The following is a 72,089-nucleotide window of genomic DNA, read 5'->3' as shown; positions in this document are numbered from 1 at the left end:
CAACATTCTTAACCTATCAATGTGTGACTTCATCCCTAGGACGTGTGCACACACCGACTTTCCTTCTTTATGTTTACTTGCCAAAAGGGCTTGAGTGATCTTGAACTTTTTCAAGCCTTTGAACTTGTGGGTCAGGGAGAATAATTTGAGGAGGAGGAGGAAGTGAAGTATGATCTCTTGTTCCTCGGTCGAATCGTGGAATATCATCTTCATGTGGAATGCTTGTTCCACGGGATTTGGGAAAACCATAGTTATAGAACTTTGACATCTACAATACGGGAGAAAACGAATTCAAGTTAGTTGATTGATTGAGTCCTTAGTAAATCACCCAAATGAGATACTAAAGCTAGGACCCAACACTATATTCTACAACTCGGGAGAGGGATGCCGTAACCCAAATTGCAGAATATTTGAAGGTAAGTGAATGACGATTCACTAATTTCCACCACGAAAAACGAAAAAGAAATTTAAGTTTTAAATCTATGAAAACTCCTAGATCCTTTGAGATTCATTGCATTTCAATGGCATGTTTAAATCTCGATATGCCCCTCTTGTTTGTGACTGGGATGCCGAGGATCACAAAGCGGGTGTGAATAACCATGCAAACTTACATGGTGCCCTCACATGTTACAGTCACCTATTCAATGTGTCGGTAAACCACACACGCTCCACCAAACTATCCCCATGATTAGATTTATTCTTCCAGCCTCCACATCCCTATTTCTTCTTAGTCCCTGCACATTAGAACAAATGTGGTAACCACAACCAGTATCAAGAACCCAAGAAATAGCATGAGATGAATCGTTAGATTTGATTGTGTATATACATGCGAAAGACGGCTTGATCTTTCCTTCGTTGATGGCTTGCAGGTATTCTGGGCAGCTTCTCTTCCAGTGTCATATCTTGTGGCAGTGGGGGCACTCTGCCTCCTTTGGGTTAGGGCAGGGTTTAGCAGGATCAACTTTGGTCACACTAGAAGAGGCACCATCTCGGGCTTTAACCTTGCGATAGTTCTTAGACGAAGCCTTCCTCTTCTTTCCCTTTCCTTGTCCAATAGCCAAGACAGGAGCAGCGGGTGGATTGGGAGTTGGTGCAACAAACTTGTCCTTGAAGTTGCTCTCAGCGACCCTCAAGAGACCTTGGAGTTTGCTTAGGGTGACCTCCTCTTTGTTTATGTGGTAGGTCATCCTAAATTGATTGTAGCTTGGAGGCAAAGAGTGAAGCACCATTTCGATCGCCAAGTCTTCCCCAAAGTCAACATTCAACTTGCGAAGGCGGTAGACATACCTTTGCATCTTTTGCAGGTGCACGGTAAGAGACTCTCCATGACCCATCTTAGCAGAAATCATGTTAGTGAAAATCTCATAACACTCTTGTCTCGCTTTTTGGTGGTATCTCTCCAATAAGTCTTGATGCATCTCGTACGGGTATATGTCCTCATAGGACTTTTGGAATTCGAAGTTCATAATGGCTATCATGATGCAATGTACCTTCGTTGCATCTCGCTCGTGAGTTTCAAAAGCGGTCATTTCAGCCGGAGTAGCGATTTCAGGGTTGATCTTCTCGAGCTTCTCATCGAGGACATACTCCTTATACTCATAGCGAGCAATAGTGCGAATGTATCTTATCCATTCGCTAAAGTTCGATCCATCGAAGGTGACCTTTTGACAAAGGCTCATCAATGTGAATGAACTAGCAGCAACGTTGTTTGCGTTCGACATCTACAAATAGAAAGGACAAAGATAGATTAGAATATGAATCCCTAATTATCACCCAATAAGAAAAATTAGGTCTAGGATCCAACAACAATATTTACATATTAGAAAGGGATGCCGTAATCTAATATGCAAACAATTTGAAGGTAAGTGAATGACGATTCACTAATTCTCCACCATGAAAACATAACTTTAAGTTCTAAATGCATTCGAGAATTCCTAGTTTTAGATGAGATTCATTGAAACTTTTCAATGGCATGTTTAAATCTCGATATGCCCCTCTTGTTTGTGACTGGGATACCGAGGATCACAAAGCGGGTGTGAATTACCATGCAAATTCACATGGTGCCTTCATTGTAACGATCACCAATTCGATGTGCCGGTAAACCACACACGCTCCATCGAACTATGATTAACAATGAATCACCCTTTGCCACCTTCTCTTAGAACCAATTAGTGTGCCGGTAAACCACACACGCTCCACTAACTTCTTAGCAAGGTGGAAAGTGTAATTTCATGGGATTGCATCAATTCACTTTTCCTAAAGTAACTAAGATTGGAAAATTTTTAAAACATGTAGTTACTTTGTATTTCATATTATACTTTTAATGAGGGGATGAGGTTGCCCTATCCTACCCGTTCGGCTAACGACCCTCCACCGATCAAGCAAGCGGTGGGTGTGAGTGTACACCCATTAAGCGCCATTTTATAGGCCGCAACCTTATACCCACCTTATAGATCGGCTTCGTGAATGAGGCCTACTAACGGTAAGACTAGCATTTTAGTGATATATATATATATATATATATATATATATATATATATATATATATATTAATCTTGTAATATTATATTAGTATAGGGTTGTATTTTAAACTTTTAAAAATCTAGGGTATGAAATTTAAATTGTCTAAATTAAAACTTTTAATCACAAAACATAAATTTCAAAACTTGAGGACAAGTTTTAAACATTTAAAACATGGAGGATCAAATAACAAATAATTTTAATTAACAATTAATTCCATAATTATCCATATTTGATTTATTCAAGATTTCTTGCAAGATAATTACCAATTTAATCAAAATAATTAATTAATTATCACATAATGAAATTAAATATTTTATTAGTTGATAAATATCTTTAATTAGATCAAGATTATAGTCATATATATCAGAAAATCGGATTAAGGTTGATCTAATATGATAAAGGCAAGTTTCCATAAGATAAATATGAAAAAATCCCGAATCTGGCCCTTCCTGACGCTCGAACTCGTCGAGTTCCCAACTGGACTCGTCGAGTCAGGCCAACTCGTCGAGTCCACCATGGGACTCGTCGAGTTCATGACATAGAGACACAAAATTCGAATTTTGCAAACAAGATTCAAACAAACAAGCAACAATTTAATAGAAACCAATCTAGGCTCTGATACCACTGATTGGTTTGAGCCATAAGAACTTTCCTATGTGCGCATGCAAAACCCTAATGCTTGGATCTAGGTTTCTATAATTAAACATGCTTTGGATCCAAGACTTCTAATGACTAATTAGGTATAAGAACAATACAAAATCAGAGCTAGAAGTTTACCTTTGAATCTCTTGTTTTGATCTTGTTGTCTTGGAGCTCTAGAGTCACAACTATCACCCCTCTAATGGCTTACAAACACCAACTAGCAAGGAGGATGATTTGAGAGAGAGGAGAGGGATTAGAAATCGGCCAGGGGTTCTTTGCTTTTTCAGAGGTGTCGATTTCCCTTGCCCTAGGGGTCTATTTATACTTGTAAGGCTCCTAGGGTTTCACCCTTAAACCCTAGTTGGATAATTTTTCCTTAAAGCAATCCAAATCCTTTCCAAATATAAGCCTTGGACGATTTTTGAGCTATCCTAAGCCCAAGAATCCGTCCATCCTTATCCCTTAAGGATTTACAGTATAAAGTGTAACTATCAAACAATTGACAGTTTATACCCTCTTATTTAATTAATCTCTTTAAGTCACCAAATTAATACTAATTAATTTATGACTTATATTAAACAAATAACAATATTATTATTATTAATAATATTTATTCTCTCATAATAAATCATCCTATCAAGTTGCTATGGTGAAGGCAACCCAAAAGGACCATGCACAATCGGGTCAAATACTTGCCTAATATAGTTGCAGCCTTGGACACTATTCCAATAGTAAACACATGAACATGCTCCTTTTCCATAGATTAAACACGAATTTGAAGGCTAAGGATGCTAATCTATGAGTTAGGGAGGTTACCTTGATGAATTGGAGCCTTAATTTGATGATTTTGGACCTCAAGTTTGGATTGAGGAGAGAGGTTAGAGAGAGAGTAGTGAGAGAGTGCAAAAGCTTCAAATGGAAGCTTAATCCACTTTAAATATGTTCCAAGTTCGGGACACGATGAAATTCTACCCGATACCGACGTTAGACTTGGCTTTTGGTCGCACCCGATTAAGTTGCCGTAACCCGATGTGGTTGATTCTAAAAATATTCCGATTACTAGAATGGGGTGTTAATATGAGTTCTAAACGCGTTAGGACACCCATTAAGTCATAATAGAAATCCCACATTTATGACTTAATTTAATGACGTGAACGGAAATGAAATTGAAAACGACGAATGTATTAACGAAATGGGTTACAAATAATGGAACGAACTTCGGGTTGTCACATTATCCCCCCGTTAGAGGGAATTTCGTCCTGAAATTCAGAATTAAGATACAAATCATGGATTCGAAAAGAGATGCGGATACTTCTGCTTCATCGAGTCTTCACGCTCCCAAGTGAATTCCGGTCCCCGCTTGGGATTCCAGCGAACCTTCACTATCGGGATGTGACTTCGTTTCGTGCGTTTGATCTCTCGATCCATGATTTCGATTGGTTCCTCCACGAAGTTTAAGTTTTCGTTGATCTCGATCTCGTCTAAGGGAATCACTAGGGTTTCATCGGATAAGCGATTTTTAAGATTCGAGACGTGGAATACCGGATGGATGTTACTAAGCTCATGGGGTAATCGGAGTTTATAGGATACCGGACCGATCTTGGCGAGGATATCGAAGGGTCCAATGTACCTCGGATTAGGTTTCTGTTGATTATCAGCATAACTCTTTTGGCGATCTCGTGAAGCTTTCAATCGTTATCGGATTTGGATGATATTTTCGGTGGTTTCGCGAATGATTTCAGGACCAGTGAGAGCACTGTCGGGGAATCGACTCTTGGCTAGCTGCGTGTCCCCTACCTCGGCCCAACACAGAGGGGATATGCACTTGCGACCGTAGAGGGCTTCAAACGGGGCATCCTTGATACTAGTGTGGTAACTGTTGTTGTACGAGAACTCGATCAAAGGCAAATGTGTGTCCCACGACTTTCCGAATTCGATGACACATGCTCTAAGCATTTCTTCCAGAGTTTGGATAGTTCTCTCACTCTGTCCATCGGTCTGAGGATGATAGGCCGTACTCATGTCTAGCCTAGTTCCAAGATATTTCTGAAGGGATTTCCAAAACCTTGAGGTAAACCTGCTATCTCGGTCGGAGATAATGGACGCAGGCACACAGTTCAGTCGGACTACCTCCTAGATGTAGATCCGTGCGAGTCTTTCCATCTTGAATGATTCTTTGATCGGGATGAAGTGACAGATTTTGTCAAACGATCGATAATTACCCAAATGGTGTCGTACCCACTCGGACACTTGGGTAACTTAGTGATGAAGTCCATGGTAATCATCTCCTATTTCCACTCGGGTATCTCGGGTTGCTGGAGCAGACCCGAGGGTTTCTGGTACTCGACTTTCACTTTGGCGCAAGTCAGACACTTGCCCACGAATGTAGCGATTTTAGCTTTCATGTTTGGCCACCAGTATTGTTTCTTAAGATCCAAGTACATCTTATCAGAACCCAGGTGAACGGAGTATCTAGTCTTGTGCGCTTCTTCCATGACAATCTCCCTGAATCCTCTGAACTTTGGGATCCAGATTCGGTCCATGAAACAGTAGACTCCGTCACCTCTGATCTCGAGTTTCTTGTCCATTCCTCTTAAGGCTTCGCTTGACATGTTCTCGGGTTTGAGGGCTTCTAATTGGGCCTCTCAGATTTGCATGGATAGATGAGAATGGATAGTCATCGTCAGGGTCTTCACTTTTCGGCTTGAACTATCCTTCCGGCTAAGGGCATCTGCTACTATATTGGCCTTGCCGGGATGGTAGTGGATTTCACACTCATAGTCGCTGAGTAGTTCTACCCATCGCCGTTTCCTCATGTTTAAGTCTTTCTGATCAAAGATGTGCTGTAGGCTCTTATGGTCAGTGAAGATCGCACACTTGGTTCCGTAGAGATAATGTCTCCAAATCTTCAGTGCAAAGACTACGGCTCCTAGTTCCAAGTCATGAGTGGTATAGTTGACCTCGTGTGCCTTCAGCTGTCTTGAGGCATATGCAATCACCTTTCCCCTTTGCATAAGCACACAGCCTAAGCCCTGGTTAGACGCATCACAATAAACAACGATGTCATCTGTTCCTTCGGGCAGGGACAGGACCGGTGCGCTACACAAGGCTCGCTTTAATGTTTGAAATGCGTTTTCTTGCTTTTCACTCCAACAAAAGGGTACACCTTTCTGTGTCATAGTGGTTAAAGGTTTGGCGATTCTGGAAAAATTCTAGATAAATCTCCGATAATAGCCGGCGAGACCCAAGAATTGACGAATTTCTGTGGGTGTCTTCGGTGTCGACCAATTCTCTATCGCTTTGATCTTGGATGGATCCACGTGAATACCCTCTTCGCTTACCACGTGACCGAGAAAAGTTACCTTCTGAATCCAGAATTCACACTTGGAAAATTTCGCGTACAGTTTTTCGGATCTAAGGGTTTCCAACACTTACCTCAAGTGTTGCTTGTGATCTTCTTCGCTTCTGGAGTAGACAAGTATGTCGTCAATGAACATGATGACGAACTTGTCTAAGAAGGGACGACACACCCGGTTCATCAGGTCCATGAACACAGCCGGTGCATTGGTTAGACCGAAGGGCATCACTACGAACTCGTAGTGTCCATACCGAGTCCTGAAAGCTGTTTTGGAAACATCACTCTCATGGACTCGTAGCTGATGGTACCCTGACCGAAGGTCTATCTTTGAGAAGTAGTTGGCTCCTTGAAGTTGGTCCAAGAGGTCATCGATTCGAGGAAGTGGATATCGGTTCTTGACAGTTAACTTATTCAGCTCATGGTAGTTGATACACATCCGGAAGGATCCATCTTTCTTCTTCGCAAACAAAACCGGAGCTCCCCAGGGTGAGGAACTCGGTCTGATGAACCCTTTATTGAGTAACTCGTTGAGTTGGCTGGATAAATCCTGCATTTCTGCTGGAGCTAAGCGATATGGAGACTTGGCTATGGGGGTAGCTCCAGGGATTAGGTCAATGCGAAATTCAAATTGACGTTCAGGAGGAATTCCCGGGAGCTCTTCGGGAAAGACATCAGGAAAGTTACAGACTTCGAGGATGCTCGCAAGGTCTTTAACTTCCTGTTTCTCGTTGATTACATGAGCTAGGAATGCTTGGCATTCCTTTCTCAAGAGTTTCTGAGCTTTGATGCAGGAAATGATACGAAGATTGGAGCTGAGTTTATCCCCATAGATCATGAGAGTCTGACCCATAAGAAGGTTGAGACGGATAGCATTTTCGAAACAGAGGATATTAGCATGATTGGGACTTAACCAATCCATGCCAATGATGACATCAAAGCTCTTTATGGAAACTGGCATAAGATCGATGGGAAATGAATGATCGTTCAAGGTAAGAGTACAACCTATGAATACATTGCTAGCGCTCTCTTTCTCACCGTTAGCCATCTCGACGGTAAACATCTCGGTTAATGGTTGGGGATTAGGTTTAAGGTTATGCTTGAACGAATGACTAACAAAACTTCTTTTGGCACCCGAATCGAAAAGAATACTAGCATAAGAGTTGTCGAGAACGAACATACCCGAAACAACAGTTGGATCGGCGACTGCCTCCTCCCGTCCCATGGCTAGGACTCTCCCGATGTTATCAGCTGTCGTCTTCTTGGGGCAGTTCCTCTTGAAATGCCCGACTTCTCCACAATTGTAGCAGGCTTGACCAACACCTGCTCCAGAAGATTGATTCGCGGATTGGGCTGGTGCTTTGCAGAATCGGACCGTGTGCCCCTTTTTACCGCAATTGGTGCATGACAGCTCACGACAGGGGCCGGGGTTATGGTAATATTTACACTTGTCACACTGGGGAAGGTTACCAACATATCTACTAGTAGGTGTTTGAGCTGTGGATCCCACAACAGAAGCAGCAGCAACGGGGACAGTAGCAGCATGGACTGCTACAGTCTGCTGTTTCTTTGAGGATCCTTGGGAAGATTGACCCGTCTTCTTCTTCCAAAAGTTCCTTTTCTCACCATTCCACTTGGTCGGTTCAGTAGTAGTGGTTGCTTCCTCGTGGTCTTCACAGTGGTCAATCAGAGTCTGGGCTAAGCTTTTGGCACTGTCATATGTATCCGGCCTCACATATAAAACATTTCCTTTGGTTCGCTGGGTCAATCCCCATATGAATCTCTCTATCTTCTTACTCTCCGGGGTAACCAATCCGGGTCAGAGTAGTGCTAGATCATCGAATCTAGAAGTGTATGCAAGAATATCGGAACACTTCATCTTCAGGTTCTAGAGCTCGTGCTCTAACTTCTGTATTTCGCCTCGAGGGCAGAATTCAGCTAGAAGGAGTTCTTTCATGGCTTCCCATCCCATAGCATTGGCTACAGGTAGGGTCAAGGATTTGACTCGGCCGTTCCACCAAGTCAGGGCTTTATCAATAAAGGTACAGGTTGCGAACTTCACTTTGTCAGATTCCGAACAGGCACAGATTTCGAAGATAGATTCGATTTTCTCGAACCATCGAGTGAGGGAAATGACACCTCCAGTGCCATCAAATGACGTGGGTTTCGCGTTCATGAAATCTTTATAGGAACCCTCCTTCCGGTGTCCCTGGCTATCTTCCTGGTTTTGAGGATGGGGAGCACCTCCTGAACCACCGGGGTTCATTTGAGACATGGTGGCTGCTACTGTAGCAGTAACAGCTGCCTGGAACATCGCAGGGTCAAATTGAGGAGGAGGTGGTGGCAGAGGAGGATTGTTGTTCTTTGAACTGGGTCTTTTTCTTGGAGGCATCTTGATCTATAAAGATCAGGAAAGAGAGGATGGTAAGTCCTCTGAATTGAATCAAGAGATATGACAGATATTGAATTCTATTAAGCGATAAAGCAGGAATGAGTTATCAAAGCAGATAAATTATCACTAAAAGAATGATGGAGGAGCAACGTTGGAATGAGGATTTCTATAACGAAGCTGGCTCTAGAAATACTCCCGTAGTATTTCGTGATTCGTTGTGACGACGGCTCATTGTTTGGTATTGGGTAAGTTTTAGGCATGCCGCATACCACAGTCACTCCGAAGCACATGTTGGCCGTGTCTCGAATGAATATAGTTAGCCAGGCTATATTGATCCTAGACACGACTACATAACTGCCCGGGTTTAACCGCAACATACAACACCCATTTACTTATGTTTTGTTCTACTTGTAGTTACGGATTTCGACGGTTGGGTATACTTATATACTTTTTGAAAATACTTATATTTTAAAGTATACTTTTAGTTCAGAGCACTTAGGCCCCTTAATGTTTATAGTCTTATACCATGTAAGGTTTGGTATACTTAGTTCACTATAAACATGGGCTCTGATACTAATCTGTCACACCCCGAAACCCAAGGCGGAAACGTTTCCGGGGCGGACTCCACGTTGAGTATCAAATCCAATGTACATAGTAAGCGAAGTTAACAACCATTACATTACATATAAAGATTTTACATTTGTTTTAAGGTAAAAAGTATTACAAGTGTGGTATATATATATATATATATATATATATATATATATATATATATATATATATATATATATATATATATATATAGACAAAAGTAAGACGGGTCTTCTACGCAATCCGTCTTCGCCAAAAGGAATCATCGGGTACCTGTCTAATGCGGACCTGAGAATACAAGCAGTTTAAAAATCAGCATAAAGCTGGTGAGTTCATAAGTGGTTTTGTTTTCTGAAAATGTACAAGTTCCTTTCTGTTTTCTGAAAAAGTTACACAGCAAGAAAATCCCATATTTTCTTAAAAGTTGGTTATCAAATCCAAATTGTAATGTAAAAGATGTACACTGAAAACATGGTTACCCTTGTGAATTGTAAAGTTTAGTTATCTGGTTTGTTACACGAATCTGGTTATGTACAAATGTTACCCCTGGAAAATCCCATATTTTCCTAAAAAGTTGATTACTAATATGAATTGTAATGTAAAAGATGTATACCGAAAGCCTGGTTATCCTTGTGAAATGTATTAGTTTTAACACGTATATAAAACTAATATGTACAAAGTAAACTAGTTACTTTATTCATTATTACTATCAAGTAATTCTCTGTTATCCAAATTGCGAGTTCCATAACCATACGATAGACTAGATATGGCAATAAGTAGTTCACATCACCTTATGACTTTCGTCACCCTTGAACCTTTTGGTTCGGATGTAGCTAGCAGCCAGGTGTGGGGTAGTCAGCCCCGTATAGATCTATACACTCAAGTCACGCTCCTTATCTAAGGGATTCTGGTTACGGGTGCGGTCCTCCACTCGCGTATCTCTGTGGAGTGTTCTCCGAGGACGTGTCTCCAATTTATTGGAATAACAAATTTACTAGTAATAATACAGAAAGATACTGTTACAAACAATGATCCGCCACTTGCGTATCTCTGTGGAGTGTTACCGAGGACAAAACAGTGTATTAAGTTTCATTTTCAAAGTTCAATTGTTATGCCTTTAACTTGATATAATGTGGAAAACCATTTGTGAAAATATAAAACACAAAATTTTATAACGTTTGTCACAAATAATACGATAATGTGTTCTGCAAGATCAAACGGTTATCTGATATGATTGTCAACGTTAAAAGCATATGAAATATGAAACACAACACATGTAAAACAAGTTTTTGAGTACAAGTATTCCTTGTACTTTTCTTGTATCCCCCCTGAAAACAGTGAAAAACATTGAAAAAGGGTAGGGGTATGAACTCACCAGACGAGAAAACATGACAGTTTGAATGCTAAACGTCGGCTCGGGGCTTGATAACGCGCGAGGTTCCTAAGTAATATGAAATGGTATACAAATGTATCTAATTAGACTCTAAATCACTAATTAGATATGATTATACACTCCAATATAAGAAAACACTTCAAATCAAGTGTTTAAGGAGTTACCCGGGTGGCATCTACGAACGTATAGGGCTCGGATAATGTGTTTGCTCTTCAAGAGTAAACTCCTTAAGGATTTTACGGCCCTAAGACCAACTCCACATGAGTTCACGGCCGTGAAATCATGAATGAGGGGTTTTATGGTGTCAAATGGTCAAATAACACTTGGGAAAAATTGCTATGATTTAATCTAAGGCTTAGGAATGGATCTAATCATCAAGAACATTACCAAATGGAGTTTACGGCTGTAAACTAGGAGTTTACGGCCGTAAGCTCCTATGTGACCATTCCTTACATGATTTTGTGGCTCTAGATTAATCACATGTGATTCAAACCAATTTTACAAGCCTTAGAATGAATTTAGGGCATCATCTGACTTGTGTATGTGAGTTTACGGCCCAGGAACCCATTCTTGGGGGGTTTACGGCCGTAAGCTCCTAAAGGGAGGGTTTTCATCATGTTTATGGCCCCTAAATCGATTGTGGTTGGTTCTAGAATTTAATCCAATGCTATTGGTGTGTTTAAGTGGCATTTAAACACTCAAATTTGAGTTTACTCCCCATGAAGATGAGTTTACGGCCCAAGCATGTTCTTGGGCAGTAAACTCATGTTTACTCCTCAAAATTTGGATTCAAGGTGTTCTAAGTCCGTTCCCTTAAGTCATTTAGCCATATCTAAGCTCCAAGGGTGGATTGGAAGGATTTTAAGGCTCAAAACCCCCTTTATGTGTGTTTACGGACCAAGCATGTTCTAGGGCCGTAAACACATGAACATGGTCCTTTTCCATAGATTAAACACGAATTTGAAGGCTAAGGATGCTAATCTATGAGTTAGGGAGGTTACCTTGATGAATTGGAGCCTTAATTTGATGATTTTGGACCTCAAGTTTGGATTGAGGAGAGAGGTTAGAGAGAGAGTAGTGAGAGAGTGCAAAAGCTTCAAATGGAAGCTTAATCCACTTTAAATATGTTCCAGGTTTGGGACACGGTGGAATTCTGCCCGATACCGACGTTAGACGTGGCTTTTGGTCGCACCCGATTAAGTTGCCGTAACCCGATATGGTCGATTCTAAAAGTATTCTGATTACTAGAATGGGGTGTTAATATGAGTTCTAAACGCGTTAGGACACCCATTAAGTCATAATAGAAATCCCACATTTATGACTTAATTTAATGACGTGAACGGAAACGAAATTGAAAACGACGAATGTATTAACGAAAAGGGTTACAAATAATGGAACGAACTTCGGGTTGTCACAAGATACCATATGAGACAATTTTTGCTACTATGTTAGACAAAGGCAAAGAAAATGGATTAAGGGGTATTGTTGTCCTTTTTATATCGATTTTGATATTGGCTTAATGTAGATATACATATATGATAAAATGGTGAAAATAAATATAAAGGTTGATGTTTCAAAATGGAGTTTGTGCTTTCTCATTTATAATGGTGTTAAATATGGGTATATTTGTGAACCTAACTTAGATTGGGTTGGAGAAGAAGACGAGTAGACAATTGAATCTCTGATTCTGAGATAAGAGGAGGAATTTGTTGGTAAAGACGAATCCCCAATCCAGTAAATGTCACACAAAGAGATGGGAGTTATATAGACCAATTAAGAGAGAAAGTGGTTGTGCAATTCATGAATAATCGGGAGCGTAACTTCTGCGGTTATTGTCTTCCTGGGTCGAAGAAAGAGGAACATGAGAAGGAGAAGGAGGGTTGTCGTGTAAGACGTCATGAGCTGTACAAAAACTGTAAATATGGATTTAGAGTAATTCTTTTTGTCGTTTTTATATTTATACAATTAGGTGGTTTTGCTGATATTGAAGTTGATTCTTCTAAAAAATCGTGTATCGGATCTTCAATACTACCAAAGAAGTATCCGCTTACACGATTGTGTGAGGAGTTTATTGATAATAATATTCCTAACTAATTTTAAAGTAATTAAACAATATAATAGATTTCACTTGTTCTGTTTTTAACTTAATTTCATTTAATTGTCTGTTAATCGTTAGCTATTCTATTTATTTTATTTTCTTTTAATGTTTTTTTTCATTCATATGTTGTTTATTTGGGTAAATTTGCTATTGTATAATGCATGGTAACAAATTACATAATGATGATATAAATGTAAGTAAAATTAATATTTTTCTGTTACATCGGTCAACCGTCCTCCAGACGAGTATAAAGCTAATTATTTCTAAAAGCACATCATTTTCATAATTTATTCCTATAAATCTTCATATCCTATTAAATAGTGACATGTGTAACATTTAATTCTCATTTAATGATATTTTAATATTTAATATGACATATGCCATTATTTAATATATACTAATAAAATAGTAGTCTTTTTGCCAAGTGTCATAATATTAGAACCCCTAATTAATATGATGCCACTTGTCATTCTATTAATTCTCTATTTTAAATTCATTAAACCTCCTAATTAATGTGATGGTATTTGTCAATCTATTTATTCTTTATTTTAAATTTTAAATTTTATATTATTATTTTCATTAGTTCACAAATAAAAAGAGTCTAATATATATGATAAATTATATCCACATATTTATTTGAATCAATAATTATAATTTTACATAACTAATAAAAAAATCTCTTAATTAATAATGTATTTAAAATTTTATATAAAATAATTGATTAATAATTTTGAATTTTTTACTATCAATATTTAATTAATTTTGTAACCGTGGTTTCCACGAGTTATAAACTAGTTAGGTATAATGATGTATATGAACAAAAGTAAAAAAAATATTTAATTTCTCTTCTCATAATTACATTTTTGAAACACGTCCTTTTGGTACAAAACTCAACATCTCACATGCTTATGACTTTGACTTCTTTCAATACTTTACCTAGTCTCATCTCATCTAAGCTTCTAGATTTTGTTGAATTCAAATCTTCGATTATGCTTGTTTAAGTATTTAACTATTTAACCCAAGTTTTGTTGGTTACATCTAACATGAATAATAGTAAGGTTTTATTTTAACACGTGAAAAAGAGGATTGTGTGTAAATTGTAAATTTGCAATACCCACTTTGGCTACCTTTTGGAGGTTTTGTTTCCTCACTAAACGTCGGCGCCATCGCTCCATATAGGATTGTAAAAGCAAAATCGGATTGCTGTAATGAGAACTGGGAAACAGCCATCGGGCCACGTTTCTTTTTCAACATAGAAAATTCTTCAATCACGTAAGCTCATTTCTTCTTCCTCTCCTGTCCCCTTGGTCGTCAATATTGAAGAAACTACTTTACTCCATTATCGAGACAAGTATATAAGAGTATTTTACATCGTATCATGGCTTTCATCCTCGATTAGTGTTCACATAAGATATCTAAATATCAAGAGATATTTTGCTCAATCTGTTCTAACCAGTTGCTACTGATTCTTTAATCGTATTTGGTGATATCCTTGTATATACTGTACACCAGCTATTTTTCTGTTTCAGCAACATGAATACTGAATCATCCTCGAGTACAAAATGGGTCTCTGATCAAAGTCCAGTTCATTCTGCTGTGGAGGACAAGCTTAGGCGCCTGTTGGTCGAATTAGGGAATGCTGGTAGAATACTTGGAATCCAGGTTTGTGCAAAAAGACGTTCATGCCCTCGTTGTTCTCTTTCTCTTCATTGAAAATAACCTTAGAAAGTTTGTATTGCTTGCCCATGTATGGTCACCCCCTGTAACAAACGCCACTTGATAGTTTATACGAGGGATATAAACTTTCAACTTGATGCTAATAAAATATATAGAAGCTTGATTTAGTCTTTTTTTTTCTTTTATCTGTCAATTGTAAGAGTAATGTACATGAATTATGTTTGTTAGGTTTGTGCATACAAAGAAGGGAAAGTGATCATTGATACTGCAGCTGGAGTCATGGGAAAAGATGACCCTCGTCCAGTTCAGCCCGATACCTTATTTCCTGTTTTTTCTGCCACTAAGGGTGTCACAGCAGGAATGATGCATTGGCTAGCCGATAAAGAGTATATTTGTCAAATTGTATATATTTAGCTCCCATGAAGGGATCTTGTATGGGATCCTGTCATGCAAGTAAATATTAACCAACATGCATATTCATCATAGGAAAATGAAGTTTGACGAGAATGTTGCAAAAATTTGGCCGGAGTTTGGTACAAATGGAAAAGATCATATAAAGGTTATCCCTATCTCCCAATGTTTATTTTCTCTAATTTTTAAACACCATCTTTATATATAATCTGATTTCACTAGAACAAACATTAGTGAAACGTCTCCAATGGTATCTTTAGAAACAAGCAAGGGTAAGAGAGTTTCCATTCCAATTTGGATTGGGCTCCTTGTGGGCATCAAGCTCTTATATCAGCCACGTGTGTACCCTAAACCATGAAAGATTATAGATCATAGGTTATGGTTTAGGGTTTCGGGTGGTTTTATCCCAACAACATTTGTTTTTGTATACGCATTTGTGAAACAAATTAGGTAAGATCCAGGGATGGTTTCTTTATGTGTTTTCCTTTTGTATTATATTTAATTTATAATGTTGCAATTTTATTTACATAAGTGTGACAGATTTCCTTTTTTTTCCCTCAGGTTCATCATATACTTAATCATACATCTGGTCTTCACAATGCTCTTTCTGACATATACCAAGAAGATCCTATGTTACTTTGTGATTGGGATGCGTGTATAAAACGAATTGCGAAGGTGGCTCCAGAAACCGAACCTGGTCGTGAACAGATATATCATTTTCTATCATATGGCTGGCTATGTGGTGGAATCATTGAGGTATCATTATGCATAATCTATTTTCTCTTTAGTAATATCTGTATTTGGTAAAAGCTTTGTAGGGCTATTTTGATTATGAGTATGAGATGGACATTTATGTCTTTTGCACATTGAGACCATGTATACCACCTTTCTGGTGTGACCAACAATTTATAGATTTGTTTTTCAATTTTTTTTGTTTTTCTCATTGATGTTTATGTTCTTAACGTTGCAGCATGCATCCGGGAAGAAATTCCAGGATATTCTTGAGGAAGCTTTTGTACGACCACTTAACGTGGAAGGCGAGTTTTATATAGGGATTCCTCCTGGTATGATTCATTAAATTATTTGACAACTCATTCCACAAGGACTTGTATTATACACACTAGGTGTGAGACCCATGTATTATGTAGGTTTATTTTAAACAAATTAAATATAAAATTTTAACAATTTGAAAAGTTTGAATTTAAAAGAAAAATGAGAAATTTTTTGAATTATTAAAATTAATGAGGCTTTAATGTATTGGATACATTACATATATAAACATTTCTAATAAATACCTTACATATATATTACTTTACATATTAAATGTGGAATTTTAATTTAATAAAATGAAAAATACAATAAAATGACAAATGGAAAATAGAAAATTTAAAAGTGTTAGAAAATGTCATGTGTCCAAATGAAGGAGAAGAGGACATGTGGCAAAAAAACTTTTATTTTCATTTATTATAGTAGATTTGTGCAAAAATAAAGGAAAAAAAAAATAATTTCAGCATTTTTTTCAATTAAGGCACTTAATTGCTTTAAGTAGCGATTAATTCATTGTACTTTTCCTTATAATGTAGAAAACCCACTTTCCCAGCTCTCCATTTTATTAATTATTCTTTTATGATTATTTACAGAGATAATTGAGTGGCCAAATCAAAAAATGTCAAATTTGGTTGGTTAAATTGATAAAATTTTAAAACTAAGTTGTGGGCTTTTTCTTATTATTTTTTTTTATTTTTCTTTCCTGTCTAAACCACCGGGGAAAGTGGTATTTTAGACAGGTAAAAAAATATATAATTATATGATTACTATAAGAAAAAAGTTAACTTGATTAAACCGATAAAATTTTAAAAATACAAATGTTTTTCTATATTTTATATGTGTGTCAGTTCGTAACAAAATTTGATATTTATTTGAAATCCAGGTGTAGAATCACGTATGGCAACTCTTACGTTAGATATAACTGAATTTACTAAGAATGCTGTTGCAACCGCTACCACCATGAAACAACCTTACGGCGACATGCCTTCCTCCCTCTCGCCGGAAATCCTTGCAAGCTTCATTCCCTTGTCCAATGCTCTCAATGTCCGTCGTGCCATACTACCGGCCGCCAACGGCCACTTCTCCGCTCGTGCATTGGCCCGCTATTATGCCACCCTCGTGGATGGCGGCACAGTCCCTCCACCCCACTCCTCCTCCCTCCCACTACTTGGAAGCCACCCCCACCACCCCACATTCCCCTCCAATAACCCGAAAGATTCCAACTCCGGTACCCACAACCAACATTCCAACCCTAAATTTTTTGACAATCCAAAATCTAAAATTCATGACGCATTCTTGGGAAGTGGAGATTATAAGGATTTAATCTCTTCGAATGGGAAATTTGGGCTCGGGTTTAAAAGGGTCACCGAAACCGAGGGCTCGGTATTTGGGTTCGGTCATGCGGGCTTCGGTGGGTCAACTGGATATTGCGATATAAACAACAGGTTTGCAATTAGTGTGACATTAAACCAGTTGTCTGGTGGGGTTTTGACCGGGGAGATAATCCGTTTTATTTGCTCAGAACTTGATCTTCCGGTACCTGAATATTATACGGTATCTCAGGAGTTCATCGACAAACTCGTGATCAATTAAAAAGGGTTTAAGCAAAATGTGCTCATATACATATTTGTATTAATTTTGAGGTAACCTTTATCATACATGTACGTTTACACAAACTTAGGTTGAATTTGTTTAATTAAGGGAGTATACATTTGTCGTAAGTGTGGAAAAAATAATTATCAAACCAATAGTTATCGGTTTCTTTGGTAAGTTTTGGGATGAGTCTGTGTTTATAATTATAAAACTTATGAAATTAGAAACATGTGGAAAATAATTATTTTGAAAAATGGATTACTATTATTATTATTATTATTATTTTGGAAAACCTCTAGAGAAACATGTGGAAAATACACCCTTAGTTATCTTAAAATAATTTTTTTGATACGTAAAAAGTTTTGTTAATTCTAACACTTTAGGTGTATCAAACGATAAAAAATGATGTGTATTTACATGCGTAATTTATTGGACAAATTAAATGAAATTGATATTTAATTTGTCATGTGTTAATTTTAATTTGCATCAACACTACATAAAGATACAGAAACCTGTTGTGGTTTTAAACTCAATCTAGATTGATCTAAAAAGCACAAAACAAAGTTATTCTATAACATCCCAAAATCCAGGCTAATTATTTTTTATTTCTAAAATAAAATAACATCCATTTTTAATAAAGTTACATCCTGGATAAATCATTTGTTTACAAACCATTATTCAGAAATCAATGTTAAAATGAAGACAATGCATAATCTCAAATCATAAGTTGTTGATGTGTGTGTACAGTCCCGTCTTTGCAATCTGATAAGTACCTGCAAAATATTTATTCCACAACTATAAGCACAAAGCTTAGTGAGTTCCCGAAATTACCACGTAAGAATCAACTAAAGGTTATCAATAAACTCTGGAGACTAACAGCGGTCCCAATGGGCTAACAACAAGCCCAGTGGATTAACAACACACATTACATGCTATTAACAACCCTAAGGACTATCAGCAGTCCCATGGACTTACAACAGTCCAGGAGTTATCAGCAACTCATTTCACATATAATAGAAATCAACAAATAAGACCCAACATATCGACATGCATATACTACCACATAAGCAAGTATAGTGAGAGGACTCGCCTCACGAATAGAAGCTACAAATACAGCAACTCTCAGACACAGGGTAGACAGGAGCAACAAGGTACCTAACAGCAGTAACGTCAAACCTCTCAGTCTACATTCTTAAAACCGTAGTTTGATCCAAAAAGTCAACCGCGATAAAAAGTCAACCATGGTTAAAAAGTCAATCTCAACCAATGGCCACGTCGTGACCACCTATAGACCATGTCGTGACTGAACTAGGACAAAATCATCGCGATTACTCTGTTCTCACAACGTGACATGCTATTCATCACGTCGTGAGATCTGTTCTGAACAGCTTTGGGCATTAAGCTCTTAACCCCTTAAGCCATTCCTTCAGAATTTCTAGGGGGTCTTCCTAAACTCTAAGGACCATAAAAATCATAGATTTTCATTCATGCATGTTCAATGCATGAATTGAACACTAACTAGGTCAATAAGAGGAAAAATGAGATCAAGACTCATGCTAGGAGTCTAAAACCAACACCAAATCTTAGATCTGAAACTTATACTAAAGAAAATGCCTTAATGATCCATAAAGTTGCCAACTTTATGGATCTCATGCATGCTAACCAACCCAACCATGAAAAGAGAAGCATAAATCTTAGATCTAGCATGCAATAGAGATAAAAACAAGAGATTTAGGACTTACAAACATCCTAAAGCACAGAAACATGATGAGGAAGGAACTTGCTTACCAAAAGTGATGCACCCAGGAGTCGTCTCCTTCTTCTAAGAACCAAAACCACAAAACAGCTCTTCAAGGTCATCAATAGAGGCTAAAATCGATTTTGGCAGGAAAGAGGTAATGGAGGCTGAGGGTTTGAAAACCCTAGCCTTATACTTCCCTTAAATAGGGCACCAAACACGAGATTAGGGTTGGCCTGCTCTCACGACGTGAACACCTATGTGTCACATCGTAATCCTTGAGAATGGATATGCGATTCATTCGAATGTCACGTCATGAGACACTCCCTCTCACATCGTGACTAGCTATAAATTGAGGTTTATAATTCTTAATTAATTTAAAATTTTTGAGGGATCAAGCACCTGCATTAGACGTTACAAATCTCCCCCACTTAAATTATATTTTGTCCTGGAAATCTATCCTTACAAATCATTCTGCAACAACCCTCCTCCGAATCCCTTCAAGGGACCTTCCAAGACCAATCACCTTTTGTTCGAGCCATCGCCACAACAAACGTCCAAAACTACGACTAAAATCCAAAGATTCCCAAAACCGGAGCATACGCCAAATCTAATCGGAGACTCCCCTAAGGTCAAAATCACACCCACTGATAGAGAATGAAGATCAACACATCAAAACCATCTGCTTTGAGAAGAGTTAGCTCCCACACTCATAACTTAACATCCACAAACATGTTTGTCTCCGCGACAGACAAGTCCTCCCTCAACCTCAACCATGCCAACCAAATCTCAAAGGTCTAATCCCCAAAGAAAACCATTCCCAACCTTGTACCGTCCCATTGGCAGTAGTAAATAGGAATCCACAAACCTCACTTACTTACATCAAATCAAGAAAGAACAAGCAAGAGGAAAATTAGTCGACACATCTCCCTAGTTCAAGAACCCTGCATCAAGCCATGAATATAAATAAGAGGAACAACAATGGTTCTGATCCTTCTGCCAAAAATCAGATGTCATGATTTAGGGTACTTAACTATAAACTCGGCCTATTGACAAGTCATAACTAATCATCTGCTCCCACAAGCGCAACCATGACCACTATCAAACTCATGTGACACTTAGTCTCATAAAACATCACAAGTGCACAATCATCTGCCAAAAGTCCCAAGGGTCTTTTAACCACTCGCACCACCGACCTCCTAGTATTCCCACCAACATACCACTACCCCTATGTCAGTCTAAACAACTATGGTTTATCAGCAACCATGAGATTATCAGAAGTCCTGAGGACTATCAGCAGTCATGGAGTTATCAGTAACTCAGAAAATACTCATAACAACCATCATCTACTAAGACTCATCTAGTCTAGTATGCATACATCTATGACATAGATAATAAGTAGAGAATTCACACGATACCTCATCATAAAACGAACATGGGTCTGACAGGAAGGATCACAACAATGAGCTGCCAACAAAATACCATGACTTTCCCAGTAAGTCAACACTCTACAACTGTCTAACTTAATATGTCTGTCACTGAGGCACCAGTGATGACACTATACTGCTCAACATCCATCACTGCCGTACGATTAACGAATCCACACCAAAGTCTCCATTACTCAACTGTCAACCTTATTTAAAATACTAAACTCCACGATGGATCACAACAAGCTGTGATACCATCCAACCATTAGGTAAGAAGTTCACGACTCCTCATCGTTCTTGTCGCCACCCAACCATAAATATGAGGACTACGGACCTGCATCCAACGGGCCCTAAGACATACTGCCCTTATCCATTGACTGTTGGAACCCAATCAACATCTCACTCATCATTCTGCTAAACACATAAACCATACCATTCTGAGGCACACACCTGCACACCACCAGAACAACCTACACAATCAACCTTTGATCTTAGCATGAAATAACAACATTTCACACCCTCACGAGGAAACACGACCCTCCCCAGGCTACAGTGTTCCTTATCAATAGAGGTCTTGCCCAAAAAGGAGACGTACCAATGAATCAAACGAAACAATGAACCTCAACCGCTACTGAACACATTCTTCTAATAACCATAATAAGATACCACACCTTGAAGAAGCTGAACATATCCCATTAAAGAGAAAAGACCAATAAAACCTCCAATCTCATAACCAAGAAATCGAGAGGACACCTTTCCCCGGGGCCAAGATACAAATTTTACTGAATTTGAATAAGGGTTGACTCTTACCCTTAGGTGATACTGCTTGAATTCTTCGAGTAATCTCAACCGTTACTGAAAAATGAAACAACCATCGATCGAAAATGGATCGGGAACAAAACCCGTGCGAAAATACTCTTATTGAACTCTAAAGCTACCCGAAACATTGATGGCTGTGCATTCTCAACTATATATAATCAACTGTACTATGAGCTAACCATGATCTTTAAAAATAATACACAATTAGAATGGTTTAAGCTCCTCCATCCAGGTCCATGGAGCTACCAAAAAGGAAATACTGACGACCACATGTTCCTATCTAATCAGATTCTCATTGCAAGGAGAATACATGCACCCTTGAAGATATAAACCTGACAATAACCTGCTATGCACTTAAACCTGACAATAACCAATCCTTATACTTTCTGCAACCATAGAGGATTCTGATGGATCCTTTCAACGAGAAAATTCTTAACCACGAGTACTTAGATGGTAAGCCACTATATTTCCCTCATGTAGCCTTAAATTATGAACTAAAATCGAACATCCCTAAGCTAGAAATTACTCTGACCCTTCGCAACAGAACCATAAAATCGGACTGACCAATGATTCCCCAAACAGAATACCTAGTCCTCCCCCACTTAGGGTTCGAACCATCATCGACTGATGTCTACAACACTAAAGCCTTAGACTGAATTAACCATGAACATAATCGACATGCCTCTTAGAATGCTTATTAAAACGCATGATAATACTTTGAAGAACAAATATCCTACTTTGATATGGAGACTTTAGATACCTTTCTCCCAGCATCGCCCATTAAACTTAACAAAATCAGTCAGAATACCATTGAATAGACTAAGCACATTCCGAATTGAACCTACACACATAATCCATTGGACTTGGAGAGTTGATCCACAACCTCTTCCTCATCTTGAAACTTCAAGAATCCTCTTTGGGCACTCAAAACATAGGTCTGAAAAACCCAACATAATTACTGAACTCTCTCGAGTCCTAAAACAGGAACCACTCGATGCGCAGCCCTCGGATACACCTGGCCTTCTAGGATGTACCATACAAATTCTACCTACTACATGGCCTTCACCTTTTACAGTGCATCATAAGAACTATCCATTATTAATCATCCATTCTCTTGTGTCACAAGGATGATTTACTACGAGCCAAAATTTATCTTCTTACAACAGAACTGATGAGGAGATCACCAATTCCTGTCTCAACCATCGACTGACCCACATCTAATCTCTCATTCCTCGAGCATGATAGGAAGGAAATCACTACCTCAATGTAGAAGGTAACATACATTACCATTGGCTGACCACTCAGCCAAAAGCTACAATTATTGAGTCGATCACCATATCAACTTCCTTCTTGAGTCCCGCAACTTAAATTGGTACTACTTCGAGCAAGGGTCCTTGATGTCTCTGAATCAACTAACCCTTACAAGTCTGCACCGAACAGACCCAAAATGCCACGAACACTAAAGCCTAAATGATTATCAGTCTCATTCTACACAACCATAGCTAACATGCCGACAACGATGGGTCGATTGCAATTAACGCTAGTGTTACACCACACTTCTTATCCTCCACTAGCATCTTAGAAACATTTTTGACCCTTCATGATCCCCATACAAATCTTGTGCTTTCAATAATATGGGGCCAATACTACCCTCCATATCTATCCGTATATGTCCCAAGAATTTTCTCAAAGTCCCTAAGTCACTGCACCAGATAACTATCAATCTCAAATACCCGTGCCACCATAGGCACATACTTGCTCTTATACCAAATTCTATCCCTCTAAGATTCTTCTCATGGATGAGTATGCACTAGAATGTTTTTATAGGAACTCCACCACTGCCAGGTGTATGCGCATACCCAAACGCTTAAAAAAGGCATCACCACCACCTAGATTCCCAACTCAGACTTCCTTATTCATTATTGCTCACGCCAACATGCTCTAACACTCCCTTGAGATCACTAGTAATATGCACCACCACCCTGCTATCAGCCACGAAAGAAACATCTATCAATGTCAACTAACTATCTTACAAATACAATTACATGCAGTAATATAACACCCAATTTTCCAGGTGCATTTCCTTTATATTTAAAGATTATTTAATTTTGCAAATGTTGGCTGTACGCGAAGCGTAGTTAACTGAGGTGCATAAGCTGTAACTCACTAACTTAGACGTGATACTTAATGGAGTACGCAAGGTGTACCCATGTTACACAGGGTGTACAAGGCATGGTGAAACCTAATTTTGGGGTCTTGGACCCTATTTATGTACCTTAATCTCATTGAGGCCCTTTTTAACTCCATCCTCCACCCTCTCCATCAGTCCTCTCGAAACCCTAATCTCATCTGTGAGAGTTTAAGGCCTTAGTTTGATTTTTGTGTGTTTTGTTAAGAAGGTAGTTCTTTGGAGAAGTATTGGAAAGCCTCAAGCTTGAAGATCCAGACTTTGTTGTTCATCATTCACCTCCAGGAGGTATGAAGCGTGAACCTTTATGCTTCATTTTGTTGGATCTTGAATTAGTTCATGGTTTATTATGCTTTTGTTCTCAAGACTTGGTTTTATAGAGTATGATCTACCTCGTGAGCATCATATTTTGTTGTATTTGAACCTGTGAAGTCATAATAATAGGAACTTGGACATTCCCATTCTTCCATGCATGAGATTTTAGACTTTAGAGAGTATTTTGGATCTAGAGCTTGAGTTTATGACCTATTAAGCCATTAAGAAGCTTAAAGTGGACGACTTTATCGGTTAAGACATTCCCTAGATGAAGATCTATTATTTGGATATTTAGTTTAAGGCTTTAATGACCTAATAAGAAAGTTGGTGAATCAGCAAGTTACGCAGGGCGTAAATCTGGCTACACAGGGTGTAGCCTTCTATTTTCCCGATTTCTAGAAGAGGCTCCTACGTAGGGCGTAGAGTTTGGAGTACGCCATGCACAGGTCAATAGGAGTTTGACAGTTGACTTTTTGACCGCTGACTTTTGGTCAATTGTGAGGATTAGGACACAGAAGGGGAAAATGGCCTTTTACCTAAATAAGGATTCATCATGGTATTATGGACTTATCAAGTTGGGATAATTAGCTTAATTATTTAGGGTTTGGTTTGATATGTGTAGTGTGAGGAGGTTCTTGTAGCAGCAACTCTGTTGTAAGATTTATCTATTATCGATTGAGGTGAGTCTCTTCACTATACTCGTAGGTTGAAGCCCCCAATGTCGGCCCACTGGATTATGTTTGTAGGTTGATAATTGGATTTGTCACACTTTATGATATGCTTGTATGTGCTTTTTATCTTTGTGACTCTTGGTGAGATAATTGTATGCTTAGACTCGAGGGTGAAATAGACATGTTTTGGTTGGAAAACACCGAAGGAGTTGAAATAGACTCGGGGGCTGAAATAGACCTGGTTTAGCTTCAAGTTTTTATGTATGTTTAGTATGGGGTATTTTTAGGGGAAATTCACTGGATGTTTTTCTTACAGTTTTACATTAATGGTTTTAGGTTTCTGGTTTGACATGGAAGGGCTCAACATGTTCACATTGCATCCACCAGCGTTTCACATTCTGTGATTTTGTTTTGTACTCTTATGATTATATGACATGTTTTACACTTTAATGGGATTTTATTAATGAATTAATGGTTGTTTGGAAAACTGAAAGAAAATTTTCCACTTATAATTTTTGGGACGTTACAAGTTGGTATAATTGCCTTGGTTTGAGGGATTCAGGTACGCTTTCAAGTGTGTCTGAACTCAAACTGAGGAATTGATAATTTTTTTGAACGAAAACAACTTTTCTAAAAAAATATTTCTAAAAATAAAATGAGTGTGATGCGTGAAATCGGTCAAGCTCATGTAAGTATTTTCCAAAATACCCAGACATGTGATATTATTATGATATGATTATATGAAAATTTCATGCTAGATGTAACATCCAAAAAAATACGGTCCAAAATTTTCATTTTAAATTAAAAATTTATAAAACCATTTGTCTAAAAATAATTATAATATCAACTCGTATCAAAACCAACGTATCAATAGTCAAAACATGTCATGATAAAACAACATCAGAGTGTAAATCCCAAAGATCTCATGTACGAAAATCTTGGTGTGATGCGCTGCAGTCATGCCAGCTCTTTTCCCTTAGAAAAAGAAGTACCTGAAACCAAAATTGTAAACTATAAACACAAAGCTTAATGAGTTCCCCTATCATACCACATACTATATAATAACATAATGCAAAGCATACCTGGGTGCTGGCCTCCCATTCGGTCTCTTTTAACCGGTAACTGCCTAGCATATCTGGGTGCTGGCCTACCCCTTCGGTCTCTTTCAACCGGTAACTGTCTATCATATTTGGATGCTGGCCTACCCCATCGGTCTCTTTCAACCGGTAACCGGGGACTATTTCACCCCTACTACTACCAAATAATACCCTAGAATATACATATAAATCACATACTACCTAGCATATCTGGGTGCTGGCCTCCCCTTCGGTCTCTTTCAACCGGTCACAGGGTCTATCCTACCCTTCCTACCACTATCACATAATAACATAACATACTAGCACATAAAACATAACAAATAGTGGCATACCAGAAAATTATCACAAAGACAATCATCTCAAATATAATCAAATACTAGTGGGCCAGCATTGATGCCTGCGACCCACTCCTACTTGAAGGTAACTCACCTCGATAACCGAGAATAACTGCAAGGACTCCTACTTTGAAATCAACCCCTCTCAGACTCCTACACATAAACATTTCCTTTAGTTATGCTTTCGTACTCATGACCCCTTAAGGGTCAACTTTGGTCAAAGTTAAAGTAAAAGTCAACATCCTGGTCAATGTCAACATCATGGTCAAAGTCAACATTCTGGTCAAAGTCAACATCCTGGTTGACTCAATTCGCCGAGTTGGTCCATCAACTCGTCGAGTTCCATGAATCATAAAACTTTGAAATCGCGATCCAACTCGTCGAGTTCTTTCATGAACTTGTCGAGTTCCTCCCTATAACAGAGTCGGGACTTTTCAACACAACTCGTCAATCCCTTCTTGAACTTGTCGAGTTCTTCAATCTTTAAAACCAAAATACCATGGCCAACTCGTTGAGTCATCTCCTAGACTTACTGAGTTTGCTTGATAAACAAAAAAGGCCGGGGGACCACGATCCAACTCACCGAGTTGGATCAACAACTCGTTGAGTTATCTTAGTCTAAATCCATTCATCCACGTCCAATCGAGTTCAATGCTTCGAAACCACAGATCTCATCCCCTAGGGCTGATATTGATGGGTTTTATACAAACAATCCTAAGTGTGCATGCAACCCTAGTTTGGATCTATGTTTTCACTATTAGATACACAACATTATGAACACAAGAATAAAAACCTAATGTGCATTGCTATTTTCGAAATTAACATATAAGGTTGGATTACATACCACTTGTTGTTATATTGCAATAACAACTTAAATCTTCAAATCCCAAGTCTTAAAAGCAAGCACCACAAGTGTAGTGCCTCTAATGGCTCACAAACACCACAAGCAATTGGAGAGGCTTAAGATAGAGGAGGGAGGAGATGGAATTCGTCCTTAGGACCTCTTAGGAGCATGTACACGAATTCTAAAGGCCTAGGGGTCTTTATATATGGTTTAGATTAGGGTTTCAGTCCTTATCCTTATCCAGTTGCTTGCCCACCAAGCAACCACAAGATAAGTCTTAAAAAACCCTTATCTACTTATCCTTGGATGATTTTAAGGATATCCTTATCCTTGAATTCATCCATCCTTTAACAAGGATAAATATTGCCCTATCTTGCAACTATCTTATAATTACAATTCAGCCCCTTTAGTTTAATTAATTACACTTGATCACAAAATTAATTCCTAATTAATTATTGACCAATATTAATTAAACAAATATGATTTTTCCTTTAATATATTATTCTTATAACATATTAATAAATCACAATAACCTCTCTCTCTATTTAATTTCTCCAGTCAAGTTGCTTTGGTGAAGGCAACCCAAAAGGACCATGCACAACCGAGTCAAGTACTTACCAAATATGGTTTTGGGCTTAGACACTAATCCAACAGTCTCCCACTTGGATAAGCCTAGTAACCACAAATGTAACGTGCAACCCGATTAGCAATCGTAGCTCTCAAAGACGCTGTCAAACTCTGATCTTATCAGTAACCTGTCCTCTAGATAAGGGATCGTACAGTCCTCTGTTATATATCATGCTGACAATTCTATGGAATGATTAGTCAAGCATTTAGGTTTCTCGATCTCCGATTTATTTGACATAGAACTTAATCGAACACATCAATTTAATTCTGACCGGGCCCGACACATAAGTCAAATGAAATCATCGAGCGGCCGAGATATCTCTTCTACCCTCTTAGGATAAAATTTACAGATAAACTTCGACTTATATGTATTTACTTATTCAATAATCAACTATACACAACAATGCGTTTTATAACATTGAGTTACCAATGCGTTTTCGCATTATCAATGCACAATCAATTAGCAAATAATAAACCATATATCTAGGTTTTAAGACTATATGATATTATCGTCTTGCGATCACCTCTTATATATCATATTCCATACGGTGATTCCAGCAAGCGCGGGTTTATTCCAATGCTCAATACCAGTTCATAAGCACTCATGAACGTCGCAACAACCCTTTGCTATGTCTAATACCATTTAGACAATCTACGCACCAATTCATGACAATCTTCATTCATATCTACTTCCAACACATGAACGATTGTGGACAATTTGAATAATTCGATTATTCCTAATAAACTCAATTATTCTGGAAGTCAAAATATGCAAAAATTGAAACAATAGTTAAACAATTAACATATGACAGTAGCTTTACTTATAAATAAAACTTCTTTATTTAATCATCAAATGTCAATTACATTTATCTATTACACATTTCTAAAACTATCTAATCTATGCTAATACCATCCTTCAGCCCAATACTCCTAACATGCTGCAAGTGCTTAACCCTACTCAGTCCCTTCGTAAGCGGATCTGCTGGGTTATCTTCTGATGATATCCTCTTCACTACGAGTTCTCCTTCTTCTACACGATGTCTGATGAAGTGATATTTTCTGTCGATATGTCGAGATCTACCATGATCCCTCGGTTCCTTGGTCAAGGCAACCGCTCCTTCATTATCACAGAAAATCTCCATGGGCTACTTTATGGCGGGTACAACTCCAAGGTCACCAATGAAGTTCTTCAGCCATATTGCCTCCTTCGACGCTTCGCTCGCTGCTATGTACTCTGATTCTCACGTTGAATCAGCTACTGTTTCCTGTTTGGAACTCTTCCAAGTCACTGCTCCTCCATTTAGGGTAAAGACCCAGCCCGATTGCGAACGATAGTTGTCCCTATCGGTTTGGAAGTTGGCGTCACTGTACCCTAGCACCTTCAAGTCATCACTCCTTCTGAGGACTAAAAACCATTCCTTCGTCCTCCGAAGGTACTTAAGGATATTCTTCACAGCAATCCAATGTGCTCTTCCAGGGTTCCTTTGATATCTACTAACCATGCTCAAAGCAAAGGCTACATCAGGGCGAGTACAAGTCATAGCGTACATGATTGAGCCAACTGCGGAAGCGTATGGAACTCGGCTCATTTTAGCTATCTCAGCTTCGGTACTCGGACTTTGAGTCTTACTCAATTTGGCATTACTTTGTATCGGTAATTCTCCCTTCTTTGAGTTTTCCATACTAAAACGTTTTAGTACTTTCTCTAAGCAAGTGTTCTAACTAAGTCCAATTAGTCTCTTACTTCTTTCTCTTACTATCCTTATTCCCAAAATGTAAGAAGCTTCTCCGAGATCCTTCATAGCGATGCACTTCCCGAGCCAGGACTTAACCTCCTGCAAATTCGGGATGTCGTTTCCGATGAGTAATATGTCATCGACATATAAAACTAGAAAGCTTACTATACTCCCACTGGCTTTGACATATACACACGACTCATCTTCGCTTCGTACAAATCCAAACTCTTTGACTTTCTCATCGAAGCAGAGATTCCATCTGCGAGATGCTTCCATAAATGGACTTCTCAAGCTTACACACTCTATTTGGATGCTTCAGATCCACAAACCCTTCTGGCTGAGCCATGTAAACATCCTCAGCCAACTTTCCATTAAGGAAAGCGGTCTTGACATCCATTTGCCAAATCTCATAATCATGAAATGCGGCAATAGCTAGCATCACTCTAATAGATTTTATCTTCGCAACTGGTGAGAAGGTCTCTTCATAGTCAACTCCAGGAGTTTGAGTAAAGCCCTTCGCAACCAATTGCGCTTTATATGTGTGTACCTTTCCATCCATGTCGGTCTTCTTCTTGAAGATCCACTTACACCCAACGGTCTTACGTCCGGGCACATGATCAACCAAATTCCAAACTTGGTTATCATACATGGATTGGATCTCTCTATCCATCACCTCTTTCCATTTCGCAGACTCCGGGCCTGCCATGGCTTCCTTATAGCTATTAGGTTCATCAAGATTTATTAGTGTACCATCACTAATATACGTGTCCCCTTCGGTAGTAATATGAAAACCATAAAACTCGGGTTGAACTCTAACTCTATCGGAACGTCTAAGAGGTAAGGACTCGTCAATTGGTTCAACCGGAGTTTCCTCCTCGAGTTAAGTGCCAGCGGTAGAGGTTCCTTCATCTATCGACTCTTGAATCTCTTCAAGCTCGATTTGCCTCCCACTGTCCTCTTGGCCTATGAGTTCTCGCTCTCGGAAAACTCCTCTCCTCGCAACAAAGGCAACATTGTCCTTCGGTTTATAGAAGAGATATCCAAAGGATTTCTGAGGGTAGCCGATGAAAATACATCGCTCACTTCGAGGTTCAAGTTTGTCGTGAGTGTCTCGTCTTACGAAAGCCTTGCAACCCCAAACCTTGATATGTGCCAACGAAGGAGCTTTCCCCGTCCACATCTCATGAGGTGTTTTGGCAACCTTCTTAGTAGGGACTCGGTTAAGGATATGGGCGACAGTCTCTAAGGCATACCCCCAAAAAGAGATTGATAGTGAAGCACGACTCATCATAGAGCGAACCATATCCAATAAGGTTCGATTACGCCTTTCTGCCACACCATTCAATTGTGGTGTCCTAGGTGGCGTCAATTGCGAAACTATTCCACACTCCTTGAGATATTCGTGGAATTCAAGACTTAGGTACTCTCCTCCTCGATCGGATCGAAGCATCTTGATCTTCCTGCCCAATTGATTCTCCACTTCATTCTTAAACTCTTTGAACTTTTCAAAAGTTTCTGACTTTTGCTTGATTAAATAGATATACCCATATCTACTATAGTCATCGGTAAAAGTCACGTAGAAGCGGTTCCCATCCTTCGTGGTTGATCTAAACGGTCCACATACATCGGTATGTATTAGGTCCAATAAACCTTCACCCCTTTCGCACGTACCAGCGAAGGGTGACTTAGTCATCTTTCCAAGCAAACAAGACTCGCACGTGTCATCTTCCCTAAGGTCGAATGACTCCAACACTCCATCCTTTTGGAGTTGGGCTATGCGTTTCTTGTTGACATGTCCAAGACGACTATGCCACAAGGATGCTTTATCCAAACTATTAGAAGAATCTATATTCAAAACATCATTTCCTAAGTTATCAACAATCATAACAGTTTCATAAATTCCATTACATGGTATAGCTTCAAAGTAAAAGACACCATTTAGATAAGCTAAAATAGAACCATTCTCATTATTAAAAGAAAATCTAAAACCTTGTCTATATAAACCATGAAATGAAATGATGTTTCTAGCCATTTCTGGCGAATAGCAACAATTGTTCAAATCTAAACATAAATTATTCCTAAGCACTAAAGAATACACTCCAATCTTGGTCACAGGCGACGATCTTCTGTTCCCCATGATTAGATTGATTCTTCCTTGCTCCACATCCCTACTTCTTCTTAGTCCCTGCACATTAGAACAAATGTGGTAACCACAACCGGTATCAAGAACCCAAGAAATAGCATGATTAGAATCGTTAGATTTAATTGTGTATATACTTGCGAAAGATGGCTTGATCTTTCCTTCCTTGATGGCTTGCAGGTACTCTGGGCAGCTTCTCTTCCAATGTCCTATCTTGTGGCAGTGGTGGCACTCTGCCTCCTTAGGGTTAGGACAGGGCTTAGCGGGATCAACTTTGGTCCCACTAGAAGAGGCACCATCTCGGGCTTTAACCTTGCGATAGTTTTTAGATGAAGCCTTCCTCTTCTTTCCCTTTCCTTGACCAATAGCCAAGACATGAGCAACGAGTGGATTGGGAGTTGGTGCAACAGACTTGTCCTTGAAGTTGCTCTCAGCGACCCTCAAGAGACCTTGGAGTTTGCTTAGGGTGACCTCTTCTTTGTTCATGTGGTAGGTCATCCTAAATTGATTGTACACCGGAGGCAAAGAGTGAAGCACCATGTCGATCGCCAAGTCTTCCCCAAAGTCAACATTCAACTTGCGAAGACGATCGACATACCTTTGCATCTTTTGCAGGTGCACGGTAAGAGACTCTCCATGACCCATCTTAGCGGAAATCATGTTAGTGAAAATCTCATAACGCTCTTGTCTCGCGTTTTGGTGGTATCTCTCCAATAAGTCTTGGTGCATCTCATATGGATACATGTCCTCATAGGACTTTTGGAATTCGGAGTTCATTATGGCTATCATGATGCAGTGAACCTTCGTTGCATCACGTTCATGAATCTCAAAAGCACTCATTTAAGCCGGAGTAGCGATTTCTGGATTGATCTTCTCGAGCTTTTCATCAAGGACATACTCCTTGTCCTCGTAGCGAGGAATTGTGCGAATGTATCTTATCCATTCGCTAAAGTTCGTTCCATCAAAAGTAACCTTTTGGCAAAGGCTCATCAATGAGAAGGAACTATCGGCAGCGTTGTTTGATTTCGACATCTACAAAAGATAAGGAGAAAGATAGATTAGAATATGAATCCCTAATTATCACCCAATAAGAAAAATTAGGGCTAGGATCCAACAACAATATTTACATCTTAGAAAAGGGATGCCGTAATCTAAATGCAAATAATTTGAAGGTAAGTGAATGACGATTCACTAATTCTCCATCATGAAAAACCTAACTCTAAGTTCTAAATGTATTGAGAATTCCTAGGTTCGGATGAGATTCATTGAAACTTTTCAATGGCATGTTTAAATCTCGATATGCCCCTCTCGTTTGTGACTGGGATACCGAGGATCACAAAGTGGGTGTGAATTACCATGCAAATTCACATGGTGCCTTCATTGTAACGATCACCTATTCGATGTGCCGGTAAACCACACACGCTCCATCGAACTATGATAAACAACGAATCACCCTTTGCCACCTTCGCTTAGAACCAATTAGTGTGCTGTTAAACCACGCACGCTCCACTAACTTCTTAGCAAGGTGCAAAGTGTAATTTCATGGGATTGCATCAAATTCACTTTTCCTAAAGTAACTAAGATTGGGAAATTTTAGAAAACATGTAGTTACTTTGTATTTCTTATTATACTTTTAATGAGAGAATGAGGTTGCCCTATCCTACCCGTTCGGCTAACTACCCTCCACCGATCAAGCAAGCGGTGGGTGTGAGTGTACACCCATTAAGTGCCATTTTATAGGCCGCAACCTTATACCCACCTTATAGACCGACTTCGTGAATGAGGCCTACTAACGGTAAGACTAGCATTTTAATTATACATATGTATATATTAAGCTTGTAATAATATAATAGTATAGGGTGTATTTTAAACATTTCAAAAATACTAGGGTTTTAATCTTCAATTAAAATTTTCGAAATTTAATGTCACTTAAATTACAATTTTAATTATTAAAACTCTTGATTTAATAATTATCTTAAATTAAACTATTAATTTAAATTATCAAATCATAAGGGATTATCTAAATCTAAAAGATAATTACCATTTAAACATTTAAGTTATCCTAATCCCTTAAATCCCTCTATAAATTTCGACAATAGGGATGGGATAATTCATGATCTTTAATTACCATATTTAACTATTAAAGGATAATTACAAGATATGGGATTATCCAAATCCCTAAAATTTAGGATCTTATCTTGGGGAAGGAGGCAAATCTCGAAATCTAAGGGTTTGCAAACCCTAGATTTCAAAATCTTGTATTGAAAGGAAAGGATTCAAAAACCCTTTCAAGGTTTTCGCAAATTGGGGTTAGGAAACCCTAATCTCGAAATCTATGGCCTCCTAGGGTTTATTGGCTATAAACCCTAATTTTTCAAGTTCATACAATTGAATAAAACTAATTGAAAACAAGTTAACCAAAGGCTCTGATACCACTGATGGGTTTTATAAAAACAATCCTAAGTGTGCATGCAACCCTAGTTTGGATCTATGTTTTCACTATTAGATACACAACATTATGAACACAAGAATAAAACCCTAATGTGCATTGCTATTTTCGAAATTAACATATAAGGTTGGATTACATACCTCTTGTTGTTATATTGCAATAACAACTTAAATCTTCAAATCCCAAGTCTTGAAAGCAAGCACCACAAGTGTAGTGCCTCTAATGGCTCACAAACACCACAAGCAATTGGAGAGGCTTAAGATAGAGGAGGGAGGAGATGGAATTCATCCTTGGGACCTCTTAGGAGCATGTACACGAATTCTAAAGGCCTAGGGGTCTTTATATAGGGTTTAGATTAGGGTTTCAGTCCTTATCCTTATCCAGTTGCTTGCCCACCAAGCAACCACAAGATAAGCCTTAAAAAACCCTTATCTACTTATCCTTGGATGATTTTAAGGATATCCTTATCCTTGAATTCGTCCATCCTTTAACAAGGATAAATATTGCCCTATCTTGCAACTATCTTATAATTACAATTCAGCCCCTCTAGTTTAATTAATTACACTTGATCACAAAATTAATTCCTAATTAATTATTGACCAATATTAATTAAACAAATATGATTTTTCCTTTAATATATTATTCTTATATCATATTAATAAATCACAATAACCTCTCTCTCTATTTAATTTCTCCAGTCAAGTTGCTTTGGTGAAGGCAACCCAAAAGGACCATGCACAACCGGGTCAAGTACTTACCAAATATGGTTATGGGCTTAGACACTAATCCAACAGATATATCACATAAAGTTCATATCTTTACATGCATACATGGACTATGTTGCTCAAAAGGCCAAAAGAATGGTCCATAAGTTGCATTGGACCTTCATGGCCATAAAGTTAGCACCTTTATGCCATGAAGTCCCCTAAAGACCCTAGATCTGAAGGGTTTTCCCACATTGGATGTCCAAGTCCCAAAGACTAACATTTTTGGACCAAAACATGGAGAAATCACTCTAAGACTAGATCTAAACATTGAATATAAAAAATAGGAGCTTTATACCTCAAATGAACAAGAAATGGAGCTCAACTTCTGGATCTAGTCTTCTCCTTCACACCTTTGCTCCTTCTTCAAGAATCATCTTCTTCCAAATTCACAAAGAATGCACAAAATGGATCAAAACACTCAAAAGTGAACTAGGGTTTCATGGCTAGTGTATGGGATGATGGAGGCTATAAAGAAGGCCAGCCTTTGGAGGTTAAGGTTTTTTAAGTAGGGTGCTAAACCTTGAAAATTAGGGTTTCATTCTGGCAGCCCTACCTATCGAGTTGAGTCCCTCAACTCGTCGAGTAGACTTTAAGTTCCGCGTCCAAATTCCATTCCTAATCGACGAGTTTGGGGGCTCCAAATCATCGAGTTCTTGTACAAAAATGAATAAATATGATTTAAAATACATACCTGGAACCCGATGTTAAAAATCTCCCCCACTTATTTTAGAGTTCATCCTCGAAGTCTACTGCATCTGGAAATAGCTCCAGGTAGTGCTCCCTCATCTCATGCTCCGGCTCCAAGTCCATTCCGAGCCCTTACGGTGCTGTCGTCGCACCTTCACTAACTCTACCCTCTTGTTCCCCAGATCCTTCGTCTTCCTATCGAGGATGGCTACCTGTCACTCGATATAGTCCAGGCTGTCATCTACCATAAGATCCTATAAATGTACCACTGCAGAGTCATCTACCAAGCACTTCCACTGCTGGGAGACATGAAAGGCGCTGTGGATCTGACTATGCTCGGCTGGCAGATCCAATCGATATGCAACCCAGCCCACCTGATCTAATACCCTGAACATACCAATTTCTTTGGGGCCCAACTTCCCCCGCTTCCTGAATTATATGACACCTTTCCAAGGTGACACCTTCAGGAGGACCATATCTCCTACCTGAAACTCTGGGTCTGATCGACGTCTGTCGGCGTAGCTCTTCTGCTGACTCTGGGCTGTTTGGAGTCTACTTCGGACCTATTGGATCCTATCTTTCGTCTTGAGTACTAGTTCAGTACTCCTCATGACCCTCTTTCCAACCTCACCCCAATATATTAGGGTTCTACACATCCTTACGTAGAGCATCTCGAAGGGAGGTCAGTCGATACTGGCGTGGTAGCTATTATTATCGGAAAACTCTTCCAAGGGAAGGTTGGTATCGCAGCTACCACTGAAGTCTAAGACACACCAAGTCTGGATGGTCCGCTCACTTTGACCATCCGCCTATGGTTGAAAAGCCATGCTAAAGTGAAGACGAGTACCCAACTTGCCATGAAATTTCTTCCAGAATCTGGAAGTGAACCATACATCTCAGTCAGAAATCACAGAAACTGGCACCCCGTGTCGAGCCACTACCTCTTCTATGTAGATGCCAGTCAGCTTCTTAGACGAAATGCTCTCGTGGATCGTAATGAAATGGGCACTCTTGGTAACCGATCTACGATGAGCCAAATCGAATCCACTCCCTGTGCGGTCCTGGGGAACTTCGTGATGAAATCCATAGTAATATCCTCCCATTTCCACATACGGATATCCAATGGTTGAGTCTTGCCGTGAGGTCTCTAGTGTTTGGCCTTGACCTTCTTGCAGGTCACGCACCTCTCGACATACCATGCTACATCCCACTTCATGCAGGGCCACCAGTAATCAGGACGAAGATCTCTATACATCTCTGTTGCCCCGTGATGGATGGGAAATCTGGATTTGTGCGCCTCCTCCATCAGGATTTGGCGCACACTGCCCGCGTACCGGGTCAGGACCCGGTGGTTCAGGGTGGTATCTAGTTTGTAAGATTCAAGTGATTATGTGATTTAGAACGATGGAAGTATCATCGAGTGATCATTGGTTGATGAGTGTTGTTGTCAGAGAAAGAAGTCGGTGGCCAGCTTGAAGCAGTTGCCGTGACACGGTGAGAAAGAGTTGGACTTTATAGGGGTTTGATAGCAGTGTTTGGAGGAACCTGGGTCGGTTGAGACCGGGAGCTGTATTGTGGGAGTATTCATCGGGGATGTATTGTTGCAGGCTTCGAGGACGAAGCCTAATTTAAGTGGGGGAGAATTGTAACATCCCAAAGTCAGAATCAAGAGTTTAGGGGGGGAAAAAGTGTAAGTTGGAAGAAAGGAACTCGGCGAGTAGGAGCTGCAACTCGTCGAGTCTAAGCATGTGTCGGGCACATGTTAAGTGATCGGACTCGCCGAGTCAGAGGTTGGACTCAATGAGTCCGTGTTGGAATGAGAAACCCTAATTCCTGGGGTTTGCAACCTATATAAGGAACCTTAAGCCCCACCCCGGCCTCTTTAGCACCCCCTTTGATGTCCAGAAGCTTTCCCCATCGGTTCCAAACCCTAATTTGAGAGTGAGAGGGATTTAAGTGTTTTGTGGAGCTTGGAGAAGAAGGATACTTGAAGCAAGAGATGGTGGGATCATAGAGGAGCGAAGTGGATCTGATTTCCTTTCTTGTTGGCATCAGATTAAAGGTAAAAAGATGTTGCCTTGGCTTGGTTGTGCTTAGATTGTTCATGAATGAAGTTTTAGGTCCAAATTGTCATATATGAGTCTCTTTTCGAGTTTTGGGTTCAGATCTGTGGTTGGTAGTACAGATCTAGACTGGTCTTGACTCATGAATTTGGAAAGTGATAACTTTGGGGCTTGTTTGAGAGTGTCCTTGCCTTAAACCTTCATTTTAGCACGATTAGAGCTAGTTGAACCTTGCATGCATGTAAATTTGGACACTTTACGTGTGAATCAGGCCCTTGGAGTCCAGATCTATGTCTTGGAAGCATTGGAATGGCCTGAAATCACCTGGATGAAGATGTCACATCTGGACTCGGCGAGTCACATGGGTTCACTCGACGAGTTGTATGAATATGTGCATGGACTCGGCGAGTTGGAAGAACAACTCGACGAGTCTGTTGAAGATTGCTCTGGACTCGGCGATTATGTTCTTGGACTCGGCGAGTATGGTCGTAAGGTCCTAACCTTTGTGGTTGAGCGGTGAATCGGTGAGTCAAGGGACGACTCGGTGAGTTGAGCAGGAAGTGACTCAGAGTTGGTTGGACTCGGCGAGTCTTGGGGCGACTCGGCAACTTGAGTCGTGGATTGGGAGTTTCTGAGTATAGGGACTCGACGAGGCAGCGGGTTGACTCAGCGAGTAGAGGCAGTCATAAAGGTTGACTTTGACTGAGGACTTTGACTTTGACCAAGAGTTGGCCAGTTGACTTCCAGGGGTATTCTGGTAATTATTGATATTGATTGAGTTCAGACTTTTGGTATTGATCAGTAGTTGAGTCGTGTCGGAGGTTGGAGCAGCGTGGTCCTATCTTTTCAGTCAGCAGTTGCGAGGTGAGTTATCCTCACTATACCAACATGGTCTAAGGCACCAAGGCCGGCCCTTTTATCGGATGGAAATCTGGGTAGTTGTTTGCTATGTTATTGCTTTGTTATGTTCCATCCTGGTAGTTAGGGTGATGTATGTTAGAGACCCGGTAGGGTCGGTATCCTGGTTTATAGGATGATGCTATGCTAGTGACCGGTTGGGTCGGAATCCTGGTAGGGATGTGCTATGTATGTGGTCTGCTAAGATCGGTTTGATTAGTTGAGAATTGATATATGATTATATGTTTATGTGTACATGGTTGTTGGACTAGGGTTGGGTTGAGGCGGGTCCTGCTTTGTGCTATAGGCCAACATACCCAGGGCGGACCGGTTATCCCCAAGGCCCAACGAGCGGTCCGGATATGCTGTAGGCCTCGCGAGGGTGGACCAGACGTGCCGAGGCTCGGAGAGTGGACCAGGCCGACTGAAGGCCCGGTGCTGGCGGACCAGTCATACTGTAGACTCAGAGAGTGGACCAAGTGGGTTGAAGGCCCAGTGCGGGCATACCAACCACACTGCAGACTCGACTTATATGGCTAGACTCGGAGGGTGGACCAGGTGGACTGTCGGCCCGGTGCGGCGGACCAGTCACACAGTAGACCTGAGGTGCATGGCTTTTCTGTTCTGTTATGATATGACATGTTATGTGTTTGGTATGCGTGGTTGGTATTTTGGGGGTATCTCACTAAGCTTTCGGGCTTACAATTGTGGTTTAATGTTTTAGGTACTTCAGGAGACCGTGGCAAGACAAAGGCGTGATCGTACCGCTCCTCATGTTTTGTTTTATGATATGTTTCTGGGAATACTCTGATAATAAATGTATTGAAAACCTTTTTGTAATAATTTGATGATATTGGGTTGTTTTTGAAATGTTTAATTTTGTTGGAATTTTTAGAGCGTTACAAGTTGGTATCAGAGCCTTGGTTTGAGTGAATTTGAGGAACATTCGTGTGAATCTAGTCTCAAATCAAGGAGAGTTTTCAAAAGAAAATTTAAAATGGTTTTCAAAATGAGTAAAGGAGGACGTGGAGGTACGATCAGCCGGAGCCAGTAAGTAACCCTAAAATACCATACAAGTTATTTGTTTAGGAGATATGATAGAACAACATGCTAGTACTAGGCTAGGGATCTTTAGGAATTGCATGTTAGAGTTGCCTAATTTATGATGCCTGCTAGCCTAGGGTTTCTTTCTATCTAAGATTTCCAATGCTCCTCTAGGAGTGAGGTTTGAGTGCTTGTTATGCATGCTCTTCACTAGGGTGTTGTGGTGATACTTGATATAAATATGGGTAGGTGTGGAAGGTAGTATGGGCCCGTACTACTAAAAGCACAGGACCCATACGCGTATCAAGGAAGTCACAACCCCTAGGGCTGCGTTGGGAGTTGGTTATCGGGTTAGAGAGAAGCATTTGATGTTTTGCAGTAATTTTCAGTATGGTGGTTACGAGGCATGCTAGGAGCAGATCCGGGTCAGGATCGGGAGCAGGAGGGGGCGGTCAGGGTGGATCAGCACCACCCGAGGTTATCGGTCAGATGAGCACAGACGAGTTGGATGCTAGGATTCGTGAGATCCTGCATGATGAGGTTGTTGCTATGTTCCGAGCCGAGTTGCCAGAACTATTTGGGTCGATCAAGACCGCCATGGTCGAGTATTTTGATGAGCGCTATGCAGCTCTTACAGAGACGGCTGCCGCGGCGGCTAGAATGGTTGTAGCAGCGGCAGGGGGAGGAGCCGGTAGAGGTTTTCAGTATCGGGACTTCGATAATACGAAGCCCCCTACTTTTGATGGAGTTTAGGATCCGATTGTTGCTATGCGATGGTTGTCAGATGTGGAGGGATGTTTCTTCACATGTTCATGCCCTGTTGATCAGAGGGTGAGGTGTGCTCTGAACCTGTTGAGGCTCGAGGCGAAGGATTGGTGGAGGTTGACTACGGGGTCATATTCGGATGTGCAGAGAGCTATGATTTCTTGGGATCAGTTTCGGGAGATGTTTAACACTCGCTATGTTCCACGGGTTGAGAGAGAGAGGTTGGCTCAGGAGTTCCTGGAGCTGAAGTAGGATTCAGAGTCGGTGACAGAGATCACTAGGCTGTTCACTGAGAGGGCAATGTTTTACCCGGAGTTTGCTTTGGAGCAGGCTCAGATGTCCCGATATCTGAGTATGCTCAAGAGGGATATCAGGCAGTTTGTATCTACGCAGAGGTGCGAGACCTTGCTGGAGTTGCAGGAGGCCGCTCGTTGGCGTGAGTTGGAGATTGAGTTACAGTTGAGAGAGCAGAGGCAGGCCCCGACACAGTCGCAGTTGGCGCTGAAACGGTCCAAGACCATTGATTCCAGGTTAGGAGATCAGAGCAGCCGCACTTGTGGGAAGTACGGTAAGGGTCACACCAAAGTTTGTAGGTCCGGTGGTGCGTGAAGCAAGTGCGGGGGAGATGGGCATTATGTGAGGGATTTCCGTCAGTCAGCCCCAGTTCAGGATATGAGGATTTGTTATCAGTGCCATCAGGCTGGTCACATGAGGGCCAACTGTCCACAGCTTACTGCAGGACTGGTGCAGGCTCTAGCAACAGCCACTTTGAGGATTACTGGTGGAGGTCAGAGTGGAGCAGAGCCCCCGAGGGCTCAGGGACATGCCTTTCAGCTTACAGCAGAGGAGGTCAGAGCAGAGCCGGATGCGGTTGCGGGTATGTTTTCGTTTTGTTGTTGTCTGGTTATCTTGTTATTTTGTGGTGTTGTATTTTATTCGCCTTTCTTCGTGTTTCATGGGTTGGTTGAAAGTGATAGTAGTAAGGAGTTGTAAATGGTTAGCATCAAAGGGATTGATAGTCAGAATTTGGTTGTATGGTGTTGTTGCCGGATATAGCAATTGCGATTTGGGAAGTGCTCAACGAAGAGTCGAACTCCCTTAGAGTTCGAGATGTGCGATGCCGGAGGAGTGATTTTGTGGAGGTTGCTCGTTTTAGAGGGAATCAGTTTATGGATAAGGGGAATATGTTGAGTAAGGTTGTTTAAGTGATGCTGCTTGGGTCACCGGTGGTTGGAAGTCAATGCTCTAAGTGGGGGAGAATTGGGAAATTCTCAGGAGGGTCGATAAGCGTTAGAGTTTGTTTAGCTATTTGGGATCCAACAGTGTTTCAGTCAGCCAAGAGTGTGGGCTGGTATGAGTAAGTGTCAGACCGATGGGGTGGTGTACAGACCAAGGTTTTCGGAAAGGGTGATTGGTTGTTGTGCGGCCTAGGATTAGGCCGGGATCTGAGTATATTGAATAGAGTTAGAGTTCGGAACCCCTAGAGGGCTAGAACAGTATGTATGGCAGAGATTCCCAGGAGGAATAGTTCGGAATGATAGTTTGAGCGGTCCGGGGAGACTGAAGGCCGGTGGGTGTACCAGTTAGGCCGAAGGCTCGGAAAACGGTCCAGACAGGCTGAAGGCCGTGTAGGGTGGTCCAGACATGCTGAAGGTTCTGAGAGTGGTCCAGATTGGCTGAAGGCCTGGTAAGGCGGTCCAGTCATGTTGAAGACTCTGTAAGTGTTGATAAATCTGTACGCTGAAAGTGATTTGTGTATGCTGCTATGCAGTAGCAAGTAGTGGGTCTGGCCCCGTGTATTGATCATGTTAGTGGAAGGCAGTGCATGGACCCGAGAGTCCTTGCGAGCAGATTTAGAGCATGTGCGACACATGGAGTAGCGGTTACTCTACAAGGGATAATGTAAAGTGGGGTGTGAGCACCATGGCACTTGTCTGCTATGGCAAGGTTGGCAAGTAGATTTCCTTGGATATGGAAAGAGTAAGGTATGTAACTCCGGTAGGGAGTGCTGGTTCGCAGGAGTGAAAGCGGTAGTGAGAATGAATGATTGAGAGTATTTCAATTATGGTTTTTGAGCACTGTGGTTGTGCCAGTGGTATGGAAGCACATCCGGATTGGGTGTCTGTTGAGGTTGCGAATGAATTTCCGGTGGTATAGAACCAGAGGAGTTCGAAAGGGATGCAAGGATGGAGCCTTGGATTTCCCGTATGGTTGTGATCAGGAGGTTATGTATGTAGCGGTAATTCATCCTGGGGATGTTTGGAGGTATTGTCAGTGTGTCGGGTTTTTCCAGCTGAGGATGTTAGAGCTGGTTCAGCATGTGTATGTGATTGCAGAGGAGAGCTCATGGGAGCTGCTCAGGAACTGAAGGATGTGTCATCCTGTCAGCATGGAAATAAAAGAGTGGATTCGGAAAGGAAGCAGGATAAGTCCTAGCAGTAAATTCGATAAAGTTGTGTCAAGCGATGAAAGGGATAGCAGTTGGTACCGGGTCAGGACCCGGTGGTTCAAGGTGGTATCTACTTTGTAAGATTAAAGTGATTATGTGATTTAGAATGATGGAAGTATCATCGGGTGATCATTGGTTGATGAGTGTTGTTGTTAGAGAAAGAAGTCGGTGGCCGGCTTGAAGCAGTTATCATGACTCTGTGAGAAAGAGTTGGACTTTATAGGGGATTGATAGCAGTGTTTGGAGGAACCTGGGTCGGTTGAGACCAGGAGCTGTATTGTGGGAGTATTCATCGGGGATGTATTGCTTCAGGCTTCGAGGACGAAGCCTAATTTAAGTGGGGGAGAATTGTAACATCCTAAAGTCAGAATCAAGAGTCCAGGGGCAAAAGTGTAAGTTGGAAGAGAGGAACTCGGCGACTAGGAGCTGCAACTCGTCGAGTTTAAGCGTGTGCTGGGCACATGTTAAGTGACCGTACTTGCCGAGTTAGAGGTTGGACTCGACGAGTCCGTGCTGGAATGAGAAACCCTAATTCCTGGGGTTTGCACCCTTTATAAGAACCTTAAGCCCCACCCCAGCCTCTTTAGCACCCCCTTTGATGTCCAGAAGCTTTCCCCATCGTTTCCAAACCCTAATTTGAGAGTGAGAGGGATTTAAGTGTTTTGTGGAGCTTGGAGAAGAAGGATACTTGAAGCAAGAGTTGGTGGGATCATAGAGGAGCGAAGTGGATCTGATTTCCTTGCTTGTTGGCATCAGATTAAAGGTAAAAAGTTGTTGCCTTGGCTTGGTTGTGCTTAGATTGTTCATGAATGAAGTTTTAGGGCCAAATTGTCATATATGAGTCTCTTTTCGAGTTTTGGGTTCAAGTCTGTGGTTGCTACTACAGATCTAGACTGGTCTTGACTCATGAATCTGGAAAGTGATAGCTTTAGGGCTTGTTTGAGAGTGTCATTGCCTTAAACCTTCATTTTAGCTTGATTAGATCTTTTTGAACCTTTCATGCACGTAAAGTTGGAAACTTTACATGTGAATCAGGCCCTTGGAGTCCAGATCTATGTATTGGAAGCATTGGAATGGCCTGAAATCGCCTGGATGAAGATGTCACGTCTGGACTCGGCGAGTCACATGGGTTCACTCGACGAGTTGTATGAATATGTGCATGGACTCGGTGAGTTGGAAGAACAACTCGGCGAGTCTGTTGAAGATTGCCATGGACTCGGCGAGTCTGTTCTTGGAATCGGTGAGTCTGGTCGTAAGGTCCTAACCTTTGTGGTTGAGCGGTGAATCGGTGAGTCAAGGGACGACTCGGTGAGTTGAGCAGGAAGTGACTCAGAGTTGGTTGGACTCGGCGAGTCTTGGGGCGACTCGGCGAGTTGAGTCGTGGATTGAGAGTTTCTGAGTATAGGGACTCGACGAGTCAGCGGGTTGACTCGGCGAGTAGAGGCAATCATGAAGGTTGACTTTGACTGAGGACTTTGACTTTGACCAAGAGTTGGCTAGTTGACTTCCAGGGGTATTCTGGTAGTTATTGATATTGATTGAGTTCAGACTTTTGGTATTGATCAGTGGTTGAGTCGTGTCGGAGGTTGGAGCAGCGTGGTCCTATCTTTTCAGTCAGCAGTTGCGAGGTGAGTTATCCTCACTATACCAACAGGGTCTAAGGCACCAAGACCGGCCCTTTTATCGGATGGAAATCTGGGTAGTTGTTTGTTATGTTATTGCTTTGTTATGTTCCATCCTGGTAGTTAGGATGCTGTATGTTAGAGACCTGGTAGGGTCGGTATCCTGGTTTATAGGATGATGCTATGCTAGTGACCAGTTAGGTCGGAATCCTGGTAGGGATGTGCTATGTATGTGGTCTGCTAAGACCGGTTTGATTAGATGAGAATTGATATATGATTATATATTTATGTGCACATGGTTGTTGGACTGGGGTTGGGTTGAGGCGGGTCCTGCATTGTGCTATAGGCCAACATACCCAGGGCGGACCGGTTATCCCGAAGGCCCAACGAGCGGTCCGGATATGCTGTAGGCCCCGCGAGGGTGGACCAGATGTGCCGAGGCTCGGAGAGTGGACCAGGCCGACTGAAGGCCCGGTGCGGGTGGACCAGTCATACTGTAGACTCAGAGAGTGGACTAGGTGGGTTGAAGGCCCGGTGCAGGCGGACCAAGCACACTACAGACTCGATGTATATGGCTAGACTCGGAGGGTGGAACAGGTGGACTGTAGGCCTGGTGCGGCGGACCAGTCACACAGTAGACCCGAGGTGCATGGTTGTTCTATTCTGTTATGATATGACATGTTATGTGTTTGGTATGCGTGGTTGGTATTTTGGGGGTATCTCACTAAGCTTTTGGGCTTACAGTTGTGGTTTAATGTTTCGATACTTCAGGAGACCGTGGCAAGGCAAATGCGTGATCGTACCGCTCCTCATGTTTTGTTTTATGATATGGTTTTGGGAATACTCTGATAATAAATGTATTGAAAACCTTTTTGTAATAACTTGATGTTATTGGGTTGTTTTTGAAATGTTTAAATTGGTTGGAATATTTAGAGCGTTACACCTGGAGAAATCCTGAATGAATATCCGATAATAGCCTACTAAACTAAGGAAACTCTGAATCTCGGATGGAGACTTCGAAACCTCCCATCTCATCTCGGCCTCCACTTTGGCTGGGTCGACCAAAATACTGTTCTGGTTAACAAGGTGCGCCAGAAACTGCATCTCGTTCAACCCGAACTCAAAAGATTATCCATACAAATTGTTTTAGTGAAATGCAACCCAAATGGACCATTGCGGGTCGAGTCAGGTACATACCAAATATAGTTACGGACTTAGACACCTTATCCAATAACACTACCCTGAGCCATTTCCAGGCGCAACAGACATCGAGGACGAAGTCTAGAGTAAGTAGGGGAGATTTGTAACGCCCGGTTCCTGGTATGTATTTTAAATCAATTTATTCATTTTTGTACAGGAACTCTACGAGTTGGAGGCCCAAAAATTGTCGAGTAGGAACAGAAATTGGATGCGGAAGTTAAAGTCTACTCGATGAGTTGAGGGACTCAACTCGACGAGTTGGGCCACAATAATGAAACCCTAATTTTCAGGGTTTAACACCATATTTAAACATCTTAACCTCCAAAGGCTGGCCTCATTTACATCCTCCATCGTCCCAAACCCTAGCCACGAAACCCTAATACGTTTTTTTAGAGTTTTGAGCTATTATTGGTGCTTTCTTGAGGTTTTGAAGAAGATGAGACTTAAAGAAGGAGCAAGGAAGTGAAGGAGAAGAGTAGATCCAAAAGTTAAGCTCCATTTCTGGTTTATTGGAGGTATAAAGCTCCTATCTTGTCTATTTAATGTTTAGATCTAGTTTTGGAGTGATTTCCCCATGTGTTGCTACAAGATTGCTAGCTTTTCAGACTTGGACGTCCCAAGTGATTACTCTTTCAGATATGGGGTCTAGAAGGGGTTTCATGACATAAAGGTGCAAACTTTATGGCCATGGAAGCCGCATGCAAGCTTTAAGGTGTCATTTTGGGCTTTTAAGCTCCAAAAGGCCATGCATGGAGGAAAAGTCAAGGACCTTACGTATTCATATGGTGTCTAGGGCCTACATCTCAGTTGTTATGCTTTAGTGTTAAGTATTATTGGTTTTGGGTCAAGATTTAGGTCTTAAAAAATTAGGGTTTGAGCAAAACCCATTATGAAGGGCTATTAACGGGTAAAGTTGGAAACTTTACCCTTAAAAGGACACTTTCGGTATGTAGATGAAGTACGGGGATTAGATCTGAGGGATAAGAGCTTAATCTATTAAGATGGATCAACAGACTGAAGAACTCGTCGAGTTGGGTCGAAGAATTTCGAGTTTGTAAAGGGTGAAAACTCAAAGAGTTGATTAGAGAAGTCCCGATTCTATGGATAGGAGGAAATCAACGAGTTGATGGACCAACTCGGCGAGTTGAGTCAACCAGGATGTTGACTTTGTCCAGGATGTTGACTTTGACTTTGACCTTGAACAAAGTTGACCCTTAAAGGGGTTATGAGTATGAAAAGGGTAATTAAAGGAACTGCTTATGTGTAGGAGTTTGAGAGGGGTTGATTTCAGAGCAGGAGCCTTTGCTACTATTTCCGGTTATCGAGGTGAGTTACCTTCCAGTAGGAGTAGGTCGAAGGCACAAATGTCAGCCCACTAGTATTGATTATAGTTGAGATGATTGTCTTTGTGATAATTTTCTGGTATGCCACTATCTGTTATGCTTTATGATCTAGTATGTTATATTATTATCTGGTAGTGGTAGGGTGAAATAGCCAATGGTTGAAAAAGACCGAAGGGGAGGCCAACACCCATATATGCTAGGATGTATATGATTTATATGTATATGCTAGGGTATTATGTGGTAGTGGTAGGGAGTGAAATAGTCCTCGGTTACCGGTTGAAAGAGATCGAAGGGAGGCCAGCACCTAGATATGCTAGGAAGTTACCGGTTGAAAGAGACCGAAGGGGAGGCCAACACCCATATATGCTAGGCGTTATGTGATTATATGGTATGTGGTATGATGGGGGAACTCACTAAGCTTTGTGCTTACGGTTTTCCGTTTTGGTTTCAGGTACTTCTTCTTCGCAAAGAAAGGAGTCGGCATGACTGCAACACATCACAACATTATTTTCCACACTATGATGTTCTTGGGATTTGTACTCTTGACATTATTATGACTTGTTTTGAGACATATGACTTATGGGTTTTTATGATATGGGATAACTCAATGATATTTTTAATAATCTGTTTTATGAATTATTAAATTAAAAATGAAATTTTTGGTCTTGGATTTTGGGATGTTACACTTTATGAGAGGAAATGCAAGACCCCGATATCCTACGGCGATGTCGGTCAATGAGTCATGGGAGTTCCAAGGTGGTACCCAAGACGATCGAGTTGATTCAACAAGTTCAGAGTAGACTTCAGTCATCTCAGAGTCGACAGAAAAGTTATGCCAACAAGCACCGATCAGACATGGAGTTTCATGTTGGGGATATGGTTCTCATGAAGGTGCACCTTGTAAATGTGTCATTCGATTCAGGAAGTGGGGCAAGTTGGGCCCTAGGTATATCGGTCCTTTCAGGGTTATAGCTCGGGTGGGCAGGGTAGCGTATCGATTGGATCTTCCGAAGGAACTCAGTCAGATACATAATATTTTTCATGTCTCGTAGCTGTGGAAATGTTTAACTAATGATTCCGTAGTGGTTCCATTGGAGGACATTCAGGTGGATGACCGCCTAAACTACATTGAGAGACATGTAGTGATCCTCGACAGGAAGAAGAAAACATTGCAGAACAAGGTTGTGGATCTGTTAAGGTGTAGTGGCAGCACCGCAAGGGCTTAGAATGGACATGGGAGCCATAAGACAAGATGAGAGAGCATTACCTATGGTTATTTCCGGCAGTGGACTTTGAGGATGAAGTTTGATTCAAGTGGGGGAGAATTGTAGCACCCGAGTCACCAGGTATGAAGTTTTTGACTTAGTCTATTTTTCAATTCAAGTTAAGGCGGTGGAAGAATGGTGAGTACGTTGGGCATATATTATGTACGCATGGCGTACTCGCTGCATGCGTACCATCGGGGATCCTCAGCATATACTGGTCGTAACCAAGCCAAGGGAAAACCCTAATTTTTAGGGTTTGCACCCTATTTAAGGACCTTATGTCCCTCAAGTCCCTTACCTTTTCAGCCTCCATTATTCTTGTAGTGCAAATATTGCACCCTAAGCTACCTTGAGTGCATTTGTGAGCTTTCTTGAGTGCCAAAAGTTTGGAACCATTTGTAGCCCATTGAAGGTATAAAGTTTAAATCTAGATCATTACAAGCTTAGATCTAGATTTAGGGTAGAAAATGGTATCTTTTGGTCTCATAGTTTGGATTCTTGGAGTATGAGCAACTTCAGACCATATGAGCTGTCCTTTTAGACTCTTGGAGGTGTTTTAAGTCATAAAACTTGGATCTTGATGGTTAAGCCACAACCATGTAAGTGTTAGTAGCCATCCAAATGAGTAAATGGACTTAATTCATGGTTTGAACCCCATCCATGCATGCAAAAGCATAAAGTTTGCAACTTTATGGCTTAAGAAGTCATTAGGGACTTGCATCTAAGTTTTGGATGTTAGGAATTAATGGATTAAGTCATGGTAGTGAGTTTGGGCTGGCAGACCAGTACGTGTACGTACTCCAATGTATGTTGCGCGTACTGGGTCATCATCCCGACTCCTGGTCAATACCAACATACGTTGGGCGTACAAGCCAAGTACACCGCGCGTATGAAGTCATTGGGCCTAGAAGATTTTTGGGCTCGTTTGGTGTTGGGCTTTGGACTTGAGTAAGTTAGGTCTTAGGCCCACCTGATTGTAGCTGGTCATTTTTGGTGCTAAGGCCATGTTTGGGGTTCTTGGGCCATATTAGGCCTTAGAGGACCTATAGTGGGATTGAATGCCTTTTTGGGTTTTTATGGATTTGGGCCTTTGAGGAAAGGATGCCCAATTAGGGAAAGGTAGAGGAGCCTTTTTGCCTTAAGTCAAGAATTAGGGTTTTGGACTTTTGGGTTAGAATGTGGCCTAATTTCTAATTAGGGTTTTATGCTTGTGCGATATGGAGAGGAGTTCGTGAGTCACCCACTGAGTGGGATTTGATACCTACAGTTTATGTTGTAGTGTGATGATCATCTTTGTGGCAATTATCAGTTATGCCTGTATTTGCTTGATGACTCCGTGATTTTGGTTATGCTATTATGTGGTAGTAGTGAGGGTGAAATAGACCGAAGGGGATTTCAAGCACCCAATATACTTGATAGTATCCGGTTGAAATATACTGTAGGGGTAGGCAAGCACCCATATATGCTTGGCAGTATCTGGGGTAAATAGACGGAAAGGGTAGACAAACACCCAAATATGTTTGACAGTATGTTTGTTTAGTATGTGGTATTTTGGGGGAATTCATTAAGCTTTGTGCTTATAATTTTCAGTTTATGTTTCAGGTACTTCCAGTTCGAAGGGGAAGTGCCCCACCACATCACTTTATGCTTTTCTGCACTTAATGATTTTGGGAATTTGTACTTTGATAACATGTTACAAATTATACTATTTTGACTATTTAGATATCAGTTTCTTATGAATTCAATGAATTTAAAAACAAAATTTTATCTGTATTTTTCTGATGTTACAGTCGATGTCTTCAAATGTAAGGAAAGTAGTCGTGAGAAAAAGTCACATCACGAGGTAGCTAGGCTCGCTTCGCGTATTTGTGAAAAATCTACATTCTTCATCGTTGAATGAATCGACTAGTCTCGAAGTAGTTAATTTCTCGACCGGTCCCTCGTATCAATTTATTCCCATATGTAGCATTAGTAGCACAAAAGACTCCTCGATTTTAGCTCCATGTCGAATGTATACCTCACACTTATTTGTGTGTCACACTTCTTGCATTATTCTCGTAATACTCCAACCCGCGCTTGCATTGTGCTCATCATCAATTTCTTAGCTAAAAGTTTTCTTGAAACAAAAATTAGAATGATCAAAAGCACATTTATTCAAAAATAAAATTAAAACTAAAAAATAAAAACTAAAACGAAAACATAATGCAAACTAGTTTAAAAGTCGGGTTGCCTCCCAATAAGCGCTTCTTTTTGTGCGAGTCTTGTGCTGGACTCTCAACTTAATAATGTTCTAATCAAATTGATGCCAATCCATCCATTGCACTTAATACTCCTTTTGGATTGATTCATAAAATTTGACGTTTTGTTTAGAAGATCGGCCTGAGCTTGAATCCATAAAATCCATGAATGTTGAATAAGGTTGGAACTAGTTAAACACTCATTAGAAATGGACCGCACATTAGCACTTTCTCCAAAGTTGGAATCGTCACCCTATGCTTCAAAACCCAAAACGAAAAAACAGGGGTCCGCATTGTGGTAATGATCACACCATGATGTGGTTCCTGCATTTCAGCTTGTTCTTGTTCTTCGTCCGAATCTTCTGCTAGAAACCTCTCGAGATCTTCCAAATCTTTTTCTGGATCGAATAGAGCATCAAGTTCTTGAAACTCATGCTCAAGAATAGCATCAATCATATACATTTAAATAAAACTAAAAACTAAAAATGAAAAACTAAACTATAAAGAAAATTTAATCAACAAATAAAAAATCTAAACTAAACGCAACAATTCCCTGGCAACGACGCCAAAAACATGATGTGTTTATTAATACACTAGATTTAAATTTATAAAGTCCTATCTAATCTCAATTAGTCTTAAACACAAATAGACAGTGTATCTAGTCATGATGTAATATAGTATAGTAAGAAAGGGTGTCGAACACATGGAACGTGATGATTTAAATCAAATGATTGAAATATTAATTAAATTAATAATTGTAAAGTAAAAGTTGGTTTTTGTGTAAACTAAATTAAATGAATTTTAACTCTGAATTAATCAACGAAACTAAAGAACTAAACGGAAACAATAAATAATAAGTACTCAAACTAGAATACGAATCCCCTAAGTTTTTATGTTTGATTTATCATAAGTGCAATGGATTAATGAATTGACTACCAAATTGTAATATGACTAGTTATCTTGATTGGAATTCCTAGTACTGCTAATTAATGACCAACTAACATAGTGATCATGCAGTTAGTGAACACATAATTAATTAAATATATTCGAACTATGAGCGATATGATCTAGTGATTTCTTGTCAATTATCATGACAATCAATCTAAGCATAACATAGATATCTATGCTTTCTAACACAGTTAAAGTTACCGATTAATATTAGCTAACCCTAAGCTTATAATCAAAATCACAGTCAGACAAACATAATGATCATAGATTCATATGATTCAAGTACATCAACATAGAATGATCATCTAATCTTAATAATACTCATCAATAAACAATAAAAATCATAGTTTTAACATGAAAGGTAACACAATCAATCTAACACAAGTAAAAACAAATTCAATTAATCTTACTAATGAAATCACAGCATATCAACAAGGGTTCGTCAATATCTAGTGAAAATAAAGGTTTTTACACCATATTCAGTAAACTAAAATAGAAAAACATCACCAAAACAGTGCAAGATGCAATCATCAAGCAAACCCAACGTGAAATCTCGATACAATAGCGCTTGAATCTTCAAATCCTTGTTCCAATTGAATCTATAGCTTCAAAAATGACCCTTGGAGGGGTTTCCCTCATGAATAATCGCATCCCTAAGGCCTCCACCTCCTGGAAACGACCTAATTTCTGGAATATATACACTTGTCAAATTCTGGCCACCACGACGTGCTAAAGAGGCACCACGTCGTGGTCTTCATAGATATCCCATATTCTCCAAATTAGCTCAATGATCGTGAAGTTTCCACTCACCACGTCGTGGTGTTGATTACCACATCGTAGCGACTGGGACTAAACATTTCTCAAAACACGAAATTCGTCCGAAATTTTGTCTAGTTTTTAGATCATTTTGAATCGGTTTAATCGTAGTTACGAGTTATGAGATATAGTCAAAACACTGACGAGGGGTCAAGCTGCCAGCAACATCCTTTTTGTGTCTATTTCAGCTTTGTTCTCCTTCTTTTGCATCTCAACACCCATTTTAACAGCAATTGAACATTTTCAAACATATTAATTATAATATATCTAAAAATATAATATTTTAATCAAATATATTAAGATAATGGCCTAAAATATATAGTTAAATAATGTCATATCATATATATAGTGACAAAATGTTCTAGAAGGCTCTGATAACAGCTTGCTTAGAGAGCAAGTCGTCACCCTAAGGTTTCTATACGTCGGCCTATGAGGGCCCTTTTCTGCATTCATTCAAGGCTCTCTTAGTATTCTTGGCGATTTCTTCTCGGTTTCTCAGTATTCATTTTGCGTTTATCGTTTTCCATTGTTGCTGGAAGGTTGGTATATCTACATTAAATCCTGGGGTTTTACTCTGTTGCTTACAACAGATAGAAGTGAAGTAAAAACATTTAAGGACATAATTCTGATCCGTACAGTTCTCTAAGATCAAGATCAGGTGTCAATAGGTTGGTTTTACTTTACTGTATTGCATTTACTTTCGTCCAATACCAGGACACTCTTTTTCTGCCTTTCTTATAATCCGATATAATCGAGAGAATGATTGATCTTTGCTTCTGGGCGAAACTTGATAACCATATTAATAATAATTTGATTAATTATTTACAACTATAATTTTTAATATTATTGTCCGTTTTGTTATATGTTTATTGATTCTGATTTACAACAGAAAAAACATGATCTATGGTTGTGGATGACTTGTGGTCCCGTTGTTGGGATAATCGGATACCAAAATTTCCTTTTTGCATCGATGATAATAATAGAGCAATATAATTAATAATAAATAAAATAATAAAAGAAAAATTAAACAAGTGATGACAATGCTATATGGACAGTGACATCGTCTTTTTTTGCCAAGTCACATACAACCGTAAAAAAAATCCTCAATATAAATAACTGTTCACCAACAAGGTATTTAGTTACCCGGGCTATCTATAAAAAAGGTTAGGAACTGTTCAATATTTAATATAAATCTAATTGTTGATTGGACAATAACTTATAAACTTTTTTTTTCATATAAGCCATCATAATTTGCTCAAATATTTGTAAATCATTTATCTAAATTGTTATCTTCTAGTCCAAATATAATGCATATATTAATATTGACCAGCTTTGATATATTTCTATCAACATCGTTGCCCCACTCGCATTGTTTTATCCAGACTTTTTGGTTTGGCATGCTGGCAGCTGAAAGTGGACTATCATAATTTAAAAAAAAATTTAAATGTTATTTTTATAAATTATTAAACATACTAGGTGTAAAATACATATATTATATGAGTCCATTTAAAAGAAAAATAAATATGAAATTCTAAACATTTGAGAAATTTGAATTTATAAGAAAAATTAGAAAAATATTGAATTATTAAAATTAAAGTGTATTTTCTTTTTTAAATTTAAACGAATAATTTAAATAAATAAAAAAAAAGAAAACTAATGGGGTTTTAATTTAGACATTTTGAAATTAGAAGGAAAGTCAATTAATGAAATTAATATGCATCTATTATTATATTTATTGCAATTAATAAATTTAATTAATTATTATATGAAATTTATTAAAAATGAAAACAACCACAAAATACCATGTGGAAAAAATCTAATTGAATATAACCACAAAATGACATGTGGTGAAATCAATGAGAATGCGACATAGTGCAAAAAGATTTTCATTTGTTAGAGTAACACCACAAGGAAAAAGGCCATTACCGGCGACAAAAGTCGCCGGTAAAAGTCCCAAAAGTCGCCGGTAATGATGATAGCGGCGACGCGTCTCCCCCATGTCCACGACCCATGACAGCAGCCATGGTAAACATAAACAACAGCCACACTCTCATCATTTCCTGAAAAATTATAAGATATACAAATACAATTTTTATTATAGATACACATTACATAGAAATAAACATTTAGATAGGAATAAACATTTAGATAGGAATAAACATTTCCATTTAAACTAGAAATCCAAATACAGTTCATATTACAAACACGTATTACAAATACACATGTTTCCAAATGGATTGAAACCGTCAGCTGAAAGACCTAGGCGTACGTTACGGGGTTCACTCGAGAAGTCGGGGTATTTTTTATCAAAATCTTGCCAATGTTCCCCATCAACAGGATGAATCATCACACCATCTTCTGAACGTCTGGTACTATGCCAAATCATATTTTTGGCAGTGTGCCTCGAACAATATAAACGTCGTAGTCTAGGGGTCACAGGAAAGTACCGTAACACCTTATGAGGTACTTTCTTACCCTTGGTGTTTTTATCGATCCATCGGCTCTCTTTACAAACGGGACAAACTTGCAATGAATCATGTTCTTTCCAAAAGAGACAACAATCGTTTTTACACACATGTATCGACTCATACCCCAGGCCAATAGACTTTAGTTTCTTTTTGGCTAGATAATGTGAAAGGGGAACCTTGTTGCCTTTGGGAAATGCTAATTGCAAGAGCTCAAGGAGTTGATCAAATGAACTATCAGTCCATTTGTTGTTCACCTTGATATGCATTAACTTTGCTAGAAACTCAAGGGAAGAAAAGATGCAACCAGTATACAATTGAGTTTCCATTTCTTCCAACAACTGTGCAAAATCATCATCCACACCGCTACCCCTTGTATTCGAGGTTCCTTCATCGAGGTTGGTATCATTTTCTCTCGACTCCCACATCACATCGTCGATTAAATCGGCCATTTCGTTACTTGGCAAGACGACGGGAGGAATAAAAGATTCACCATGATAGATCCAAATTTTGTACGCCTTACTGAAACCATTTATAAATATATGGCGTTCAACTACAGTCGGGTACTTGAAGTAACGGTTATCACATTTTTCACACGCACATCTGATTTTACCATTACTATCAAGGTGCAACTTCGACTTCTCAATAAAAGCTTTGAGTCCTGCTTGGAACTCGGGATGGTTTCGATATGGATTAGTAGTCCAGCTTTTATCAATAGACATTATGTTGCTGAAACATAATTTTGGGTTTAGAGTTTAGTATACAGAATTAGCATTATTTTTTTTTTCAGTCCACATTTTTTTTACATCTAAAATAATACAAAAATTAAGTAATAAAAAAATGAAAAAAATAAATTAAAAACTATATAACTTATTGGTTAATTAATTTGGAGTTACCTTGGGTAAAAACTAGAAGCTTTCTAGTTTTTGTATATAAGTTTTTAAACAATTTTATAGTTTTTTTTTTTGTGTTTTTTTTTTCAATTTATAAAAATAATGTATTTTTTTTTCAATTATAGCATCCTACTTATAAGAAAACCACATACTTTTACATACGTATTATGTTGTTGTGCTGTTTTTTTTACCGTCGAGATTAAAATATATATATAAGTTTTTAAAGAATTTTATAATTTTTTTTGTGTTTTTTTTTCCAATTATAAGTTAACTATATAACTTATTGGTTAATTAATTTGGAGTTAGCTTGGGTAAAAACTAGAAGCTAAGTTTTTAAACAATTTTATATATTTTTTTGTGTTTTTTTTTCAATTTATAAAAATAATGTATTTTTTTTTCAATTATAGCATCCTACTTATAAGAAAACCACATATTTTTACATACGTATTATGTTGTTGTGTTGTTTTTTTTACCGTCGAGATTAAAATGTATATAAGTTTTTAAAGATTTTTATAATTTTTTTTGTGTTTTTTTTTTCCAATTATAAGTTAATTATATAACTTATTGGTTAATTAATTTGGAGTTAGCTTGGGTAAAAACTAGAAGCTTTCTAGTTTTTGTATATAAGTTTTTAAACAATTTTATAGTTTTTTTTTGTGTTTTTTTTTCAATTTATAAAAATAATGTATTTTTTTTTCAATTATAGCATCCTACTTATAAGAAAACCACATACTTTTACATACGTATTATGTTGTTGTGTTGTTTTTTTTACCGTCGAGATTAAAATATATATAAGTTTTTAAAGAATTTTATAATTATTTTTGTGTTTTTTTTCCAATTATAAGTTAACTATATAACTTATTGGTTAATTAATTTGGAGTTAGCTTGGGTAAAAACTAGAAGCTTTCTAGTTTTTGTATTTAAGTTTTTAAACAATTTTATAGTTTTTTTTTGTGTTTTTTTTTCAATTTATAAAAATAATGTATTTTTTTTTTTATTTCAATTATAGCATCCTACTTATACCAAAACCACATAGTTTTACATAATACATAAGAAGGTGAAATTCACATACTTTTACATACATATACCACATATACATCAAATACAAATACACACAAAATAACATCCTATTTAAACCAAATACACATAATTTCACATATATACATAATAACATCCTATTTATACCAAATACAAAAGTTTCACAATCATATATCACATTTACAACAAACATACATACATTCACATACACACAATAACATTCTACTTATAACAAATACATATAACTTCTACTAATATACCACATATACATCAAACACACATACATTGGAATATATATACCAAATTCACATATATTCAAACAAATACAAAATATACAATCCAATTTTCACATATGACAATTATCACATAATTTCACATATAAATACAACTTGAAGTTATACAACTAATTGCAATTAAATAACCACAAACAAAAAATTGAATAACTTGCTTCTAATCCAAAACAATACCACCAAAAACAAAAATATGAACAATTTATTATCATTCAATCACTACATAAAGCTACAAATCAAAATTCATACAAAATAAAAAAGAAATCATAAAAAAAAAACTTACCTTTCTTCAACAAATGGAGGCACCTACAAATTGATCCCAAAGCTTTAACCACTTGCTTGGAACAATGCTTCTAATCCAAAACAACACCACCAAAAATAAAGAACGTGAGCAATTTATTATCATTCATACAACACAAAAATGAAATCATCAAAATAAACTTACCTTTCTTCAAGAAATGGAGGTAGAAATTGATCCCAAAGCTTTAACCACACCTAGGGACACTTGCTTGGAACAATGAGGGGAGAAATTTGCTTGAAAGAAGCTGATTGAAGAAGAAAATCGGAAAAATGGTGAAGGAACTCGAAGCAAACAGAAAGGGAAATGAAGAGGAACTGTAATCTGCGTGCGTTTTTTTTTTATCTGCGATCATCAATAGCGGCGACGCGAGGATCAATACCGGCGACAATTGTTAATAGCGGCGACAAACTGGAGGGAAGGGTACCGCGTCATTTTTATCAGACAATTAGCGGCGACTTTTTTAGAGTTTTAGCGGCGACATGCGTGTCGCCGGTATTAGGTTAAACCGGATAAGGCACCCCACCCGTTGGATTGACTATCTCATCGAACGGTTGAGATGCAATGTAGGGGGAAAGTGCGGATTCCGGTGTCAACCCTTTAGCGGCGACACTATTAGCGGCGACTAGTGGCTTTACCGGCGACTCTAGCTAGAGTCGCCGGTAAAGCCACTAGTCGCCGCTAATAGTGTCGCCGCTAAAGGATATATTTCTTGTAGTGTAAACTAGGTGTGATACCCATATACTACACATGTTGATTAAAAAATAATTATATATAAAAATATGAATATTAAGTATTTAAAAAAACGTTCAATATCAAAGTGTAAAAATTAAATATTTTTTAAAATGAAATTTCATAATATATACAAACAAAATGATGAATAAATAAATAATTCAATTTATACTCATAAACAGATAAACTACATAAAAATAATTATATTTTGGCCACATAACATTTTTTTTAGTTTATCAATGAAAAACAAAAAAGTTTGATTATTTTTTACATGTAAACTATTTTGCTTAAAATGATAATGAATTCTGAAAGAAAAATATCAATTTTGAATTATATATATATTGAAGGAAACATATTAAAATTTAAAAATATAAGAAAACAAATTAATAGCATATTAATTACTTTTTATAACCTAAATATTATAATATTTAATTAAGAAAATAAAAAATTACCACAAAATGACAAGTGAAAATTAGTTTCTAAGAATTAACTACAAAATTTCATGTGTCAAAATACATGACAATATGACATGTGGCAAAAAGATTTTTATTTATTTATATGAATACATTTTATTATATTCTTATTTAGTTTTATTATGCCTTATAAATAAATTAAAATTACAATCATTACATAAAGTATAAAGACAAAATGAAAAGTACACTACGTTATTAAATGCCGAAGATTCTTTTGGTTTTAGAAACCATGAAACCTTTGGCAGAGAGCAAAAAGCAAAATATTCCAAAGTTGTACAAGAAAAGACGGAACTTACAAGAAAGAAATTAAACGTTTTAATCCCTAAGTTCATTTCTTTCCCAACTGTATTGGAAAGATGATTCTTTAATATAAGTATTTCACATCATTTCGGACTTATGATCATTCTCCATAGCATAAGCTATCTACAATCATCTATCCTTTTCCTGAATCTGCTTTCTAAAGGTATGATTTTTTTTCTCTTCTTATTGATTCCTTATTCACACCTGCTCATATATACATGCGTACCCTATTAAGCTACCTAATTCTATTTCAGCAACATGAATAACGCAACATCCAAAGATACAAAATGGTTATGTGAAAGTCCAATCCGTTCTGATGTAGAAGCCAAACTGAGGCGCCTCTTGGTTGAATTAGCGAATGCTGATAGAATACTTGGAATCCAGGTTCATACCACTGCTCCAATATAATTAGTTTACCATATAACTTTTACTTAGTTTTGGTTACCTGTCAATTGTAGGAGCACAACTACACTTGAATTTGTTGGCTTTTACAGAGGGTATGAGCTAGATTAAGGAGGTTTGATAACAGGAAGTAAAAAAATAACATACACACGTGGGGCAAAGTTTTGTACTTTTATTCTTAAAATCTAGAAAAGGGGATACAAAAGTACACTTTGCCTATCTATTTAAACTAGAAAAGTAACTAAAAAGAAGAAACAAATTACCTATTTACTTGAGAGCAGGGACCATTAGGCAGTTGCCCACATGGCTTTGACTTATTCAGAATTCCTAATAATGAAAGCATAGAAATTAGAAACGTGTTATAAAAATCTGGATTACACTCGTAGAATTATACGTTTTGTAATTGTATTTTACAAAAACATTGATTATTATGTTTGTTAGGTTTGTGCATACAAAGATGGGAAAGTGATCATTGATACTGCAGCCGGAGTAATGGGAAAAGATGATCCTCGTCCAGTTCAGCATGATACCTTATTTCCCGTTTTCTCTGTAAGTAAGGGAGTCACGGCTGGAATGATACATTGGCTTGCTGATAAGGGGTATTTTCGTCAATTTGATATTTTTAACACCCATAAGGGGAGCTATACGTGGTATCTCATTATGGAATGGAAGGAAATAAAAGTAATATGTACTTTCATTTTAGGATACTGAAGCTTGACGATAATATCGCAAATTTTTGGGTTGAGTTTGCTGTAAATGGAAAAGATAAGATAAAGGTGCGCAAATTGTTTACCCTAACCCTAAATCTTCAAACATAAAACTTAAAGTTAGTTTCAGAGCATCCATATATACTACATAGTTTAATGAAATTGTTGAACTAATTTGGTGGATATATATTAGACATTCAATGAATTAAACCCAATGTCATATTGGCATTCAAGATCTTGTCACTGAATTATTTGATTAGAAAAATGAAACTTCATGAATATAAAATGTTAAACAAATATATAATTTTATTTTTAGATATGTTGGTTAAAAATGATCAAAGTTATATGAAAAAGAATAAGTTTATAAGTTTATTGATTGTGGATGTACTAATTAAGCTATAGGCTTTACGTGGTTTTATGTCTGCTATGTTACAGGTACCTCATTTATATATTACATAGTTCCATTATACATTTTCTCTATAACTTTGTAATTAATTATACATTGGAATACAAGGACGACATCACTTTTCCTTTCTCTCTTAGGTTCATCATATACTTGATCATACATCTGGCCTACACAATGCTCTTGCTGGCATTACTGAGGACCACGTGTCATTTTGTGATTGGGATGAGTGTTTAAAACGCCTTGCGATGGCCACACCAGAGACTGAGCCTGGTCGTGAACAGGTTTATCATTATCTGTCATATGGCTGGCTATGTGGTGGGATCATTGAGGTACCATTATTATAGAATTATATACATCTTTTATTTTTGTCTTTTACACTCAAGAGACCGAAACCGAGTCCATATCTCACCTTTTCCAATTTTTTGAAACAACAGTTGAAATCAATCATAGTCTCAATCCAATGTATACATCCTTTTCAATTATGTTGTGTGTTCACACGAGGTCTTGGTGCCTCTTTGTGGTCTTATTTGCATGACTTGAACATAAAGGGAATAGTTACTTAATTTCATATATTTCTTTATTTTCGTTGATGTATATGTTCTTGAACATGCAGCATGCATCAGGGAAGAAGTTTAAAGATGTTCTTGAGGAAGCTTTTGTACGCCCACTTAATCTGGAGGGAGAGCTTTTTATAGGGATTCCTTCAAGTGAGATTGGCGTTCACAGCTCATTAATTAAATTAGCATTTCGACCATTATTCCATTTTCACCACTTAACTATTTTCTATAACGAGTAGACCACTATACTTTTTTTTTGTCCATTCTAAAAAAAAACTCAATTTCCTGGTTGCCTGGTTTTTAACAAGTGTTTTTATGCATTATGTATTATGACCTTGAATTATAAGTTTGATAGTTGATAAGAAACTATCATTTTTATGTGCAATTCAGATGTGGAATCTCGTTTGGCTACTTCTTCGTACGATACAAGTGAATTTCGTATCCCTCCACCTCCAACCGCCGCACCCCCTGTCGATAAAAACCCTTATGCCGCCATGCCATCCTCCCTCGTGCCGGAGGTGCTTCCTGCCCTTGTTAACTTATGCAACATAGTTGAAGGCCGACGTGCCATAGTACCTGCTGCCAATGGAAACTGCTCGGCTCGTGCTTTGGCCCGCTACTATGCCGCCCTTGTGGACGGCGGCACCATCCCTTCACCCCATTCCGCAAACACCGACAGCCATACAACCACCGTGACTAAAATCTTTAACAACCCTAAATCGACAATTCATGACGCGTTTTTGGGAACTGGAGATTATAAGGATTTAGCCTTACCGAATGGGAAATTTGGGCTTGGGTTTAAGAGAATTAAATCAACCGAGGGTTTGATGATCGGGTTTGGTCATGCTGGTTTAGGTGGTTCGACAGGTTACGGTGACATCAACAATCGGTTTTCTATTTCTGTGACTGTAAACAAGATATCTTTCATGGCTTTAACCACCGCAGAGGTAATCCGGTTTGTTTGCTCGGAACTTGATCTTCCGGTACCCGAAGATTATGCAGGATCTAGGCAGTTGCATGAGAAACCGGTGATGAATTAAACGGGGCATTTATTAAAGCCATCTTTTCTTAAGCATTTGTGTATTAACTTATGCTTGTAACTTATGCATGTGACACAGGATCAGCATTTTATTAAATAAGAGAATTTTTACTTTATGTTACATGCATGTAGGAAATTTAATGGGTGATAGGTTGGAAAAGTGTTACTCCATTGGGTCTAGCAAACCGATTAGATTAATTATAAACATGAGGAAACAAGGCCAATTAATATATATATATATATATATATATATATATATATATATATATATATATATATATAGAGAGAGAGAGAGAGAGAGAGAGAGAGAGAGAGTTCAATCGAGAACATTTCTTATTGTGAACAAAATTGGAACATACAATTTTTTAAAATTAAAATCACCAAATAATATAAATATAAAACAAACAATAACAATTTTTTAAAATTAAAATCACCAAATAATATAAATATAAAACAAACAATAAGTAAAAAAAACTTCACTAACCAACGCCACTCGCCACCCAAAATACATCACCCACCACCAACACCACCCACCACCACCACCTGTCACCGCCATCCATCACCACCACCCACCTCCATCACTACCACCCACCACCGCCAACCACGACCACCATCCACCACCAAAACCACTATCAGGACCGACCACCACCACCCATCACCACCACCCCCACCCAACACCCACCAAAACCACCAATTCCACCACCACCACTACCACTCGCCAATACCATCACCCAATAAAACCACCACCCACCCTAATCACTACCACCCACCCCAATCACCACCACCCACCACCACCACCCCCACCATCCAACACAAACACAACCCACCCACCTACCCACAACCTACCATTATGATGACCACCCGCCACTACGACCAACCACCATCCACCACCCGACACCATCACCTACCACTACAACCCGCATCCACCAACCACCACCACCACCCCACCTTCCCACCATCAACACCCACCACAATGACCCGTCTACACCACCCATCACCATCACCCCCACCCACCACCCATCAAGACTACCATCACCTACCACCATCACCACTGACCACCATCACGACCACCACTCATCACGACCACCCACCTCCATCACCTATCACCACCACTCGTTACCACCACCTCACTCATCAACCATGAAAACCACCACCCACCACCATCACCACCACCCGCCACCACCACCCCACGTACGACCCACCAAAACCACCACCCGCCACCATCACCATCACCACCACCCCCACCACTCACCATCACCATCCACCATAACTACCACCTATCCACCACTACCCTCCTCCACCAGCCACCATTATGACCACCACCTGTCATTACTACCAAACGTCACCTACCACTCATCACCACCATCCACCGTAACCACCTACCACCACCACCTGCCTCGACCACCCATGTCACAACTAGAAATTTCAAGGCAAAACCAAGTCCAAGAGTGTTATGTATGAGAGTGTTTAACTATGATACAACTTGATATATATAATTGAGGTTCATCTAAACCTTAATGATATTAGCAAATCAAATATTGATCATGATATAGACATAAAGACTTTTGATTATATTACAATCTTGAACATTTGAATTATAAGGCCAACATAATTAAGTTGCTAAGACCATAAACACCTTTATTAGAGTAAGATTGGCCATGAAACTTCTTAGTGGGCCCCTTGGAGCGTAAACACTCTAACATACCCAAGCTAGGCCGTAAACACATCCCTAGGTGGTGTCTTGGGCGTAAACTCCTTCTTGATGGGATGTTAGGGCATAAACACATTAAAGGATCCAAACCTTGACCATGAGCACATTCCTAGGCAACATATTGGGCATAAACTACTTAAATAATCCAAACCTTGACCATGAACACATTTCTAGGCAACATATCGAGCGTAAACACCTTAATAAATCATATTAGGAGCGTAAACACCTTATACTAGCTACAATATTTGGATATTTTAAAGGGGTTTACGAATGGTGAGTTGTCAATTTCCATTTTCCCATGCAAATCCCAGTAAAACGCGTATTAACCTTATATAGCAAAGCTTCATCCGTTATTAACCCAAGCAAGTGTCAAGTCACTCCATTATCCTTAGGAAGAACGTAAACATTGCTCCCTAATTCACCAAATTCATTTTCATTCACTAAGAAGACCGTGAACTCTCTCAAGAACTCAAGCCAAGTTCCAGGAAACTTTATTTCTTTATCAACTCTTCTAAGCTTTGTAAGTATTACGTGCCTAGTAGAAATTCTTCTCATTACTTGTTGAAAATTCTTCCTAATCACACATAAATCTATATGTTAACAACCTTAGGGCATCGAAGTCTCCAAGGAGTTTATCAAACACTCCAAGAGTTCTAGACTCCAAACTTTCACCTCATCACTCCCACTACACCTTTTCTCTACCCAAGGTGAGCTTCATACCCCACTCTTTTCAAGTTTTCATTTCTTTTGGTGGAAAATGAAAGTCAAATATTGTTTAAATCCTTGGATAATTGCATGTATTTGTATGTTTAGGTGTTTATATGTGTTGAAATGTTATTATTTTTTGTTAATACTTCATAAACTTGAGATTTTACAAACCTTATGTTGTTAGAACCAAGTTATCCTTAGGGAGTCTTACATATTATGGTAGTATGTTAAACATAAAATAAAAATCTCTAAGTAAAAATATGATGTGTTACCCAAAATGGTAAATTTGTGGTTAAAAACACTTTACTACTAAAACTTGTGCAACAGTGAGACATGATAAAGCTCATTGATTATATGAGATTTTGGGTGGAACTAGTGATAAGATTTTAGTCATAACAAAAGTAAAACATTTTGTTTACAAAGATCTCGACAAAATTTTGGGTATGTCAAAACACACTACAAATATTGAGTATTTTAAAAAAAAATGTTACTAGTAAAACCATCATGTTATGTTGTTACCATTTCAAGGGCTTTAAAACTTGGAACACTATGATATATTCATAACTTTTTGCAAGTTAACAAACTATTAGTGAGTATTTATAAATATTCAATATAAACAAATTTATCAAAAAGATGTACAAAACATAGCTTTTATGACGGAAATATTTGCATGTCATATACTGTCGTCGTAAAACTTTCAGAAATACAAGTGATAAGTTGTATTTCATAAAGCAGAAAAACGTGTGTCACAAAAGCTGCAGTCATAACTTTAAACAAGGAAAATGTTATTTGCATTGTTTAATAAAGGGAGAAAAACTCGTGTACATTCCCTTAAGGCTCTTGTGAGACTTGTTTTGTTTCTTTGCCATACCTATCTAGGTACATTGTAAGTCCAGTGTTTATAACCTCAGTCCCTTAGAGGGGAGCGGGATAATTGTGTATAGATCTATACGGGGTTGACACCCCGCACCTGTTTTGTTCGCTATAGCTATACCAACCAGTCTAAGGTGAGAAATACCTAGACCGTATCTGAATCCTGAAGAACATCAGGGCAGGTGTACTCGTCATATCAGTATGGTTGTAACGACTTACATAGAGTAGGGTCCTATTAACCTTTGAATCTACAAAGGATATACACCCTCCTAGATTTATAAAATATGGAACTATGGTTCGTTTATTTTTTAACTGATTTCATGACTTCGGTCTTAGGATTTTAAGGCTACAACATCTTTTATATACAGAAAATATAGGATTTTCTGGGAACACCCTATTTTCAGTAACAATAAAGGAAAAATAAGGAACACGCATGCAATTATACACGATTTTGGGACGAGATCCACAAATTACTTTTTATAGAAAATATTGGATTTTCTGGAATTTTACAACTTACTATGAACAAAGATAATACAAAGTTTTTCTAAAACTATGCTTATGAAATCACCAACATTGTATGTTGACGCTTTTCAAAACAACATGTATTCTCAGGAACTCAGTGAACAGGTACTCGAGCCTTGGATCTGGACATGTTACTATTTTTGGGAACATCATACTCTTGGTGATTTTGTGTAATTCAAAGAACAAATACACTTTGTAAACAATGAATGTTGTTATATTGTATTGTATGATGTTTGGTTGCTATGTATCATTTATATTCAACTTCTACGATATTACTTGTCACACCCCGCTAAAGCAGAAACACGAGGCATGGCAGTATAAAGGGTTTCATAGCAAAAGTTAAAAGACAACACCAACCATAGTATTAAAAATCATTACAAATTTACAATGGGTTTGAAAAACTTTTAAAAGAAATTACAATGAAAATTTGGAATACAACACATGCGAATGCTCCTAATAGTGAGGTGTCCCTAAGTGCCACTTACTCGATGATTCCTGAAAAGGCATGTAAAACGAGCGTCAACTATAAAAATAGTTGGTGAGTACTCACAAGTTTAACAAAATAATATTGGTTCATGAATTGAAATCAAAGTTTTGATAAAAGTTTCCAATAATAAAAGTATATTGTTAAAAGGAGTAAATAAGTTTGTAAAAACAAAGTTCTTTGTCATCATGAGAGATAAAGTATGTTGCCCGAATAAGGTGCAACATTCATATTCTCATGGAAGATAAAGTTCGTTACTTAAACGAGTAAACAAGTTTCATTGCTAAAATGAGCTGTCACACCCCAAAACCAAGAATGGCGGAAACGTTCTGGGGTGGAGGACGTCATGTACAGTATCACAACACAGTAAATGTAAATAAGCAAACAACATCATCCATTGCATTAAATATATAATTATAATACAAGCGTGTTCTGTACAGTTATAGACACCAAAAACATAATGTAAATCAAAATAATGAGATGAGTCTTGGATGCGCTCCATCTTCTCAAAAGCTAGCATCGGTACTTGTCTACTGATGACCTGAGAATACAAGTTATTTTGAAAGAGTTTATCACCATTAAGCTGGTGAGTTCATAAGTATTTTAGTGTCGATGTTTGTTATCAAAACGTTTGAACGTGTCTCAAGTATAAGTTTGTAAAATGTATGTAAGTGTTTGTAAAAGTTTGAATCTCTCAGAAAAACCTATATTTTCTATTAAAGTAGCCTTCTACCAAGGCTTAACTGTTTTGTATGCTCGTTTGTTGTAAAAGTGTGTAATTTCCCAAGTGTAACTATCATTTATCAAATATAGTTTGTACATTAATGTTTAAGTGAGGTTATCACTAAAAATATGTAATGGGTAAATCATTGTAGTACTGTAGTTTTGTATTATAGGAACTACTGCTATACTAACTACCTTAAACCGGATTTATATTAAGGTATAATGTGATAATTGCACCATACTATCGACTGGTAACCACGACATACGAATGATCGTAATAACAAAATGATGTTTGGCACCCGTAGACCTGCAGGTCCGGCTGTAGCTAGCAGCAAGGTGTAGGATAGTCAATCCAGTATAGATCTATACGCAAACTCACGCTCTCCCTCCAAGAGAATTCTGGCTACAACTCGGGCCATGACATTTAAGGCATGCTCTGATTCAGTGGATCACAATTGTTATCGTATTCTTGTATATGTAATGTTTCTCGTTCTAGTATAGTTGTATATGTTTTCCTCCTAGTATAGTTGTATATGTTCTCTTTCTAGTATAGTTTTATATGTTCTCCTCCTAGTATAGTTGTATATGTTCTCATAGTAATGTAATGTATAGACTCATGAATGAACTGACTCATTGATCTAACAGTTGTAGTAGTATGATCCTGGGTTACCCCGATGGTAACTTACTAGTAATGTGTATAGTACGCATGAATATGGAAGTACTTTTATGTCTATATATGTATAATTGATATATAACTAATATTGAAACGACCTTCGGATGGTCACCCGAAATCCCACCAGACCACATCCAAATCGAGAAAAAAGAAATAGGGCGGATGGCCTTCCTAAGCCCTTTAAACATTTCTTATATATCTATACATATATGGGCATGCAATTTATAAGAAGTATAACAAAGTTTAAATAAAAGTATTTGGTAAGTAAAAGAGTTTGTAAAACATTTCAAAGTAAAGCAGTTTGATAAACAGTTTGAACAGTGATAAAATCATTGGTTTTCTAGTGATTAATCACATGTGATTAATGCAATCACATGTGATTGATTTCAATAACTATAAGCATTGAACTTGTATTCCCCCCATAAAGTATTTAAAACATTTAAAGTATTTCAAAGGTTAATTTAAAGGGGTATGAACTCACTTGTGGTGAGTGGTTTGGATTGTAGTGTCGGATACCGTGCTAGGTGGCAAACGGAGACTTGTTCACACGCACGAGCCTAGTTATCATATAATAAGCATATATATATATATATATATATATATATATATATATATATATATATATATATATATATATATATATATATATATATAACTAATTAGCCAAATAATAACTTAATGAAAATTAGTTGGGACACTTAGGAACATGTAAACACTCTGTATAAGTGTTATAGGTCCTAATGGTTGCATCTAAGTTGCTACGGGACAAGGCTAAAGGGGTTTAATGTACCAAATGACTTTGTATATGAGCTTACCACCCAACAAAAACCACCTTTGGAGTTTACGGTCGTAAACTCTTGAGTTTACGGCCGTGAACTCTTGACTTGGTGGTTTTGGGTGTTTTAAAGTGTTAAATGAATTCTAGAATAAGCCTAGCACTTGTGGTTTAATCCTTTAGGTAGTTTAGGGCCTTAGAATGCTCCTTTGAGGAGTTTACGGCCTAAAGACCATATCCCCTAGAGTTTACGGCCGTAAACTCCTATGGGGTGGGTGTTTTAATTCTTTTAAGCCTCTTGCACACAAAGGATAAATCCAAGACTTTTGTTTAAGGCTAAAGGGGACTTTAGGCACACTTTGGTGCCTTTACTTGGAGTTTACGGCCCAAGAGTATTTCTTGGCCGTAAACTCCCCTTTAGGGATGATTTTGATGTAATTTACTCCCCATTCAAGTTACAAGTAATAGAGGGTTATTGTCTAAAGCCTTAAGGGGTGTTTAGGGCACTTTAAGCCCTTGAAAAATGGTGTTTACGGTCCAAGAAACTCTTGGGCCGTAAACTCCAAAATCTAAGTGTTCTTGATTGTGTTCTAGCCTTAAAAGATCAGACATAATGTCCTTAACTAGTTACCTAACAAGGAAAAGGGACTAGGTAGCTTTTAGGCTTCGTTTTGGAGTTTACTCCCCAAGAACGTTCTTGGGCGGTAAACTCCCGGATCTCACATATTAGACATGTAAACTATGTTATTAAGCATATAACAAGCATTAAAACACAATTAGGAAAGTAGACTCACGACTTGGGATGAAAACCCGAAGATCCGTGAGAGAGAAATTGGCTTTTCTCTAGTTGGAAATGTGAATAATGAAATATTTAGTTCAAAAATCTATTTATAGTCCTGAAATATTTTGGCAGAAAATATTTTTTTTTTCTGGAATTGGACTCTAACATGATGAAGTGTTAAAATGCTCAAGTTTCACAAACCCATGAGCATCCACTCTCCTGATATCTCCTTAAATGTAAACCCTAATGTACACAAACTTATTCGGAAAAGTTTGAAGTTCATTGAAACTAGACTAGCTTCTATTGAATAGTTAATGTTCGTACAAAATGGAAATTTCGGGTTGTCACATGAGCAATCAATTTCATTGCTACAAGGAGCAAACAATTTCATTGCCAAAACATGTATATAAGTTTTTAGTAATAAAAGTTCGTTGTTGTAATGAGAAACAAAGTTCATTGCTATAATGAGAAACAAAGTTGATTGCTATAATTAATAAACAAGTTTATTGCCATAATAAATAACAAGTTTATTGCTATAACGAGTAACAAGTTTGTATGTGTATGAGCAAATAATGAGTTCTCAACCTAACCTATGACTGAAGCCCTATCAAGATCTATGCTTATCATTCCATAGATGAATATGATATCATGCACTCCAGCAATAGGGCGAGTGAGTAGTTGACAATTCCTAATAGCGCTATCCATAATGACCATTGGCTCAAAGAGTTAATGGTTAGAGATAAGGGAAGGGCCTTAATACGATAAGTTCTCATGTTCCTTGTTGCATAGACATACATAGAGAGACATAGCAGTACAATAGCAATCATGTTTGATACAAATCAATTTAAATACAAATACAAATAATAGTTTTTCTAGACATACTTTTCCACCCCAAAACATAAAAACTGAAAATAGGGGAGTGCGTGAATACTCACAATATGCATTGAGATGATGCAAATGGTGTCTCGAACTACGCTCCACTCGTACCACTATCGTTTTCCTACAACGATGTTACACACTAATGAGTCTCTAATTGAAATCCAATACTAGTATACTTACTACTACAATAGAATTATGCCAATAATGTGTCAAAATTTAATATTGATAAGTTACAAACATTTTTCTGTGAAAATTAAATTTCAATGAATCTATTGTTATATAACAATTTAAGTGTAATTTCTCACTATTAAAATGTTAATATTTAACATTTTAAGAGGCGTTCTAATGGTTAAAATTTCCCAAAATTTTCATTTCAGTTTTAATTGAAGTCAAATACCTCAAGATAAATTTTCTTGAATTTTTGATTTGTCTAACTATTTTTCACCATTTTAGTTTCTTGAATAACCATAAAATCATGAAAAATACTAAAAAGCTAATAAAAATTACCAAACTTCAGATTTTGGTTCTCAATGTGTTAAAAGATTTCTAGATAAATTTTCATGGATTATGGATATGTATAACCATTTTTGATATATTTAATTCTCTAAATAGATACAAATTCATGAAAAATAGAAATAAGTTTCCAAAATTACCCAAACTTTTTTTATTACTGTTATGATATCATGCACTCCAGCAATAGGGCGAGTGAGTAGTTGACAATTCCTAATAGCGCTATCCATAATGACCATTGGCTCAAAGAGTTAATGGTTAGAGATAAGGGAAGGGCCTTAATACGATAAGTTCTCATGTTCCTTGTTGCATAGACATACATAGAGAGACATAGCAGTACAATAGCAATCATGTTTGATACAAATCAATTTAAATACAAATACAAATAATAGTTTTTCTAGACATACTTTTCCACCCCAAAACATAAAAACTGAAAATAGGGGAGTGCGTGAATACTCACAATATGCATTGAGATGATGCAAATGGTGTCTCGAACTACGCTCCACTCGTACCACTATCGTTTTCCTACAACGATGTTACACACTAATGAGTCTCTAATTGAAATCCAATACTAGTATACTTACTACTACAATAGAATTATGCCAATAATGTGTCAAAATTTAATATTGATAAGTTACAAACATTTTTCTGTGAAAATTAAATTTCAATGAATCTATTGTTATATAACAATTTAAGTGTAATTTCTCACTATTAAAATGTTAATATTTAACATTTTAAGAGGCGTTCTAATGGTTAAAATTTCCCAAAATTTTCATTTCAGTTTTAATTGAAGTCAAATACCTCAAGATAAATTTTCTTGAATTTTTGATTTGTCTAACTATTTTTCACCATTTTAGTTTCTTGAATAACCATAAAATCATGAAAAATACTAAAAAGCTAATAAAAATTACCAAACTTCAGATTTTGGTTCTCAATGTGTTAAAAGATTTCTAGATAAATTTTCATGGATTATGGATATGTATAACCATTTTTGATATATTTAATTCTCTAAATAGATACAAATTCATGAAAAATAGAAATAAGTTTCCAAAATTACCCAAACTTTTTTTATTACTGTTATTAAACATTATTAAGCTGGGAAAAATATTAAAATTTATTTCTAAACTGATTAACCAAATTTTATGAGTTTTGAGCATTTATTCTAATAAAAATTGAAATAAATAGGAAACATTTTCCAAAATTGCCCGAAATTTGTGTAACACTATTATTATACATGTCGAAGCTGTGAAAAATATAAAAGATATTTTTAAATTAGTCTTTCTATTTTTCCTTGTTTAATCCTCTTAAATAATCATTAATTGAATAATAATTATTAAACAGTTAAAGTAAATTACCAAAAATTTTGTACACTTCATTCACAGAATAAATAATCTGGGAAAAATACCAAATGTGGTTTGCATATACTGAAATCCGATTTTGTGTATTTAAGTGTATTTAATTTTAGAAAATAGGAGAAAAATAGTATACAGAAGAGAAAAATCATCAAAAATTTTATATAGCCTCCTAATGTACTCCATGGTATTTTGGTAAATTTTCATAATTTTTAGATGAGTAAAACTATTTTTCGTGTTTTTAGTCCTTTATAAATACAAAAATCAGAGAAAAATAGGAATACATT

General features: G+C 38.2%; 2 protein-coding genes across 3 annotated transcripts; both read left to right on the top strand.

Moving 5' to 3' along the window:
- Positions 1–14,330: 14,330 nt before the first annotated feature.
- On the top strand, positions 14,331–17,870 carry LOC145053074 (uncharacterized). The gene is made up of 6 exons (XM_079001047.1): positions 14,331–14,656; positions 14,900–15,057; positions 15,158–15,230; positions 15,644–15,838; positions 16,053–16,146; positions 17,013–17,870. Exons 1-6 carry the CDS (start codon positions 14,528–14,530, stop codon positions 17,720–17,722), a joined length of 1,359 nt encoding a protein of 452 aa, XP_078857173.1. The 5' UTR covers positions 14,331–14,527; the 3' UTR covers positions 17,723–17,870.
- A 40,753-nt stretch (positions 17,871–58,623) lies between these two features.
- Positions 58,624–61,932, top strand: LOC145053073 (uncharacterized). Of its 2 annotated transcripts, none has more exons than XM_079001044.1 (7): positions 58,624–58,863; positions 58,955–59,084; positions 59,544–59,701; positions 59,806–59,878; positions 60,353–60,544; positions 60,829–60,922; positions 61,163–61,932. In XM_079001044.1, the coding sequence occupies exons 2-7, from the start codon at positions 58,959–58,961 to the stop codon at positions 61,810–61,812; spliced, it is 1,293 nt and encodes a 430-aa protein (XP_078857170.1). In that variant the 5' UTR covers positions 58,624–58,863; positions 58,955–58,958; the 3' UTR covers positions 61,813–61,932. The 2 variants fall into 2 exon arrangements, with proteins under 2 accessions (XP_078857170.1, XP_078857172.1); XM_079001046.1 differs by lacking the exon at positions 58,624–58,863 and adding an exon at positions 59,159–59,197 and having other exon boundaries at positions 58,981–59,084.
- Positions 61,933–72,089: the final 10,157 nt, after the last annotated feature.

This window comes from Lactuca serriola, chromosome 5 (genome assembly GCF_051521515.1).
Source record: "Lactuca serriola cultivar US96UC23 chromosome 5, Lser_US96UC23_V15, whole genome shotgun sequence".
In the NCBI taxonomy this organism is placed as follows: Eukaryota; Viridiplantae; Streptophyta; class Magnoliopsida; order Asterales; family Asteraceae; genus Lactuca; species Lactuca serriola.
This window is presented reverse-complemented; position numbering and strand designations above follow the sequence as displayed.

Excerpts from the sequence above, each read along its gene's own strand:
- LOC145053074 (XM_079001047.1), top strand. The coding sequence starts at position 14,528 with ATGAATACTGAATCATCCTCGAGTACAAAATGGGTCTCTGATCAAAGT. Across the intron at positions 15,058-15,157 it reads CATTGGCTAGCCGATAAAGA|GAAAATGAAGTTTGACGAGA; the intron begins GTATATTTGTCA and ends TATTCATCATAG. Across the intron at positions 15,839-16,052 it reads TATGTGGTGGAATCATTGAG|CATGCATCCGGGAAGAAATT; the intron begins GTATCATTATGC and ends TTAACGTTGCAG.
- LOC145053073 (XM_079001044.1), top strand. The coding sequence starts at position 58,959 with ATGAATAACGCAACATCCAAAGATACAAAATGGTTATGTGAAAGTCCA. Across the intron at positions 59,879-60,352 it reads ATGGAAAAGATAAGATAAAG|GTTCATCATATACTTGATCA; the intron begins GTGCGCAAATTG and ends TTTCTCTCTTAG. Across the intron at positions 60,545-60,828 it reads TATGTGGTGGGATCATTGAG|CATGCATCAGGGAAGAAGTT; the intron begins GTACCATTATTA and ends TTGAACATGCAG.